Genomic DNA, 72,089 nt, shown 5'->3' with positions numbered 1-72,089 from the left:
ATTATCCGACCATTCATTCTGTCTTTTAGCCGTTTGGTAAAACACATCCTGGAAACAGTAATTGTGTGAACAGCTGTGGCAGAATGAATGGGTATAAAGTTATAAATCAGGTTTATTGCAAAATGTTAATTACCACTCTGTCAAAACTGGAACGTGTTACTTGTTCATTTAGTCATCATTGAGGATGAAAGAGCTTGAATCCCCAACCCCCAACTCTCACATTTTCTCACTCCGAGTAGTGATTTTAGGTCAATGTCTTGCTAATGATTCTCTCATTAAGATATTCATGTTATTAGCTCTTGGGATCTCATAGCAATTCTTGTAATGCTAATAAAATGTTTTTAATTTTAAATAGTTGCTAAGCCTTTGTATAATAATGTCTGCAAATATCAAAGCTGTGACACTACTGATTTTGTTGTTCACCTGTTTTTATGTTCTTAATTCATTTTCATTACACACACTGATAATTATCATGTCAACGTTCCATTTTTTCAAAATGTCTGAAAGTGTTGCTGGCTTACGGTCTCATTTTATTATCTTTGAAAAGGGTGAAGTAGCTTTATGCATTTCAATCTTTGATCTGGAGAAGGGTGAATTTATGCTTTTTACTTGCTAACCTTAGGTTAAAGTCACTCTGGCTTCCTTACAAGACAGATTAAGTCAAAGGAGGCAGTAGATTTCTTAATATAAAACTTCTTTATAATAATTATGGCACATTGTCTCTCAGGAGGGCTGCCTGAAGCCAAACACTTGTGGACTTGCCCATTTTCATCAACATACAAAAGCAGGATCCGTCCAAATAAATGTAGGAGAGAGTACTTCAGGGTCTCTGTCGAGTCTAAGAAATGTCTCATTATGGTTTTCTCTGACAACCTCAGAGCGGACAAAACCTCGGGCTCTTGTTAACACCAGCTCAGACAATTACCTATGACCATGAGGTTCTCATTCTGTGAGATAGGTTTTACTTTATTTCTTTCTTTTTTTTCAAACCCACTGCTTGAAAACCTTTGCTTTTCAGCTTGAACGAGTTTGGATCACCAGGAAAAAAAAGATTGTGATGTTGCATTATACAGAGTAAGCTTAAAACCAGGGTGTCTTAAGATTTACTCCCTTCATTTTCATTTGTGGATTTCTTGGGCAGTATAATTTTCCAACATAAGTAATTGTGTGTTTTTATGCTGTATAATACAAACTCTGATGATATGGCACTGATCATGCAAGTTAATACAATTTAAAGACCTTAATAGACAATTGACAGGGTGAACAAAAGACAAACCAAGTCGACAAAAGGCAAATGATCAATATACAGAATTAATTGATTTCATTCATAATTAAAAATACCTGTACGAAACCACAAAAAAAAGTTTCCCAGAATGCTGAGACAACTAAGGCAAAGTATGACTGAAGGAATGCAGAGTTTACAAAAGTAATTTAATTAGAATTACAGATTATTGTGCAGAGAAAAACAAACACTGGTGGAAGTAGAAGTCCTCATTTTAGCTCTTTGTTCAAGGAAAGGGGTTAAAGTTGTCAAATATACTCAAGAATGTAATTTTTTTCTACATTACTTTGCTAGAAAAGGTTCTTTTAATGGCACATTGGACATTTTTGGTAGTGATTGGTGTCATTTGTACACATATACACACATAACTGTCAGTGTGGATTTGGCAGCTTCATCATTATTAAAGATCATGATTCACCAATTGAATCATAGTGAGGTGGACATCAAATCTTTTTTTTTCCCTTCACTAAAAAAATAGGTAATGTGGTGGGATATTATATGAACCACTCTGAATTCCAATTAAACTTTATTTTTCAAACAGAAAGAGGAAGCTTTGCACTTAAACACTATTGATGAGACTTTATCACTTCTGACTGTATCAACCACTGCCACAGCAAACTTCAGTATAGAGAACTGTGACATTCAGCTGCTTTGATCCCTTCACTGCAAGTTTGAATCATAATCCATGAGGTGTAAGGAGTAGAATATACAGACATTTATGTCATCCAGGATAAGGTCATCCAATACATTCAATACTACCTGGAGAAGCCTATTTCATTACAGTAGGATAATATAAAATAGATACCACAACAAAGGCAGACATTTTTTAAAAATCCTTTATTTCATGACAGAGAATCTTCGACTGAATTTTTTGGTTCACTACATTAACATGTTTTTAACATTAATGAATAGCAAAATCATTACAAATGATGTGCGTCTCGTGTCTAATCGGCTCCTTCAGTCCTTCTCGAGCTCGACACACCAGTTCCCCTGATCATGGTAGCTGCTCTGCACGTTGGCTCCTGCCACCAGACCACACAGCTGCTCGAGCTCCCCCTGCTGGAAGACGTGGTAAAACCGGTGAAAGACTGGAGGCGTGCTGCTCTCCGACTCTGACTTGAGAGCTGAACTGGAACTCGGACTGGGGCTGGCTTTAGAGTCAGATCTTAAAGTGGCGTCATTAGAGAAAGAACAGGCGTGATCTGAGGCCTTCTTGGACGTCTCCCTTCTTTCATCCTTCTTCTCGCCATGTCTTGATTCTCCCTCGCCTGCTTTCTTTCCTCCTTTCAGATGCCAAGGCACCAAGAGGTCCTGGGTGTTAAAGGCCGTGCGGTTGGTGTGCACGCCAAGCCTGCCAGCCACCGCTTGCACGGAGTGAGTGGGCCCGCTGGATTCCTCCAAGTGTGTACTGGCAGGGTGCGTTGATTTCCCATGAGGCTCCTGGCTCTCCTCAGGTGTGTTTCTTGTCGGGCTGAACTTCCCATGATCCTCTTCGTTGTAGTCTTTGAGATATTTGGACTTTTGCTTGTTGTGCTCTTGTTCAAAAGCCCAAACGTAGATGAGGGCTCGACCTCCAGGCTTCAAGAGCCTCACCAGCTCCTTCACTGCCTGCAGCCGACGCTCCTTCAGAAACACACACACAACTGTTAGTTATTTGATTAAAACGCACACATTTTAAACAAGCACATCTATAGTGAAGTGCAATAATTCAGATTAGGAAGTCCGACATTGACAAAAGAAATTACTACTTTGCATGGGACGTGTGTGCTGTGTGAGATTAGAGAGAGCAAAACGTGTGTGAAGCTCATCTTCCTCACAGAGCTCTTTTGAGGCTCTGCTTTTCTGAAATAAGGAGAGGATCAGCGACAGTGAGGTTTGCAAGCCTACTTATGTTCCACGGTGCCTTGTGATGTGACCATGTATTGTTTCATGCTCAATCTTCATAAAGAAAGAAGGAATTTCCTTCTGGAAAAGCATCTTAAATCTTTTCATAGATGAGATATTGAGTACGTCTGGACCAAGTTACACTCTGGTCCAGTTTGCATCCCACTCAAGACTTGAAGAAACAGGCAAATCACGTGCCGAACGGCTGCTGTGTACACATTTATCTCCCACAATACAGTGTGCCGGGCTGAATGCAACACATTGTATGCTGTTGCATTTTTACCAGGTGAAAGCTCATTCGCAGGCTAAAATATGTATAAAGAGGACGAAACAGCAGTGGACTCTATGTCTTATAACCATTGCAGCAAACTATGAAACTACTGAGTCTGTGTGTGCGATTTGCCCACAGCTCTTTGGTTCGTGCTTCATTCAGGCTCCCATTAATCGTCCAATCCAGCTGCACAGGACTATCGTTTACAGCCGAGTTTTTAAACTTTAGTTTTACCCAGGCCAAATTTTTCCAAAACGTTTCAGAGACGCCACCGAAATCCGAGTTTATTCACCGCGTACATGGAGTTCTTTGCAGGCCACTCCATTCGAAAAGCTGAGACGATGAATTCAGAGGAAGTCCCCTTGTAATGGTTGAAGTGTGCTTGTTGAGTACGCACTGTACCTCTGTGGAGAAATGATGTATGACAGCGATGGAGATACAGGCGTCGCACGAGGCGGTGCGCAGCGGGACGCTGAGAGCGTCCGACACAAATGCACGGAAACCCCTCTCGGCACAGATTTGGACAAGGGCGCTGCTCCGATCACATCCCACCTGACATTGAAAGCAAATGCAGAAACACTGAAGAGATTTTGAATAAAACAAAATAATGATGTGAAGAGTGTTAAACTGAAGTACAACATATAGAAAGGGAGAATTGACCATTACGACAAAGCAGTGGTGGTGGGAAGACAGTTTAAGTAAACAGAATTAGAAAAAAAAAAAGACACAAATGGAAGGAGAATGAGGGGGAAATGGAGAACGTAGAGAAATATGTCAAATAAACACAAGGAGGAGGAAGTACAAGACGGTAGCGGTAATCATTTTCAACTCACTTAATCTCCAGAAGCAATTCAGTCAAAATTCAAATGATTTCATCCCAAAAGAGACGGAGACGAGAGGAAACACGACACAGACACATTCAGTCTATAAACTGAGCAATTTTCCGTCTCAAAGTGCGATGGCAGAGCAGGGGAGGCAGGTGCAGCAATACAAATAGGATATCATTGAAAAGCTGGAAAGTTCAGGCATTTCTACACTCATAACAAAAGTAAGGAGTCTCAAAAGTTTTAATGCATAAAAAAAAAAAAAACTTCCAGTTGAAAAAAAAAACCCTCAAACTTGTTATTATAATATTTTGCGATATAGTACTTTGAATTAATTTTTACAGCTTATAAGCTTAAATGACAAAGAATTAAACAATAACATACTTTAGATGGTTCAGTTCAGAGGCAATAAGGCTGAAAAGGTTTCTAATTATTGGTCAAATTATTTTTAAAACTCACTGAGTAATGAGAGAGAAAAAATAGAGAAGAGCAAAAACAAATTTAAATATAGAAATAAAAAGTGACTTTCACAATCGTTCACAGTAATGACTTATCACAGCTGCACAGTCTGAGTCAGGATAAGCTGCTTACACACGCCTCCAAATCCCAAACATGAATATCCCTGTGTGCATACGTAAACAGGCATTTTTAGGATACTGCCATGGAGACGGAGCAAACACAAACAACCACATCCAGAGGAAACCACTCCCCAAACAAGGAGATGTTGTTTTTGTTTTGTTTTTTTTCAGATTTACTCTTTTGAATCGAGACGTGGAGTTCACCCTTCAGAAAACTTAAAAAACCAAAATGAGCTTCAAAGTGAACCATATATGTGTGACTCACTGTGAAGAGCATTACTTTGAGTTTAAAAAGCATAGCCCACACCATCAGCCTGAAGCTCAACTTGTGGATGAGAAACACGCAGCTTCTTGCCTGAGGAAGGTGTGTGATGCAAACTTTACTCAGCGCTGCTGCATGCAGGCCTGGCTTATGTAACTGGGTGCTGAGGTGCCGACACAGTGTCTCACTTTGGGTTTATAAGATTGTCGGGGAGCGAAGCTGGAACCTCTGCAGTTTTTGTGTTGTTTCTGCACTTTTCAGGAAAAACATTCAAACACTGGCTCATCAGCTACTGCTGAACTTCAAAATTCAGAGTATATAGCTCAACTTTGTTGCAGCAAGAATGATTAAAATTGTATTTCAGGAAGGTGATTACTTTCTTTTACAGTTCTAGTTTGCAACTCTGATTCATGAGGACGCTCATGAAACTTCAGATTGTCCCATGTTTATCTCTGCAGATCACAATGCATTTGATCCGTCATGGGTTTTTAAATTCAGAAAATCACCAGTGTATATGATCATTGTGATGAAGTGTAAAAGCAAGAGCCGCGTAAATGTTTCCTCAGTAGGAGTGAATTGTGACACAAAAAGTGTCCGTTCACTCGAGGGGGGGGGGGATGGCACGGAGCTGTAAAATTACCATGGAAAAGTTTCACCTTTAACTTTCAGTTTGCTGTATATGTTTCTGCAGACGAGACCTCCTCTGAGCATTATGGAGCATCTCGACATACTGTTATCCTGAGAGGGAGCAGTTTGTCATGTCAGCAAAATTGGACGGATAAAAGGAGAACTCCCCTTGCAAGGGATCAATGAAGCATTGGGTGAATGACAGGCGTTATCATGGAGCATGACGACACTCACTGCGGTCACCTCCGGGTTGACACCCAGGTATTTCCCGTTGCCGCAGCCCACATCTGCCAGCACGCCGCCGGGTGCGAGCGAGGACAGGAAGTGGCAGACGCGAGGCCAGGGGGAGTGGCGCGTGCTGCTGAAGTGGGAAGCGATGGCCTCGTACACGCGGTGCACGTACTCCTCCTCCAGACGGGCTGCGTCGCTATGGCAACTGGGAAGTGCAGGAGGAGATGGAGGTAATGGAGCTCCTTGACTGTCGCAGGCAGAGGGGAATGCTGGGGAGGGGAAGGGGTGAGCAGTGTTTACGTCGCTATTGCGTAAACATCCCATCTTTTATACTTTTGTTTTGATGAAATGATATTGTTAAGGCATCAAGCATTTGAAAACCTCCATTAAAAACTTTTAAAAACTTTGTGGAGTTCCAATAAGAACGCACTTTAAAACCTACATACAACATGTAAGCCATTGACTTTTCATTCTATATTGATTGTCTTCTAATATTTCTCTCTCTTTTAATTTGCTTTAACTGTGTTTGTTTTATTGTATTGTCTGTATCTTTTATCCATTTTATGTAAAACGTGTCAACTGTGCAGTTTTACATCATATTATTCTTTGTACAGCACTTTGGTGCTTTTTAAAGGACTGAGTGGTCATGCCTTTAAGGCCCAATGAGATCAATAACATGAGCCTTTCTTTGGCTCATTCATTTTACTGAGTGAAACACTTTAGCCTGAGAACTACAACGTGTGTCATACAGGAGGCAAACAGATTCCATGAGCATATCTTTATACAAAAAAGAAAATTAGCAAATAAATGAAATTGTCTTGTTAAGGCTTTTTAAACTAAAATTTGTACTTTTTGACAATTGTTCTGAGCGTACCTAATGTTTGAACAGCTTTGAGAAATGCTGCTTTTTCATACTCCGACCTTGGTTGTTGAATAATTAAAAAATATATATATCTCAAGGTAGAAACATTCATATTCTAACAATAAATTCAAGTATATCATGAGTGACTGGCTGAGGGAATTGTATGTGTTTATCTGTACTGTTTTTCACTGTAACACTTGTATATTATTGTACTACAGATACTACTTGTCTTGTAATAGTAATTACTGCAACCTGGCCAGGTTTCTTTTTAAAAAAATATCTTCATCTAAATGGGACTTAGAATATAGTAAAATTATATATATATAAAAAAAAAAAAAGACTAATTTAAAAGTAAACATAACCGAGTTTTTGGTCATCTCCAACTGAAAAAACAAAACTTACAAAAAGTCACGACATGTGATCTGAAGGTCAATGAGTTATTGATTGCTCATTTGTTGGGGGCAAGTTAATGAGGTAAAAGCAATCAAAGTAAAGGAGACTAAACTTTTAAAATAGCTCTTTGCATGCTGCATATCCGATGAAAATGTCTCTGGATTGTCACAGTCAATCATGCTGCGTTACGACGAAGAAATTGATCCAACTGTTTACCACATCACTGCTATCGAATGCAAACTTGCAGACAAACAAACAAAATCGATGCGTCAAGCGATGCAACGGAAACACCTTGACTATACACTAGACACATCGTGTGTCCTATAGGTGGTGACACGCCTCCTGTCATTCAGAGCAGGATTCACCCCGACACACCTACTTTCTGCTCACATGCAGTGACAATATAATCTCCCTGATTATAAAGACACACCTATATATCATCCTCACCACAGCGGCAGGGTTCGTGTCTGATCTTTCGGAAAGTGAAAGAAGTGCGGGTGCCTCTCTTGCTCAAGGTGAGGTGGCTTTGCGTCCCGGGGTCAGACGTTGTGTGAGAAGGGGATTGTGGGTCGCGAGCCGGTACCATGTCAAACTTCCTGGGAGTGATCCTGGGACAAGATGGAGAAATAGTTATCACAAGTTAAGAATCTAAAACTGAAAATAACTTGCAGTGACAAAAGACGCTGTGGGTGCCAACAAATTCCTCAGTGTTGGACATTCAAATGTATGCAATAAAAGACACAAAAAAAAATGCACTTTTATTTTGACGGTACAGCGCAGCGTCCTGTCCTGAGTGTTTCGAGGGAGTTCAGGTCTTAAATTGGTTAGTGAAATATGGATGACCTCCTAATACTTTTGAAACATCAACTATTTCATGGTGAGTACTGTAATCCAGGGAAGAGACAGGAGAGGACTAGAAAGGTTTGGGTTAAGTTTTTATCAGGTGATCAGCAGCAATACCCCACAAGTGTTCTGAATATGTATGTAGTGAGGTGCTCCATCATGACCAATGATTCTTCCCAGTTTAAAATGGTTCACATTCATGCTGCACATTCTGTATATTTAGGAGCAGGAAGGAGGAGGAGAGGACGGCACGGGGCGGGAGGGGAGGGCTTAAAATAAAGTAGGGAAATCATCTGATATTTAAAAGTGAAAAATCTTTGTTACATTATTCATCTTGTCAGAAGTTAATAGTTAGACAGTAGTTAATTTTTGACATTTCTGCTTAAACTCATTAGGGATCTGTCAGGTTTCCAATGTGCCCCCCCCCCCCCCCCCCCCCAATGTTAAACTCATTCCTACGCCCTTGGTTCAAAGAAACCGGTGAGTCTGACATGATCCAGCTCACCCGTGTGTCCACAAGTATCTGCTCTCTCCCTTCATCACCAGGAGGCTCCTTCCAGGCAGCACCACAGGAACGGCACGGCCATCAGGATGGCGGAAATCCATCACTGTCTGCAAGAATACACAAGCATGTGTGGACGTGACCTGAAGAAGATCGAGACTCGAGCAAATCGCGAGGATGAGCAGCCTCTCGCTTCTCCCTGAACTAAAATGAGCTTGACACCGCCAGCTTAAACCCAACAAACATCTATTTTTAGATGTCTTCATTCATATCGACTGTACATTATGATTATATTTCTTAGAAGGCTACTTTCTTTTTGCAAACCATACTTTTCATTTATTTTATGCTCAAATAGTCAAATGTTCTTCCTTCAGTTTATATCTGTCTAACAAGTCTTCTGAACAATATCCAAGCCATCAAAAGCAGATTTCTTTTGTTTTAATTGCAAAATGTAATAATCTAATTGCCAAATATATCAGTTATCAGTTCTAAAAACACAAAATTGAGCAACGGTGTTGAACGGTGACTCAAACCTACTCGCGTGTGAGCTTTTCATACCATAATTCATGTTGGAACATTTTTAATCTGGTAAATTACACGCCAATCCAAACAAATTCCTCACACTTAAGTTAAATAAGTTGGATTGCACCTTCTAAATGAGATCAATCACATGACATTTTGAGTAAAAGCATCTCCCCTATATCTTATAAAACAGTTGTCATTTTTACGAGTGGTAATTCCACCCAGGATATTTAGTAAAGATCACTAGGATATCATAATTCAATATTAGGACTCTGTATAGATTTTAAAGTTTTAAATAAACTGGAATCAAAGTCGTTTCAACAAACTCAGAGAGTGTTATTCCTTATTAAATACTAATTCCCAGTCTGATCAGACGAGTGTTTCCACTGATTACCTGACAAGCAGGATCGAAGTGTCGCTGTAAGCATCGATCAGGAGGGTCATACTGAATGCCTCGAGTATCAATCAAGCTGTTTACACGTCTTCAAAAACAAGACAAAGCTTCATTGATCTTCAAGAATCCCTTAAAAATATATATATATATGATATCTTTTTTGTGTTAAACACCTGCCATTATTTAGCTTCCTTAAAGCAATTTCCAATAATGGAACGTGGAATGAAAGCCATTAATATTCTTCAGGCGTTGTGTTTCCTGAGTGACAAAACGAGCTAATGAATGAACGCTGGCATCAGCATACTGAATGAACAAACAGATTTAGCATGAACCATTTCTTTTTTCCCTCCAGGTTTGACAAACGGCACACCCGGAGGGACAAAAAAAAAAAAGAAAAGACAAAGCATGTCTGCTCTCTCTCCAACAGTCAGCAGAGGCAGCTCCATTCCAGCATTGGTGTTTGATCCTAATGTTTCCTTACAGCACATAACGGCACCGGCTCTGCTGGGAAATTACATCTACACAATTTCAAACCGCATCCCTCCAACTTCTGAGAGCAGTAAAATTGGATTTAGGAAGAAGAGGCGTGTGCGAGTGTGTGGGGGAGCGACAGATATGGGTTTGTGTTTGATTGTGAGAGAACGCGCCACTCCGGCAAATGATCAGATCCTTCCTCTCAGAAGACCACTACTGAACACACACGCGCACACACACTACAGGACAGTGCGGGTCCCGTCTGAGGTGTATTAGCAGCTCAATGAAACCAGTGGAATGTGACCAAATCGATGTTGAGGCTGGCAGCTACACTTTACTCCAAGACTATTCATCACGCCCTCGCACACTCACACACAAACACACTCACACAACCTGTGTGTGGAAATCCAGTGACATAATCGATTCCCGAGACACTAACCCTGGAATTATCCATTAAAAAGCGATGTCTTATCCCAGAAAGCCCCCCCCCCAATCAGATCGACTATAATATGCTTCTGTGTTGCTATAGAGCAAAAATTAATACCCAGAAAATGTTCATATTTGAGAGTCGATGCAGTCATTGAATGTATAATGAGTAGACGACTGCAACAACAGACACTGCCGGGGCTTTCAAGCGGTAAACGAATCGCTCTTGTCGCATTTACTTACAGAAGAAAAAGCTCAGTATAAAAGTAGACGTCAGAGCCGCTTTTACTTTCATGGTATTTTCCACAATTGTTTTCAGATTGATTCTCAGTAGCTGCAGCTCATAGCAGTAGTTACACCATAAGGTGCAGCAACCCAGCTTTTGTGATGATCTCAAGGTGCAAATATGCTTCGTTTACACAAGTCACTTACGACACATGTTGCTATGCATCCCTGCTTCCAGACGCCTAGGCCTCAATAACGTAGCCATTGTTGTTAACAATGCCTCCAGTGGAGGGCAGCGTTGTTGGTGGGACAATATTTCTAATCCAAACATTGATGAAACAGGTTCTAAACTGCTAAAATAAGTATTTCAGTCCCAAGTAGAGGTTACAATTTTGAAACTGAGGGATAATTTGCTGCCTAATGTTCTCAACTTTGTTTGTGGAGATGTTTATAAACTCTCAACACGAGTCATCGGAGGCGTCTTTGTCTCGGTGTCTCAATGTTGGAGATTCACTTGTATCCACATACACCAGTCAAACCGCCTTTCCTTGAAGAGGCCATTATTTTGGTTGTCTTAGGTTAGATAACTTTATTCTAAATAATTCTTTCACCGTCACAAGTAAGAAGCTCATAGAATGTGTGTGTGACAGACTAACGCTGCTCATAAAGCCAGTGACTTTCAGACAATCGGGGTCAGAAGGGTGTTCATCTCCAGCAATCAAGCTGCAGAGACTCAACCTCCAGCCTGGTTCCAGGTCACATCCGTCACAGCCAAGGGCACTAAACGCTACCGGCGGGGGGCGACCGTCCTCACAGCTGAGTCATTACTGCCACTCTGCATGAAGAGAATGCAAGAGCCAGCGAGACGGCGCGACGGCGTGTCAGACAGAGCTCACATGGACGCAGGATCAAAACACCCTGTTGTGCGCGCACACACATACACACACACACACACACACACACACAGACACAGACACACACAAAACACAGATGAATCACAGGTTGATGCAATGGCAACTAATTTGACTGATAAAACCACGAAGCACAAAGTAACACAAACCCAGTGACAAGTGACAGACATTATATTTATATTTCTTCTCACCTTTTAACTGTTGCATCATTAATATTTTTTCTTTAGACTTTAAAGTGTAGCTTGAGTTTGAATTACTGATGGATGCATCCAGACGAACAGCAGGCAACCCTGTCTGATTTCATGAGGCTGACTGATTAAATCCATGCCCTGTACGTTATCAGCGCGGAGATATTTGATGCTGGAAGTGATGTAAAGATCACAGAAGATAAACGAAGACTTCTTACCTGGGCCTCGAGACTCAGAGACATGATGGTGTCCTCGAAGGCAGAGTGAGTGTCCACATGAGGTGGGATACCTGAACACGAGAGAAACTATGACCTAAAATAGAAAACTCATATCTTGTAGACATTTGGATCCACCATAAGTGAACTTGAAACCATTTCTCTTTGTTTTTTTAGCACTATAATGCTGGTCAGTGTTAAACCTTTAATTGAAACCACATGATTCAAGTACTTTTACTGTTTCCTGGAACTGCAGTATAGCTCCTGCTGCCATCTTGTGGTACAAAACAGTGAACACTGTTTGCTTCGTATTTAACTTGATATGGAAATAGGGAATAAAGACTTTACTTTTCACCTAACGCTCTGTGACTTGAAACTATCCTGCAGGTACACCCTGAAAAAAAAGTACGATTAAGATTCAGTGCCTCCTGCTCTATAGGAGATGATTTATTACTGGATGTGGGGCTAATTCTTCATGCATGTGTATCAGTGTGCGTATACTGTATATGTTACTATCTGTGTCTCTGACATGAGATCTGCCAGTTTCTACATGTGTAAAGTTTGGACTCGCAGACTGAAATCTCTGCAGTACATCATTGGGATTCCACCGAATACCAACGGTGGAACCAGCCTGAGGTACTGATGCAGGTATTTTTTGTGAATTATTCATAATGCAGGAGAAGCGCACCCTGTCCAGACTCGTACTGATTCACAGTCAGCTGGTCCGGCATGGCGTCGATGTGTCTTTCACTCAAACAGCGCTGCAGCAGAGGTAAACACTCCTCAGGAAGACCTGGAAACATGACTTCATATTATTGTTTTGTTCTATTCTTCTACTTTTTAGAATGCGTTTATGTAAGAGGATGCAATGCCTGCAGAAGGTATGAGAAAATCAAAAATGTTTGCCCGTCAGGACGTGGTGGCGATGCAGTGCAAAAACAAGAATGAAAGACAACAGTGCCAGTCGCAGTGGACTGCCTGAAAGCTTCCAGCTCTCAAAACGACCGTACTATATTTTGCTAGAGCTGCGAAATGAGCTTTCTTTTCATTTGTGTATAATGTGATTATTTCCTAGCTTTGTTGATTGATTGTTTGACTTTAACATCTGCTCAACCATTTAAACCGATAAGTTACACTTCCTTTTATTGGAAAGACAACCCTGATTCTCTTTCATACGTTCTTTCACTGTAAACGAACAATGAGTCTAAATATTTATTTACTTTTGGAATATTTGTTCTTTCGATCATTCAGAATCTTTTTTAGTATCCCACACACATATAAACACACATTTTGTCGCACTCATGCACCAAACAGCATGCCAATATGCTAGAAGAATTAATGTTGTTGTTATTACAACTTCTTGCGAATGACAAAATGTTGGCTTACCTGCAGGCAACGGCTTGTCCTTATCCACGTTGTTGTTGTCGTAGCGAAACTCAAAGCCGAAGTGCTTGACTCGTCTATGTTTCAGAGCCTTTTGAGCTAAAAGACATCATTGGGGCAATTCAGCGTAACAATCAAACAGGAAAACTCCTTTCTATTTTGTCTATTAGATCATTTTAAAAATCAGAATACAATAGCAAATCACATGTGTTGTCAGTTGTTTCTCCTCTCGAATTTCGATTTAGAAAAAAAATACAAAACAGGAAAAATCCTATATATATAGAAATACAAAAATCTTCCACTATTTTGAGAACAATAATACAAAATAGCTTGAAATAAGTCTATGATAATGATTTAAAACACAGTTTGGTTTAGTACATGGTTAAAAAAGTAGTCTCATAACTTCTCTTTCATTTGTATTTTCTTTTCATTCTCTAAAGGGATGCTAACCATTTGCAGAGTTCAGCCAAACTATCAAAACATGCAGTACTCTTACCGGTTACATCATCATAAGTGGATGACCAGTCAATCGCAGCAAGCAGCAAAGATTCTTCCTCTGGAGACACAAAGTCTTCCACCAAGACTAAACCGCCCGGCAAAGAGACAGACGAATCCTCTTCTTGAGTCACTGTGGACGAATATATAAAACACATACTGTATGTAAGGCACTGGTGGAAGAGATCGCAACATTAACAGCGGCATATCTGCTATCCCTCTTTTCTTTAATATCTTGAGAAAACCAATGTCTCTTTTAGAAACGCGGTTTTAAAAGTGATTTATGTGGCAGGTACCCGAGTTGACGTAACTGAGATACAGCATGACGCTGTTCTCCCCAGATTGCAGTTTCTGTCCATTAAGGTGGGTGTGAGCTCTCCGGGTGCTCTCTTCTGACCTAAAATCAGAAAAAGAATAACAACACGGTGCTTTCTGAGTCAAATTTCAGGATAATAAAAAAAGTGTCTCACAGTACTGAAACAATGGCCCTGTTGTGCTACAGCATTGCCGCCAAGCTTTACCTGTATGTGACAAATGCATAAGGCTTGTGAGGAGGCATGACCAGAGATTCCACGTCCCCCATCTCCTTCAGCACCGTAGAAAGCTCCTCTCGACTAACGCCATTCCCAAGGCCACCATTAGCCACCACCAAACTCTGCGCATGTGAAAGAAATGGATGAAGAAAAGAAACGAGGTTATCGACATAAAAAATTCAACAAATAATACTCCCAACTTTTAAAAGTCAGACCCATCATCTGACTGTGGAAAACAAATCATTTAGGTACAGTATGTGTAGCCAAGATTGCAGGAGTTGCTCAATGGAGCGTGTCAGTGAGAAGAAAATGAAGATTGTCATACAATCGTGAAGTAACTGGAAGACAGAGGAGAAGGAGGACCTCGCCTCTCCAAAGGATTTCTTGAAGCACTGCATTAATAGAGTGTGGTAATCAGGAGTTGTGTAATACTGCGGCGCAGCTGATGTCAATGTACATGTGAAAGTTTGAGAGCACACGCAACACAAGAGTAGAAGAGATGGGGATGGTGTGAGCAATTGTGCTGTTTTGGTAAGTCACATCTCAAAAAAATGTTCCGTCAGAATAAAGTTAAATCAATTAATTGCAAAATGCTACTGTGAAACAACAATTCCCACCAGGGGATCTTGGGCTCAGACAGGGGGAGGTGGAATTTATATTTTTAATTCATATGTTTTAAGGATGTTGCCAGCACTACTGGAACATATTATCACAATGTAAAAGGCACAGTGGCTTGGAAATGTAGCCATACTCCTTGAACTTTTCCACATTTCGTCACATTACTACAACCACAAATGAAAAAAGTATTTCATTGGGATTTCATGTGATAGACCGACAGTACGCGCCACATCATTTTGAAGTGAAAAGAAAATGATTTGACTGTTTTGCTTTTGATTTGTGTGAACCTCTGTTAAATACTGTAAAGAAACTGTACATTTCTGAAACAGTAACTTTGGATTTCTATCTTGTGTGTGTACAAGGAGACACAAGCTGTCAGTCACGACGGGGCAGAAAATCAACTCCCGATCGTCACACAATATAACGATAATGATGTCATACGAACGTAATTAAATGTCGTCTATCCTAAATTGTGATTAACTTCAGATTTAACTTCCCAGCGCTCATTGTCTATAGAGAACAGCTGGCGAACGGCTATTTCTGGTTTATAAAGGCAGTTTGTCTCGTACCTTCGTGGGCTGGGACGTCGTGCTGATTCCTTCATGCTTCAATAAAGTGTGGCTGGCTTTAATTTGTTTTTTCAAGACTTTTTTCTCATCTTTACTTTTTCTGGAGAGTTTCACGTTGCTATCTACAACACAGTCCATGGTGCGCTTTTTTATTTTGTCCGGGTGAAACGAACATTGACAAAGAAATGTTCCTGCCCGCTTAAGCAGCAGTACTTGGTCCACTGAGCATCACTTTTCTTTCTTTCTTTCTTTCTTTATTCTAATCTTTTTATTGAGTGCAACATATGGAAAGAATATTGTTTAAAAAGACAATATTTTTTATATTTTTCACAGAAATTTTACAAACACTACACATCACTTTCAAGCACTGTAATATTATAAATTGGCACATCCTGATTCAGTTTGCGTGTGCACACTTTCGTTTTAAAAATCACATTTGTTGTACAAAATAGCAAAATCTAATTATTATTTTTTACAACCTGTTGGTAATGTTAAATGTATCAATATGTTTAACTTGTTTCAGTCAATAACATTCAAGAGAGGAGCAGAGTAGAGTACATTTTATTTTATCTATTTATTCATCTGTATTTTTCCCATTTTTTCACAAATAAAAGAAATTCTAAGTTAGGCATTTACTACTATTATTATTATTATTATCATCATCATCATCATCATCATCATCATCATCATCATCATCATCATCATCATCATTATTATTATTATTTTTATTATTATTATTATTTAAAAACAAAAAGTGGTGTGTGTGTGTGTGTGTGTGTGTGTGTGTGTGTGTGTGTGTGTGTGTGTGTGTGTGTGTGTGTGTGTGTGTGTGTGTGTGTGTGTGTGTGCGTGTGTGTGTGTGTGTGTGTGTGTGTGTCATTGTCAGCTTGGCTTTTACCTCTGGTACATTTACCTGTCCTACAATTTTTTGGAGGAGATTTATCTCTATTGACATGTAGGTCATATTATTCCATATTTGTTCTTATAGGTGTTGGTATCAATGACATCAATGTAATATACTGCTTACTATTGTTCTTCTATCAAGGTCAAGGTCTTCTTCTATTGTCTGTTCTCATATCCAGGCCTTATCGATATCCAGTGTATTTTCCTTTGGCTCCATCATACAAGCATTAAATCAACTCCAATGGCAAATTCATCCTGCGTGCTTCTCTAATCTCCCTGCAAAAGACCGACAAAAATGTTGCATGGATCATCCTGCAGGCTCACCCGATACTTAAGGATAGAGATAGTCACACCCACACTCTTATGTTGTTAAAGTTTATGGAAGAGTCTGTCCCTCAAAGGAATGTCGGTCATTTCATTTTTACACTTATCATTCAACAGTCATCAGACACATCACATGTTTTGACAACCTGAGAACAAGAAAAACATTTGTTTGCATTCGTTTAATAATGCAAAAGAACAGATACTGATCAGATGAAAGCTATCACTCACATTGTGACATGCTCATGTTGTTTAGGATTGACGTATTCGTCCACTAGTTTGTGACGTACTTTATTCCCTTGTCGTGCTCTTTGTGTGACTCAGTGGAGCCAATTAGATCCTGCACAAAATATCTCCACTGTCTAACCTACAGTCTGATTAATAACCCCATGACCCCTATGGATATGAATGTGAACTGGGTGTGAGCATAAAACACTCGTAAAGCATCGGTTTGCGAATCTGTACACTGGTGTGTTGTGTGATGAAGCCCTCACCTGTCTCCAGCCATCTAGATAATTACAGCGCTGGGCTGAGCCGCTGGCCAGTGGGAACCCTCGGCCGCCTTAACAGTACCACGCTCAGTTTAGTTCACAAAACAACAGCTGGTCGTGTAGGAAAGCACATGACCTCCCTCTCAAACATGATAACCACACTCTGTCCTTTCAATGCATTTTAAAACCTGTGTAATAAAATCTTCGCTCATGTATCACAGGATGACACATCAGTAGGTCAGCAATGTTTGTCTTTATGGAGGGATTAATCAGGAGGTGCATGATTAGAAAAAAAATTGACTTTTCTCCTTCACAACTTAAAATAATTTTTCCTGAAGCAAGATGTTGCTTTACTTAAAGATGGAGAATAACGTGATAACTTTAGGATGTGTCTGTGTTATCTGGTTTTGTACACCACACTCCTTGGACAAGTCCACAGTTTGTCACAAGGAAAACACAGAGAAACACAAAACAACACACACACATTCATATGCATACTAATGGGCAAATTACTGTTAACACTTAACCCAACCTCTGTGTGCAGGCATATTTTCGGATCATGTAAATAAGCCTTTGGAAACCTCTGTTTTCTGCCAAATAGTAATGCAAGTGAGCTCAGATAGGTGTTACACCAAATTTAGGAGTTACTTGAATACAACATGTATTGCCATCCTTCACTAAAAATCACAATAATGGTGATTTTGTGATAAATATTTGATTGATTAATTGATTTGTGTGTCATCTGCACAACAACGGAAGTTAATGGAGGGTTTCCCAGAGACTGTATAACGTGAACAAGATTGGTCCTATGTCTGTTATGGATCTTGTTTTTAACGACAGGTGAATGCAGGAAGTTTTTTTTTTACCTTGGTGACATGCTTCGGCTGCATCTGCAGCCTTTCTCAGAGCGTCATCTGACGTGTCGGTCTTCATCAGGTGACCGGCCTGACAGATCTGTCAGATTCTGTCAGGCCGGTCACACCCCCGCAGTCCAGTGGTCTCTGGAGGATATAATCCCAGTTGTATGGGAGGATGTAGGCCTCCTCGTCCCGGTTGATGATCTCGATGGCCTCCCTTATCCATCGTTCACTGTTTTTTTTTTTTTTTTTTACCTTGCTGAGGGTATAAAACTTTTCCTGCATTCACCTATCTTTAACAAGAATCCATAACATATGTATTTAGAATGACAAAATGAACACAATTCAGCTAAGATTAGTCCTAACACAGAACCCTGTGGAACTCCATGTTTAATTTTAGTCTCCACTCAAGAGTCATCTTCAACTTGAATGAAGTGGAACCTGTCTGATGATGACCAAGCGCTAAATTGTCCGTGCACTAATTGCGAAGGTGAGCTGGGTGAAAATAAAAGAAATTCCTTTATTCTAGTGTAATGGTACATAGTGAGAGACTCTGCTTTAACCAATCACCATTCCATTTGTAGAAAGCACATCATTTCTTTCGACTGTGATGCTGATGGCAGTCAGATAGACATATCATATAAAAAAAAAGATGCTCCCTGCATCACACCGCTTCTGTTGTGCTTCAGTAACATTGAAGGCTGGATGGCTTTAAACTTGTTCAATCTTAAAGAAAACTGAAGTCGAGGTGTTTGGTCCCAATGGCTCCTGCCAATAAACACACTTTATTTTGGCGTCAGCTAATCTTCCCTCACGCGTCTCCAGTTGTTCAGAAAGGGGCTGCTGGTCTCTTAACTGGCGCACACAGCGCCCATTCTCGACTCCCTCCACTGGCTTCCTGTGCATTTTAGAGTCTATTATTTATTATTTGGTTTGCCTTTAAGATTTTCATCGATTTTAACTCTATGTTCCTGTTTGATGCCTCAAATCATCAGAAGTTCAGCTGCTATTGAAGGCATGGGTGTCCATGAAACTCAGATGGGAGGGGAATGAAGGAAATATTCTCTGTCGTCATCCCAAAATTCTGAAACAATATTCCACATTTGACATGCTGCCTCATTCTCAGCTTTTCTAACTACTCTTAAAAACCCATTTCTGCTCCTTGGATATTAACCCAGCATGAGACTTTGACTTGTTATCAGAATTCACGAGCAGCAATTTGATTTCAAGCTGTGGCTTTTTTTTTTTTAAGTGCTCTTGACGTCAAGTTCAGTTGAGTTGACGATCACTCAACTTGCCTTAGTGGGGGACACTCTTGTTGCTCTTGGTGATAGAGATTATTTCTGAAGACGTGAAAGGTAAAACCATAATTTCCACAAGTTCTCTGGCATCAATTCTGAGGCTTGAATTTCATTTTGTGGCAGGGAAGAGTGGCAGCAGATGCAAAAGCCCTGGCAGCACTAAGCCCTTTTAGTAGCTCATGAGTGATCAGCAGGGTAATGAAAGCCACGTGACGCGAGCGAAAGCTGACCTCTACATCAGATCTCTGTTTCCTGAGTCGGAAACAAACATTGACCGTCTAATTGACACCTCATTTCACTGCATGCTGTGTTATAACTATGTTTGTAACAAATAATGGTCTTGAAATTTGAATCTTAGTTGGGAAACACTGATTTCAGAAATCAAAGGTGAATGACAACATTATGCCCCTAGAAATTTCAATCTGAAGTTGAAAACAGGAGCTTAATGGAAGATTTCTCCTGTCAGTGCTCAAGGTCAGCTTCACCTCAGCCACCAGCCAAGCTTGGAAAAAAAAAAAAGCAGTGTAATGATGAGAGCCAGGGTGAAGCTATCCCATGAGTGTGCCATTAATCTTCAAAGAGTAAGGCTGGTAGCCAATGCCTTAACTTAATTTATCTGGCATGGCATTTTAATTGTGCAGGAACAAAACGAACGCGCTGGTTTTGGTATTTATTATTTATTTATAAAATAGTCATGAAGGTTGACGTGCCATTCAGAAACCACTGCTTCTGAAGATTTCCACAATGTGCTCATTTATGAGCTAAATATTACTCGTGCTACAAAAGCATTTGAATTGCAACATGGAATTCAATCAATCCTTCTGTACTTCGGAGTCTAACTGCAGCCAAGAAGCTTATAATCCAGGACTGGGAACAACATGGCTTCCTGAAAGCCATGCATCAAATCAAAGCATTGGTTTTGGTTCTATTTGGCCTCCCCTCTCTTTTAAAAGATTGCATTGTTCAAATGGATGCTTTGTGGGGATGTGACAAACATATTTAAATTTACTGGACAAAATATCCACAGAGCTGAGGACAGTCAGGTGGGATCCGCTCCTGCCTGCCTTCCCGAAGTTACTGTTTCAATGGCAAAGAAATTGGACACTATGAAAAAGAAAAGGCTTAGTTGTGTGATGGAATCCACATATCTAAAGAACATTCAGACTAAACTGAAGAAAGGTGGAATTTATTGAATGAAAGAAAAGTCTCTTTCATCCTTTCTCCATCAAATATTGTGTTGGATCTTTTTAAAACTTATTTAATTGGCTTTCATAATTCGTGTCCCCATTGAAAGTCAGACAAACCTTTGAATTTGAATTTCAACCATTATAGATTTATCTCTTCATAGGATCACCATCAAATGGGAAAATACCGTTCTGACTGCACATTAGCTTAGCATGTAAAGGGAAAAAAACTTGATGTGTTGAATAGAATGTGTTGTTAGATGAAACTCAACATCCCATTGTTCAATTTAGCATCAATGGAGGGCAGGAGTCAATTCCAGCAGATGTTCAGTAAAGGCAGGGTACTGCCAGGACTACTGGAGTATTTGGACAATAAAACACACATTCACAGGGAAACATGCAATCGCCACACAGAAAGGCCCCTGACCTCAAAACGGGAAGTTTCTTGATGCGATGCAAACATGCTCATTGCTCCAGTTAATATGAGTTTAGTCTACTATGAAAAAAAGGGCTCCTCACTATATCTTATAGAATAGCAAATGTTCTGTTTATAGACATATTTAAAGTCACTGCAATGGGTTTCAGTGAACTGTCGACTTTTGCAAAGACTTAATGTCAAGAAATGTGATAATTTGTTCCAATTTGTATTTGTTTATTTTGCCGTCAGACTCACAGCTGGAATCTGTCGCTTTATAATTAGCAGCCCTCTTATTGCCTGCACGTCGATGCACGTACACACACACTCTGCAGCCTTCTACAATTTAGGGGAATGGTGTCTGTGAAGCCTTGTTGACACCCCTCTGTCTCTGCGCTGATTTAGAAGAAACCCTGCCAGCGCGCACACACACACACAGACACACACACACACACACACACACACACACACACACACACACACACACACACAGTCACAGCTGTCAGACCGACAGACATGCCAGCACACTTCGACCTCTTTTATTCAATCACCCAGGCAGTGGATCTCTGTGACAATGGGAATCCCGGGGTCGAATAGCTGGTGGTGTGATGCTGGCAGAGCAACAGGCCGATAAAATTGCAGCCGTTTTGATCTGTTTAATCCTCTGGGAATGACCTTGGAATCCTGTGATGGAAAGGTTGAAGGGAGCTCTGGTGGCGCTTTGTCCTACTGTGCCCCTTGTGTGCTCCGTGTATACAGAGGAAGGTGCGAGTGCGTCGAGGGGGTTTAACACGTGTTCAAAGATAAGACTGTTCTTAGCAGCTGTCAAGTGTGAGATGAGCTGGGAGGAGCTGTGGCGATCTGTCAAAAAAAACTTTTTTGGCATCAACACAGTATAAAAGAGGAGGAATGTAAGGATACAATGGGTGTGCATAAACACAGGAGAAAGAATCAAAAATTCTTCTTTAAAAACAAAAATCCAGTTGACAGCACTCAGAATAATGATGCTTCTTCTTTGTTTGATCTGCAGTGTTACAGCACGTGTCATTTGTGGGGTTTCAGTTCGATCTCAACAGAGGAGATCAGGTTTCTGCTGCTGTGCATGAAACAACAAAAACAAAACTAAAAACAAACATGGTGTCAGAAAGGACTAAGATGTGTCATTACAAAGAGGAATAAAAGATTCAAAATGATATCAATGATTTTCTCCTAAATTCAAGTACTGACACGTAAGTTAGTTTTCCCCTTATCTTAGCTGGATGTAAAATGTATTCTCGGGATTTCAATTTATCTTTAATATGTACCTTTCAAATCAGACAGATATAGATAGTCCTTAATTTGACCATTTCCTTGAGTGATTACAAACTACAATGTCTTAAAATCATCCAAATTACATTTAAAACATATATTTTTATTATGAGTCTTTAATAGGCTGGGAGTGGTGGTCGAGATCAGTCGGAGATGTCAACATTTAAAAGTACTTTGTCGGGGTGCCACAGTGGTTTAATGGTTTGTGTCCTCAATTCGTTGCAAGAATGAAGTGTGTTGAAGTCCTTCCTGCATTGAGTTTGCATGTTCTCATGCTGTGTGTAGTCCTGTTTCCTCCTACTGTTCACAAATCAGTTAAAGAATGCCATGCATGGTTGTGTGCCGCTCTGTGTTTGCACTGTGGTGGACAGCTGAATGCTCCACGGTGTAAACTGCCTTCTGGGATAGGCTCCAATGTCCTGCGACCCTGAACAGGATAAAGCGGCATTGACGATGAATCCATGTAAATGATTGTGCTCATGGGGGAACTTTCTCCTGGTCTGCCCAGCTGCAGCAAATTGAGCCCATTGGAATTACATGAACTCATATATTAATTCGGATGACTTCCAAGAGATACGACTGCAAATGGCAAATGATGTACATATATCAATTGAATTGTTCTGAATTTACACGTGCAGTGTACATTTATTGCAGGCTTTGTTGTATCTTAAAATGTTTAAAGACCGAGTTATGCGTAATTCAAGAATTTTGGTAGCAGGTAATCCTGCATTTGGTGTCCTTTAACCTGAAACTCCTGTAGGGAAAACAATTTCCCAGTGATTCACTAAATGCATTTAGAAAGCATACAGCACAGCGTCCAAATGACAAAGCACTGGCTCTCATCCTCGGGGTTTATATCCGCTGCCAAGCACCAAATGTAGTGTGGTGTGGGTGATTCCAGCACAGTGAGCAGCAGGGTCGACCTGAAAATAGAGAAAGGCCGCCCTCTTCCAAAAAGAGTCTGGATTGAAGTCTGTCCTGATATCCCCATGGATAGGCTACATACCGCCTGCATATCCCCTCAGTCCGTTGTGTAAATCCTGGGCTTCAGCAGACCTGTTACTGCATCTCATTCTTCTTCTTTTTTTTTGGCTTGCTTTTTTTGAGGTTCCACCGTCAGTGTGTGTGTAGTGTAGACAGTATATTTTAGTCAAGACTGATTTCTTATTTTGTTGCAATACCTTCATATTCAATCATCTGCTGTATTTCTGAAGACAGAAAACGATGTTGGCACATTTGACTCACACAGTTGAATGTAAACTCACAGTCTCATGTCACACGCCTTTTCTCACGCCAAACAGCAGTTCTTCATTGAACTTTATTTGTTTCACATTAAATGTTGATGTTTTGACTCCCATTAGAGGTAAAAGCAATATATGACTGTGTTGTATTTGGTGCTGTGTAAATAAAGTTGAATTGAATTGAATTGAATTGAATTGAATTGAATTGAATTCAACTCAATTCAATTCAACTCAATTCAATTCAATTGACCTATTTAGAGCTTTCATTGGGAAATGATCACAAGGTATGGCTATTACATTCACAGTTTCCAAAAATGTCACTTCATCGTTGTTACAATTTCTTTATTACTTTTGTTTAAGACATTTATTCAAAAGCAGTGGGATTTATTGAAGAGAAGGTTATTCTTCCTCTTAACACTGGTGATGATATATCCTCTTCCTGAGGTTAGATGACTGAGTCCTCATCTGTTGCCTGTTATCTGAATACATTAGTAATGAATAGAATTTGTGTATGTATTAATAACAAATACACACAAGAACTGTGACATGTTAACAGATAACATGATTAAGTAATGATATCTCAAAATGTTTCTCTTAGTTTGAACTCAAAGAACTTTAAACATATTCTCAGAATGTTCACATTTAATGTGCTTTCTTTCAAATACGTGTCAGGAATGAACCAGGATTTCTTTAAAAAAGAAGAGCATTATCAATTCTAGTTCGCAGTCGTGCATTTCTTTCGTGGAATGTTGGAAAATGCCGGCTTCATCGGTTGCACAATTTCTGCAGGCCTCCATGTGCATATTTTCAGGACTTTACCCTCAACAGTATGTTTTTCACACTACTTCACTACTAATAGTTAGCTGGCCGATCATGTGCATGGCTATCATCTACTGTTCAGCTACAGGTCTCCTTTTGTTACCACAGTTACTAAGAAAATAGCCCTCATTTTATGTCCTTCACGAGAACTCTGGCTGGTTTTGGACCACTTCATATATGTTTCACATTGACAGCATGAATCAATAAGTGACAGGAAAGTTATTGGAAAGACCAAAATCCTTTGTATATTACATTTTGAATGTCTGCTCTATTATTCATCCTAGTCAAGTTCCTCCCCAGATACTGCATGATACTGTTACTGTTTCCTATATTCATCAGATGATACAAGTATTGTGTTTGGAGCAACTGTAATCCACGGAGTGTCTGCAATAATGCTTTATAAATAGTGCTCTCTCTCTCTCTCTCTCTCTCTCTCTCTGTGTGTGTGTGTGTGTGTGTGTGTGTGTGTGTGTGTGTGTGTGTGTGTGTGTGTGTGTGTGTGTGTGTGTGTGTGTGTGTGTGTGTGTGTGTGTGTGTGTGTGTGTTACAGGCAGAGACCCCGTGTATGGTAATGGGTGGTAAACACTTCACTGGACCAGATTATGGAAAATAACACACTTGATTGGCCGTTTGGTCGACGTGTGACATCAGGCTGTGTGTATGTGAGCCATGGGCGGTCCGCTGAGGATGGCTACTTTAGGAGAAGGCCAGGCCCCCCCCGCCCACTGACAGCAGAAAACTGGACAGATGCTCCTGAGAAGAACAAGTCAGAAGCTCCCAAGAAGAATCTTATCTTGTTTCAGGTCAAGATAAGAACAAATAAAAACCTCTGGTTTTGTTTCCAAATCAAAGCCAAACGAAACAAGGTAAGCGGAAAGAAAAGAAGAAAAAGGAAGTCACTAACGATTGGGCAATTTTGCATCTTTTCCAGGTTCTCAAGCCAAACATCACAACTCAAGAAAAATAAAAGCGGAAGTGGATTAAACTGGATTAGTTAAAGTAGCGTTGTAAAAGTGTGAAAATGTGACCTTTTCATGCTATTATGCTCAGCAATGTTTTAACTCGTCACATGTGGACTTCTGTTTAATAATACAGAGAGCTTTGAGAGCTTCGGCATGTGAATGTCGAGGGAAATTGTGGCCTCATTGCTTTGCTGGCTGATGGTCAGTGTAAACAGACGTGGTCAACCATTGCTCTGATCCCTTGAACCTGTTGTAGCAAAGACGATCACAACAACATATAGCATACCTCTCTCTCTCTCTCTCTCTCTCTCTCTTTCATATTTATTTTTTACTGAGAAAGGTGTAATATCATTGTCATCTTAGCATGTTTAATAGAACATGTCTTTTAGAACATCTTGACTTTTTTATTGACTGGCTACTTCCTTTCACTGTGTTTATTGTACTTTTCCCCCCTCATTTGTAATAATAATATACTAGATGTGTTACATGAGTTACTCTATTATTTTTATATTTCTTTCTATTGAGTTGATACTTTGTATCACTTTAGGTGGGGCTTCAGTTGTGTATGATTTGTCTTATGGAATTATGTTTTTAGGGGACTATTAGAAATTACATAATACGCTGAAAGTCCCTCAAAAGCTTTGCTCGTTCCTGTAATTGCATCACACATAATGCTTTATTCCGTCTCCATTTCTTCTCTCCCAGGTTGTGGATCTGTGTTCAAAAATCGAGTCACACATATTACATCAGCAACCTTTCCACTCGTCTCCTTCTCTCCACCCTCTTCCTCCTCCTCCAGCAGCTCCCTTCGCTCTTCAACATTCTGCTCTGCCTTCTCCACCCAAGGTATAACCATGGACCGCTCGGTGCAGGAGCTGTTCCTCAACTTCATGATCGTCCTCATCACGGTGCTCCTCATGTGGCTGCTGGTGAAAACTTACCAGGACTAAAGTGTGGAGCGAGAAGAGATGCGCTGAAAGAGATGATGGGGGGAGATGTGTGTGCAGGGGAGCCGGCATGGGAGCCGTAAGACATTGCTGCTGATTGAATTTGGTCCAGACACAGTGTTTACATGTTTTTCATTCTGCAAGGTCACTGGTCTGATGCAGTTCTTCAGCATGCATAAGGCCAAATCTTTGTGTGGTGGCTCAAGTCAAAGTCAATGACAAACTAGTCTTTAATCTGCTTTTGTAAGATTTATTTTTCTTTTATTGTGAGCAAAAGTAAAGAAAATGGATTTGAGCTTTAAAAAACTAAAACCCGCTGCTCGAGGAAACACTGCAACGTCATCAGAAACAGTAGCGTGTCCACCAGTCCATGTCACCGTGTTATTCATTTTGATATGTTGAATGATTCTATTTTGTGCATGTTTCGAGTTTGACAAAGCAATGACTGTGCTTTCACTCATGAAACAAAGCGCCAACTTCAGAAGCATTGCGTGTATGTTCACTTTTTGCCATTAAACAGTCTTTTGTTTGTTGGATTCATTTTAATGTTTCATAACACCAACTTGTGTGTTCATGATTGTCCATCTTTTCTCTCCAGTTATTGTATTCTTTACAGTGGCAACAAGTAATATTCAAATCATGCTTTGGTTGTACTTTAGGTGGTGCCGTTGACTTCATTATTTTAGCTTTGTGGTGTAAATGATATATACTGTACTTGCTTATTATATACACCGCAAAGCTGCAGATTCAGACAAGGTTGTTAATTATTCCTCCTGCTGCCGGTTTGAGTGACACAACGCAAAGTCTTGTGGCACAAACATGTCCTGCAAGACAAAACTGAGGGAACTTGGAAAACTCTGACTTCTGTAAGTATACCAGCAGCACAGAATTGGTATGACATTGACAGTGTGATTATCGATTTGCTCATTTTGGCTCATTATTTAGAAGCTATATTGATTCAAATCAAACCAAAATATGACATAATGCACCTTAAAGAAGGTTTTTGTTTTTTTTATTGACAGCACTTCTTTACAAGCCATAAATGTGAGTGCATGAGAAGAAAGATGACATGCAAAAAACACATGGTAGTAACAAAATAGAATAAATATGTACGACTTGAAGTGAGCACTTAAGCTCCACATTAACTGCAACTTTGCAGCTTTCCATCATCTAAAATGGAAATATTTAGGAGAACTGTGAGAACATTAATTGCAAAAATAGATCTGGGACGATAATTAGAAAATATTACAAAACAATTAATGACACGACAAGAAACTAAAGATAAATTGCAGATCAAATAGCTTTCAAATCACTACATTATATTCCTGTTGTGGGTTTTTGGGGCTGCTGACAGAAAATCCTTATCGTCTGTTTGCCTTGCAATGTTTCTATATAATAAGATGCATACAATTTTCTGGAGTTCTTGTAAAGACAATTTTGAAAGCATTGCATGGTGAACTATACATGTTTATATCTTAGCCATGGGAGAGCCGACTAACTTACACACAATGTGAATATTGTGAATGGAGTTGATCTGAAAACTATCAAGCAAGGAAAGCATATTCAGGGACTAAAATACAATTTCTAAAACATCTCAGTAAGGATCCTCCATGGGAGGGGTCATTATTACAGCAACATAATGAGGATCACATGACATAAGGTGCTACAGGCTTAAATTTAAAGGATTAATGTCCCTCTGAATAAAAGAAATGAATTATTTGGCTCAAATACTCCTCAGGGGTGTTGGTCTTTGTGTGACACTGTGGTGTTAAAGACTCTGACTGTCATTTTACATCACGGAAAAGCGTTGGAAAGCTGGTAGATACTTATGCATGCAAGTTTTCAATCCGCTCACATGTCACCGGTGTGCGCTATGCCTCATGTCGTGTCACTCCATGGATCTCTGTATCTGTTGAAGCTGATGAGCTGACAGTGAAACTCAGTGAGTGCCCTGGGCATGGGTGCAACTTCCTCCCATTGACTCCTCCCACTGTAGTACACCTGCACAGGTAACAAAAACACACATACACACACACACACACACACACACACACACACACACACACACACACACACACACACACACACACACACACACACACACACACACACACACACACACATATGTGGTTAAAAAAATAAGGGTTAATAAGAAAACAGATTGATATATGCCAGTAATCTATTACCAGTGGTATAGTAGTAGTAGTATCATACCATTGTAGCAGTTTACCCTGGCAGGTGCAATATTTAAGCATGGTAGATATTGTGGTGTGTTTCAATCTCATCAACATTTCATCATTATAAAACCTCAGCTGGGCTCTTGTGATTTTACATTTTGGTCCAATTAAGAGCAAAAATGAGGAGGCATGTTGAAATGTTCTTGTAAAACCAAATTGTATTTATAATAAAGGGTGCAGGTTCATATCAAGTAAATTGATTAGCACAAAAATAATATCTTTGGTCACTTATTTGTCCACTAACATGACAAAATAATAACTAAAAAGTATTTTTTACTCAGCCACTTCTAGGTCATGAAATAGTGATCCAGAAGATCAGCTTAGTCAGCAGTCAAGTCTCACTCGTACCTGAACTTCATCAGTGATCTCGTCGGGTGAATAATCTCCGCCCAGTATGTAAATCCTGTTCCTCGTACCCACAGCACCAGCATTGAACCCAGCGCATTCAAACGAGCCTTCACCCTTCCATACACAGGTCTCGGGACAAAAACTGTAGACCTGAATGAAAAGGAGAGAGCTCTATTTATAAACAATGTATTTAAAAAACAAAAAAAAACAAATGCTGCGATCATATAAAACTCAATCACTGTGATTTCATAATTGATACATTCATTGATGTCCATCTAATTCTCACCTTATACGTGGAAAGATCACAGAGGTGCAGAGTACTATTAATTGACACAGCCTTGACAAGAGTCGCATGGAAGAACTGGCCAAACTCAGCCACCAGGCGGCTCCACTGGTCCAGTTGGGCGTCATAACGAAAGAAGCAATCCAGTGATGGGTTAAAGGAATCTGTGATCTCAACCTCTGACCCCAGCGTGTAGATGACACTGCCACAAGCACTGGCCTCAGGGTAGAAGATGGCATTGGGAAGTGAGTTGACAGAGCACCAGGTCTGGGTCAGAGGGTTATAATACTCCACCTAAAGCACAATTGATAATAGGGTTTTACAGCAGCCAACAATAACCAAATTCCATTTTTTTTTTTTTTTAAAGGAAATATTCTGACCTCCAACAGACTGGGAGATCCGCCTCTGGAACCTTTGGTTCGTCCCCCAATGACATACACTCTGTCCAGGCAGGTCACCGCAGTGTGCATGGTTCTGGGCTTCAGCATGGCTGGCGCTGGTGTGCAGGATAAAGTCACGGGACAGAAGCACCAAACTTCATCAGTAGCCTCATGAAATGGTTCGGCCACATGGAGACGTATTGCCCGACAACAGTTCCCACGACAGCCGCCTGTGACGAACATCTGAGTCGACAGTGGAAAAGGTAGTGACTGTTGACATTGCAGTCAAATTTCCACCGGCACTGTACAGGGAATTATAGTGAGCAACAGGAAGATCGAGGAGTCCAGGAACATTTTTTTGCCTCCGCTTCAAAGCTTTTATCTTACAATCATCAAATTGCCTGAGATCATAGAGATAGAAAGAAACTAACACAATTTGCAAGTTCTACAAGTTTCTATGACAAGCCATTGGCGCATTTATTACGTATTCTTCATATTGGAAGGAAATTATGTGTTTTAAGCATTATATTAATGAGGTAATCCATTAAACTACACAGATCTGAGTCTGATACGAGATCAACACCTCAACTAATGTGTAATATTGAACACGGCAGTTGGGATTTGCCAAGAGAGCCAGATCCTCCTCAGTACACCGGATAATGAGTATGACCAGTCACTATTTTGGCTAGATTAACCTGTATAACATAGAATTTAAAACAACAAAACAAAAGTAGACACACACAAACACACACACACACACACACACACACACACACACACACACACACACACACAAAACACTAAAATTCACTGACTTTTTTCATTTGATCTCTTTTATAGTTTTTGCTCACTAAAAAGCAATGAAATAAACAGTGGAGGTAAATAAAAAATAAAAAATTGTATTTCCTAGACCTTTTCATGAGGATCCAAGCAATGGTGGACTGGGACATAAGAACAAGCAAATAGTTTGTTAATGTACTTACTGTCAATAGAAATGGCAGGTACCAGAGTCTAACCTGTTTGATTCCCCGAATACATGTTTTGTTCAATTTCATACATTTTTCAAAAACATTATACAGAATTTTTATGAACAAAAAGAACCCCCAAAAACAAATCAACCAAGTATGTTGGAAAAGATCCAGCAGAATGGATTTTCAAAGTGTACCTTCTCTGCATAGCTGGTGAGAAAAGAGCCGGGAGGGTCTGGCATGGCGGCCATCTGCCCTCTCTGTGTTGTCCCCAGCTCTTTCCACTGGTCGGTTTCCAGACAGTAGCAGAAGGTGTGGCGGATCTCTCCATTCTCCTCCGTCTTGTGGATGTAGATGTAGCTCTGTGTGGTGGCGGGCCTGGCGTCGCTCAGCAGCCCATCGTAGTGAGTCTGTCTGCTCTGTGCTTCTGAGATCAGGGCCACACAGGACTCGTCATCACAGAGGAGAGCTTCCGAATCACGAAGAGTCTGGGGAGCAACACAGAAACGTTCGGTCTATGAAGATACTATAAGCAGCTTCAAATCATGAATCCAATACACACAGTGGGTTTATACCTTTAGTGTAGCTGTGGGCAGATGGTGAAGTCGGGTTAAGGACAACAATCCCGGGAAGAGTTTTTGTCTTTCTGGGAGACTGAAGCGGATCCATCTGAGAAGTGACGTCACAACCGTTTCCTCGCTGGGCACCTTGAGGGCATCTGACCTCAGGCAAGACTCCAAGACATTCAACTGAGGGTGCAAGAGGAAATAATGAAAAGTGACTGAAAAGAGAATAGAGTTTGTTCTCTTCTGAAGCGGATTGCCAGAACTAGAAATGAAATGCCAGAAGCCTTTTGTTAGAGCCGTCTGGAATTAATGACTTTTTTTTTCATGGGTAGAATTTGGATACATATCATACACACATTGATTTCTGAAATACTATCCTAACAATCACATGACTGAAATTATATTGAAGTAGCCTTGATTTATTCAGCTTTTTCCAACTTAAAACTAACTACAACTTTTTTTTTTTATATCTGGCTGTTACTTGGAGTTATTGTGTGATGGTACTGAGAAGTTATAAGTTATAAAGATTTCTCAGATTTGATAGTTGTACTGCAGAATTTCTCAAGGCCATCACAGTGACAAAAGCTCTATTTCTTTGCTTTCTAGAAGTGTTTTAGATTTTCCAGATATCAGAAATTATGTAGATTTTATGATTATTAGAAGTACAGATGCCAAATCCTGTCAGAGGTGACAGGATAGGAATACAGAGTCGTAAAAATCACTCTACATGATTGGGCAGTGTAGTAGAAAGTGAATGTGATTGTCTGAGGTGTATGTTTGATTGATTTGAAAAGAAAAAGGTTTCTGATGCACAGGTTCCCAGAGCGTGCAGGTAAAACTCGGGTCGATTTCAGGCTTCACCTGCATGTCCATGAAGTCCTGCGTTTGTGAAAGGTCCGAAAAGTTCTCAACCACAAACTCATTGGCACTTTGAAGGAGAGAGGCTGAGCCGTACGCCTCCGCCAGGGAGTAAAGGGACAGACAGTTACAAAGATCCATGGTTCCTATCAAGAAGTCACTGCACGCTTTGGACAGCACGGGCACCTGAGAATAGAACAACAACATGGAAACATTTAGGATGGATAAATAATTTGATTGAGAAAATAGTATTATTCTATAGGTTCAGCCGACAGAGCATCTTATACTGCAATATTTGTAGTATAAGATACTGCAATATTTGTCAGTATTTGTCAGTGATTGTAATCTTGACTTGTTCCCAGAGAATTGAATCCATGTTGGCCCACACTGGCGTCTCCACTCACTTAGACCTCTGGTTTGATTGAAACACGGTGGAGAGGTGCTAGATATTAAATGAGCCCTTCTGATGAGTTGTGGGAATCACCTTAGCAATCACACTCTGCAGGTGATCGGCTAAACCTATTTTATACTGTAATATCTTTCCATCGAGAAGGCTCCATGGGGGCCATTCCAGCGTCTGCCAAATTTAGTAATGCATATCAAACAGCTGCAGCTGAGTTGACACACTCCAAATCTCTTCAGGAAATGTCTTCGTATTCGTATTTTACATTGTTTACTGTGCTGAATTGGCACATCGAAATGTTCTATTTTCATAAGCAACAGGCTAAGAGGGGAGTGGAGGCAGACGGGGGGGTATATATATATATATATATCATGCCTACAACTGTACCTGGAGAAAGGATGAGAGCTGAAACAGCATGTCTACATTGCCATCAGTGATGAGTGTTTCTCCTGAGTAGGCAAAGTCCAGGAAAGAGCTGACCGTGACCGGACACTGGTTACCCAGTGTAACTGAGCCATCATCACGCTCACGCATGTCCACCTCAAACATGGCCCTAAACACACACAGCATGACACAAATATTAAACAAAATTATAACAGCACTGCCAGAGAGAAAGAGAGAGAGAAAGAGAGAGAGAGATCGACACCTGAAAAAATCACTACATGCTGCGAGAACACAGCGGTGACAAGGGAAGCTCTGTTCCTGGACTTTAATGGTGAAGTCAAACAGCAAGTCTCGCTCCCTGAATGACCTGAGCAGGCTCAGGAGCTGCAGCCCATGGGACTCAGACACCCGCAGCAGCGTCCGACGCTCTGGGGCTCCGTTGCATGGTGGAGCGGTGCCAGGTTTGCTTCTGGGATGACCATTAGTCAAGACAGAGGTCGACTCTTGATGTTCATCCATCCTGGCAAAATCTGACAGTACCAAAAAAAAAAAAAAAAGGTCACTTGCAGTGCAGCAATTGAATATGTCTGATACTGCTGGAGATGTATCGCAAAGAGTCACATATTAAAAAGGAGTGTGAAAAAGTAAGGCTAAAATCACTTAGGCTTCAGTAGATGATGATCAGCCTACTTTCTGAGGGATGTCACAGCACGTCCAGTATGCTCCTCACAACATCATGCATTGCATTGAGGCACATTACACGTAACGTCACATAACAGCTTGATGCTAAAAATAAATACACACGTCACACACAGAATACCTTAGAAACACATGGTTAAGTGAAGTGAAGCAAGAGAAACCCTCCTCACACCGTCAGAACCTCGGACAGCTCATGCCGCTCGAACTTCCGGAATAGAGAATTCACGCGAGGAGTCAAACTGGTGTGTTTTGGTTCAATCATTTATTATGCATTTTATTAAAAACCTTAAAATGTTTGCTATATATATTGAATTACTATTATCGAGTAGTACACAAGCTGTCATTTTGCTTCTTTTTTTTACTCTATCGTGCGTATTTACGTTTTTGTTGTGGCGGATGAAGGAAGCGCAGTGACTGCTGGGATATGTAGTCCTTTATTGAGTCTGCAGTCGGTCCCTCGATGTGACGAGCCGTATTTTTTTTTGTGTTTAATCACCTTGATATAAAATTACTCAAATACATAACACCACCAATTTGTGCTTATTCGTTTTTGAATAAACAATCAAAAAATAATACTATCAAATTTAGGAATCACATGAATGTCAATATGGTAAAAACCCAAAGTACAAATAATACCAATAACACGATATATTCTTGAAAACAATATATATTTTATGTCAATATGCCAAACATATCTACATTTATATTTTGAGATGGCTCGGCATACTCGATGTATCATAGTAAGAAGAAATAAATGTATATCATATAAAAAGGTTTTTATCTGCATTCTTTCCCCATTTATATCATTACATTTATTTCTTGTGAAATTGTGATGATTATGGCATTGGGTTAATCAAACACTAGGGCTTAGCAACATTTTTAATATTTTAACATGCTAATGTACATTTATAAATGTAGTAATTTAACCATGTTAAAGAAAAGTATGGGAAAATGTAACTTTTACTTTGTATTCTATTTTTGAGATACACCTGTATATTAGGCTGAATGCATTTTGGGGAGTTGATTATTGTTTTCATTTATAAAAACTTGATGGGTGTTGCTTCCTGCTTCCTTTGTGGCAATTCAAAAACAGCATTTGTTTATCTTTTACATGTTAAAAATATAACACCTTATATTGGATTTGAGCACATGTATATTGGACAGATCCTTAAGTCAGAGGTCTCAAACATAAGGCCTGTGGGTGAAAATTGGCAATATGCAAAATGAAACAGTTATGGGAGGAGTTTTCTTGGGATAGTTCACTGTATTTTGCACCAGAATGTATCACTAAAAATTGGCTTTATGTTACTGCAGTCATTTTCCATGGTAACTGTTTACCTTTGTATACATATAGACATTCTTATCACGTATACTCTGCACCACAATAGCAAGGTTATGGCACTATTTCACTGGTCAGGCCCACTCAGAATAAAATTGGAATATGTATGTGGCCCCTAAACTAAAATGAGTTTGACACTCTTTACCAGGGTTTGATGCAGTGTGATTTGTCACCACTGAATGGCGCTAGTTCATTTAGTACAAACAATCATTGCTGATGATGCATGGGGCCACAGCATTGACTGTGAACTACTGAACATGAACTTCTCTTCATGCTGCAGTACTGTTCCACCACCACAGAGCTGCTGCTGCTGCTGACCAGATGACACATTTTCACGCCTAAACACACCCGCGACAAAGACATATAACAGCTTATGCAAACTTGCATCGCAGCACTAATTTTTTTTTAGTTGAATAGAAAAACAAACATTTAAAATAAAAAATAAAACGTTTTCAGAATAAACAAGTGTGAGTGAAAACAAAGAGCTGAGTGAGCAAATAATCTGACCTCTGACAAGTTAAATACGTAAAATTATTATTATTATTGTTGTTGTTGCGATGTTTAAACGCGTTCTCTAACATACTGGATGAAGAAGAACAAAGAGAAACATTCCTCCATCCCGATGCCTCTCTATTCGGCTCCGTGTGAAATCAATTGATATCCTTTTTATTATTGGAGCGCCTCCACGTCACGTTATCGCTGGGTCGGTTATCGCCCCCTCCTTCCTTCCCTCCCTCTCTCCTTGCATCCCTGCATCCCTCCTCCCTCCCTCCCTCCCTCCCGGCAGTGCATCCCCATCCCCCACACGGTGGCCGTCCCCCCCCCCCCCCCCCCCCCCCCCCCCCACCCTCCCCCCCCCTCTCTCTCTCTCTCTCCGGGTGAAAGCTGTATTCTCAACGCCACTGGCCCGACACAACGCTGCCGCTGGAGCCGAGCTAGTCCGCACCGACGAGAAACACGCACACACATACGGGATAAGAGCGAACGTACAGGAAAGAAAGAAAGAAAGAAAAATACAACAAATCCTCCTCGTTCATAGACCGAGTGATTTCGGTAAGTGTTGTTTCTGGAGGGCAGGAGTGTCCATGTGTCGACTTGCTGGTTGTTGGGGGGGTGTTATTTGTATTTTTCTTCCTCCGTATCCCTTCGATTGTCCTCCGCCGCGGCTCCAGCGGGGGGAACTAGCGGGGGCTAAGCTAAACGGCTAAGCTCACACAGCGGCGCTTGGAAGCTGGCAGTTTAAGTGAAAGCGTCGATGTTTCTCTTTTAGTAACTTAAGTCATCGGAGGTTAAGCGGTTAAAGTTGCAGTTGTTGTCGTCCCCCGTGAGACTCCCCCGTCCACCTCAGGATTCTCCATTTTCGCTTAAATGTAAAAAAAAAAAAAAACACACACACACAACCCCCCCGATGCTAGCTCGCTAATTAGCGATGTGGGCAGCGCGTGCGGAGGGATGCGGGGATGCTACAGCGGGGAAAGAAGCTAAGCTAACGTTACGATTATGTGACGGATTCCTGCGTCGGAATGGCCGAAATCTCCATGCTACAACCGGGGGAGCTAATCTGCCAATAATTGGCAAGATGGCATCTCGGAGTTGTTATCTTGAAATCGGCTGGATTTTCAAAATGGTGTCTTAAGCTTGTTTGAGTGTGACCATTTTTGTCCAACCATTGCTGTTTTGGCGTTTTGCTCGCCGTCTGTGGTATGCAGCGGACCTCGCTGCCAGTGCATGCCACACTCCGGGCGATAGAAAGTACATTATTATTAAACACCGATGTGGTGGGGGAAATACACGGGAAGTTGAAAGCTTCGGTGTTGGGAGGGGGAAAGTGTGTTTTGGGGTCGTTTCTGGCCGACTTCGGACGAGTGTCTGCGCCGCATGTGAGAAGCTGTTCAGTTTATCCGGATAGAATAAGAAAATGTAGAGAGCTTCAAAAATAATCATAGCGACCATGTAAGAGAAACTGCTTATTCGCTCATAACGAACAGTTGTGCATTTATAGCGTTCTTATAGTTTATAATATTCTATCAACCTCTGGATGTTTAGGTGCACACGTTACCAGGGCTGCATAAATATTAGATATCCCATAATGTTGAGTGTTGCATCATGATTTCAGAGACCATGTATGATCTTGGTCGTGCATTTGGAGACAATTCTAAGCAGAACACAACGTGGTTGTGCTTTTTTTTCTTTTTTCTCCTGGGGTTGGTGATCACATGTGTTCAGTTCCCTGCAGCAGCTTTGTTCCAAAGCAGAGTAGTTTAACTTTGTTACTTTCCTTTGTTTGGTTTTGTTTTTTTGTTCCTTCTTGCTTTATACTCCTGACTTCTGTTCTGCTGCCACCAGATATGATGTGATGTTGAAATAATGGATTACAATTATCTAGTGAGTATGGCTCAGTCTGATTGGCCAAATATGTTGAAATGCAAAGTCAACTAAAGTTCACTTTGTTGCAATATGTTTTATTCACAATGGTGATATTTGACCTTTGCAATATATTGTGCAACTCTGTAATAGCTTCTTTGTTATATTTATGATGACCTCTTCTATTACCAAGATATTCAAAATGCATATTTATCAAGACGTCTTTCTCTGCAAGTACATGTTGGTACACACTGATTCTATGGCAGGCTGGGATTTGAACAAAGATTTCGTTTCTCTGAGGGTCCATCTGCATAAAGTTAATCGTTACACTTTAGTCAATGTTTACATTTCTAGCTTTGAGTTAATGGTTACATTTTAAAAGACACATCCTCACTGCTGAACCTCAAAATTGCTATTGTTTGGCATTGACAAGTTGGTTAATACAAGTCAACACAAATCATTTTCTCTTTCCTCATTAATGTTCCTTGTTAATTGAGCTTTCTCTGGGTATATTTTGCATCAGGGCACATTGGTAAAACTGGTGTGCTGGAATTTACCCAGTTGCCTTATGATTACATTCTCGTGCTGCTTTGCACTAAAAACAAAGGGACGTTGCGCTTTCATCAGGGCCGCAAGGCATCGATTAAATGCATGATGAGAAGAATTACGATATGACTTGTGATGAATAAACATGTGAATCGATGGCGTTGATTGTATTTTGGAATATGTATCCCATGTATGTCTGCAGCTTCACCAGCAGTGTTTCAGAAGCAGGCCAGTTTGTTCTGTTTCTGGTCCTTCTCTCAACTTTTTGTGTTCTTCTGACTTTAAGCCGCCATTTGTGAAGTGATGTTGAAATGCAATCTGTTTTCAATACAATCGCGAGCAGCCGGGGCTTCATCTGATTAGCCAAATGTATTGATATGCACAGTGAATAAATCCCATTGCATTTTCTGTCATTATACTGTTCGTTCCCATTCAAGATGACGTCAGGCCCGTCTGGCCTCGGAACTAAACTGAGTCTCTGATGTTTTTTGCACCACACTGACATTTGTGAGATATGATCGAGTGATTGGAGATGTAATCAGAACATAATGGGGAGGATTTAGGGTATGACTGGGTGTAAAATATGGAGCTTCACTTAGTGCAAAAAAGCCAGGGCTTCTTTAAAATGCTGAAAATGTTCACCCATATGACTGATTTATCAGTGGAATGAATCCTCTCTGACGTCATCTCTTTTTGACAGGGATTACTTTCTTTAGTCAGTGACTACTAATTCCAGTTAATTCAAGAAGCCTTATCTGTCTGGAGGGATTTCTGCAATACTACCGTTCCCATCTCGACGAACTCAACGTGAGCAAACTTTGAACAGTTTAAATATTCTGATGAGTATACTAGCAAAATGCATAATTTCATGTAGATGTGACATTTATGAAACTGTCATGGTAGAGATGTCTATTAATGCAACCTGATAGATGGCTAAAGCAGTGTTTCTCTTTAAAGGCCATGTACGATCTGTTTAAGTGAAATCAAGAGGAGTCAGGCAGAACTGCATCCATCACATGAACGTGTATGAAACACAAGGACAATGGTCCTCCTTGAAAGCTCCCGTCAGAAATGAGACCAGAGTGCACTCACAGTGATCAGGGGAAATCTACTGGGTTGTTTTTTTTTGTTGTTGTTGAACGTAAGAACTAGAGCTATCGGAACAGCAAAAACACGGATGATGAACTCGGCTGTGTATTAATCAAACTGTTTGACGCATTTGCTCACTTGCTTTCCGTCACCAGTCTAAGGTGACCCCTGTGTGCCGTGCTAGAGGAAGGCGGGGGTAACATGCAGGGTTTTGGCATGTGCTGAGCGCACACTGGTGTGTTTGAATGGTGGGCTGTACAATGCCACCATAAAAGCGTCAGACTATTGAACGCTGCAGTCACTTAATGTTGCAACAGTCGGTGCCTCCACAGGACTCTTGTCTTTTCAGCACTTAATTCCCTCGTGGTTTGAGACACTTAATGATTTGCTCATCAGAGGACAGTGAGCGAGGCGCTCGCAGTCGACTGATTCCAGATCACCAGGCACATGTAGTAATAATGCATTTTATTTCTAGTGCACTTTATTTTTGAGAATCTGAAAGTGCTAAGACCTTCACCCTCACCTTCATTATCATTTCTGTGTGAATGTGGATAGATGCACACTTGTCCTTGGATTGACTGGCTGAGAAGCATCTGGCCAATGATATTGTGTATATATTCAACATCTGATGCCTTTAATTCAGCAAATAAGCTCAAGCAAGCCCAGTACTTGAATAAATTATTTAATAATTTCTCAAAAGCATTGAAGAACTCCCTGTAACTGCTCTTTAAAGGTGTACAATTCAATACGTCCTGTGGCAAACGTATTTCCCTTATAACTGTATGAGAAACCCTAAAAAGGTTGCCAAAAGAATAGATTTAAAAAAACCAACAACAATGTGTTCCCCATAGACAATGTTTGAGTGAATAATTCTGGTCTCATTTAGGGGTTTGGCACAGGAAGGCGATCGGTTTGAAGGATTGCAGTTAAAACACTTAATCTGTCCTCAACCTCAGTTCAAAACACTTCAGATGTATTAAAAACTCAACTGGAACAACGTTGCTCACTGAAACTGTTTCAGAACAAGTCATGACTATAAGTATTATGCTTGATAACTATGTATTCATCAAAGTCATTGCGTCTGTTCATGAACTCTCAGTTAATTCATAAACATTTTTTTTTAAATGTTTTGTTTTTGCTGCAGGTGAAATCTTTCATTCAATATTGCAACGTTAGTGGCTTCAAGGAATCTGCAAGAAATTCTGAATAACAATACCACCCGTGGGCATTACATTCCAGATTGAATGCTGTAGGCTTTTTTCCGGCGTACTTCTACTTTAGTTAAAGTGCAATGCTGTTGAGGGATTTCAGAGGAAATGACGCACTTCATTGTTGAAAATAGCCAACAAACGCTGACATTTAGCAAACTTAACCCAGCACAATCCTCCAGGGCCCAAACCAAAGGAATCATTCTTTACCCGCATCTGTGTTCAAGTTGATGATTAAAGGTTTTCTTTTTATTGTTATTATTATTATTATTACCATATTTGTTTTGATTGCTTATGTTCGTGATGCTGTAGCCATATTCATTTTAATAAGCACTCAGTAGGTGTGTATGTGACATTAGGTACATATTGATGTATGTAACACAGTATTCAGGGTTGCATGGCAGTGTTGTTACTGCAATCAGAACTAAAAGAAAACGCAAATGACATGTTTTGGCCGTGAAGAAAAAGGAAAAAAGACTCTCTTTGGTCTATAAATGTGAAATAGGATTTCCCATCAAGAACTTATTCATTACTGAATTACTGTGAAAGCCTCTTTTTGCTTTCGAACTCCACAGAGTAACACTACTTGTTCTTTCCTCTCTACACAGCCTTCTTATGTGGAGGGAGGGAAAAGGGGGGCTTTATTTGAATCGTCATTGACGAAATGACCGACGGCATCATAAATGCAATACTTGTGAGCGCTCAAGCCGATTGACCCACGCATTGCGAGCAGAGATCTTCTGGCTGCACAAAGACCAAATCAAATGTGGCGCTGTGTGTCAACGCATCATGCATGTTTCATAAAGGCAACACGTCTAGCCAGCTGTCAAGGCTAACCCTGCTAGCATGATTTAGCTGACGATCCCACTGCTGCACTGCCAACACGTTTCCACTGCAGCTCATGCTCTTGAATTTTAAATCTCGCTAAAGCTTTGAACAAAGTCCCATCGGTAATTGTCTGGATCACACAGTGTGGTAAAATACAGGTTCCACCCTCAGTTGCACATTACATACCGGATTGTTCAGTGTGGATACATAAAGCTGGCTGTATCATGATCGTTCACATGCCCGGTGGTCACTTGGTCAGCTGGATAATTGGAAATGCTTAAAGCAATTAATCACTTCATTATCAGGTGTGTTATAGCAGAATGGCATTTTTAAAGGGTGCTCGCCCGTTCAAAAAGATCCCGGAGGGATTGTGTTCTGAAGTCCTGTCTGCATATGATGGGAAAGATCAGGCAGTGTGTTACAACTAGTGATTAGTCTCATTATTGTGCGGAGGAGTTGTAAGTGTAATTTTACAGGAGTCACTTTGTCCACTGCTCTGTCTGCAATTCTCGTGAGTCACTTTTGCAGCAACACAGGTTTGGTAATGTAAAAAAAAAAAAAAAAAAGATCGAAAGACGTTCAAAACACTATTGGCGCTATTTACATGTGAATTGCGATGTTTCATCAAACTCTAGTGTGACTTGTGAAGCTGTGACATATTTATGACTCTAAAAGCATCTAATCATTTAACTTGGAGCTTTGCAAATGGAAAATGGGATTTTTTTTTTTTTACATTAATTTTTTTAATTTCGTCCACTAAAACATGTATTCATCGACATGAAAAATCTTAATTTATTAATGGTGTGGTGTCAAATAAACCATCTTCATCACAGTTTAAGTAAAAATGGCCATCTTAGGAAGCCGGGCCTTTCTAACTGGCTGACTCCCAAAATCAACAGGATTTTTGCATGTCATCTGATGTCTAGTAATTCAAATAAATGCTGGGTGTTTTAATAGCAGATCCTGTTCGCTTTATGTAGCCCTCTTTGGCCCGAACTGCTTTAGCTACTGGCTCATTTAGCGTTGGATAATTGGCACATTGTTTGCTGAGCAAGTTTCAACTCGCAGTCGGGGAAGATTTCCAGTGAGCTCGCTCTTTAAACGTGGTTGCATGGTGATTGATCTTTGATCGCGGCGTGTCTGCATGCATGGCTGCTTGTACACCGCAGCAGGTGAGAGATGTCACAAGGAATAAAGCAGCAGGATGAAAGGTTGAAGTGATCCCCGGAGGCCGTGTTGGGATGCATTCAGCTGTCATTTATGTTGGGCATCCTAACCTCAGCGCAGGCGTACAGACGGACAGCCGTATGGATCAGTGCCGCCGGCTGACATTTTATTCGTAATGCCGACAGTCACAAATGCTAGAATTTTTTTTTGAGCTGTGCCCTGGTACTGGTGATGCATTTCAACAAATACACGCTTATTGTTGGTCTATCTGGGACATCAAACTAAAATAAACACAGCCTACCGCAACATCTATGCAGTAAAGGCTGCCATTGAAAGGTAATGGTGTTGACGTTAATGTTTGTGTTGAATTGATTTTAGCACAGTATGGGTTCAAAGTAATGACCATTTTGTGGTCTGTAATTTGTGAGGCTTTTAAAGGGAGATGTCTGATCCTGGCAGGTATTCTCTTTTTATCAGTGAGGCTCGAATAAATACAGGTGCAGCTGTTGGATGAGACTGGACTCGTTTTTAACAAAAATACAGGTTTGCTGCCTTTAAAAAAAAAAAAGAAAGAAAGAAAAGAAAAAGTGCTGATTGCTTTTAAGCAATTTGGCAATGCCACCCAGTGTGGAGCTCCAGTTATGGCTGGATGACGGTCTATAACGTGGGTTGACTCAGCACACACACACAACATACATCTATATTAAAGACTTTAAGTTCAGGTTACAAGTTGCACCTTGATATCAACATACACCTACTGTTTTCTGAAACAAAAACAATCCACCTCTCTCTTTGGTCTATAAATGTGCAACTGGAACACAGTGTCTTGGTTTGGAGTCTGTACACTCAGAGTGGCGCCCCATCCTCTCGTCTAACCAGGTGCACTCTCGACTGTTGTTTTTCTGGCAATCGAGGGGAAAATAAACTATGTAAACAATGGGACTAATTATAGCTGAATGTTTTTAATGGCTGTTTGATTCAAGCGCTTGTTTTTGTGCATCAAACAATGCAATCAAGTTGTTTGCCACTGTTGGATCATGAATTCGATATGACTTTTGGCTGCAAACATTCAGCAGATACAGAGCTGATTAAACAAATAACTTTTTAAAGGATGGAACTCATTCGAACAGATTTGGATGTCTTTACTGGTTGCGGCATTTATGACATAAGATGGGCATCTGTGTCTGTTATTTGTGTTCTCACATTCATTTTATTTCTGAAAAATATATTCCTAAACAACATTCATGGCAATTGTAGAAGGTTCAGAGGTCCCGTAGAGCTAGAATATGAAAGAAAACCATAGGCTTGATCCCTGTTGTGTGTGTTTATCTGGCCTGAAACATCTGAGGCAACGAGAGAGTGACTGGCATTGATCAGCACTTTTAAAAGCCCCTGCTTGTTAATAACAGCAATTGTGTTCAGAGAAACGGTAAAATATTACTGGTTGCTATTTTAACTACGTATAATGGCCTCTCTCGCTCTCTACCCCTCCCCTCCCCCTCCTGTATTTGCAGAGTCCCACCTCCACCTCAGGCAATAATGTCGGTCTATCTGCTGTTAATATTGCCTGGAGGTATTGATTGTTTGTCTAGGGTTTGACTGCCAAGTCCTAGCTCATAAAAGTGTGTGCGTGCGCGTGTGTGCTCAGTCTGGCCGGTTTGTTTAAATATTTACAAAGTAATGTTAACAGTGTTGAAATGCTATTAAAATTCAACCTCCAACTCGGGATTATATGAGAGTTTTTGCCTTTTCAGTCATGACCTGCACCGATGAGTCTGTTTTCTTGCATTCAGCGTTGACTGGTATTTCTGTGCGTATTATGACAGACAAACTGCATTTCTGTTTTCTTTTTGTTGTTTTCTTAACCTTATGTGATAGTTTAAATGAATAGGTCTGGGAAACTGAGCAGTGGTGGCTTCGTCCAGAAAACAAGGACACAATTTGTTGTTGTTTCAACATTAAGACGGCGAAATCCTACTGTATCGATCCCCTCGGGGAATTAATTTCCCTGCTTTGAACCTGTCCTGTTCAAAGATCACCTTAACTGCACATACTCGGAGAAGGGGGCTGCCGCAGTGCAGGCTTGCTCAGGAAGCCAGGGGAGTAACCCATTAGCAGTGGGATTTGAACCTGCGTACCCCTGAACACAATGCGTGTCCATGAAGGCCATTTTGTGCGAAACTATGTATTGAGAGGTTGTTGTCTAGATTAGTGTACAAATACAGACATGTTTGTGCATTCAAGCAAGACTACAATAGTCTATAAACTTTACTTTCACAACATGCGTTTTGACTTCAGCCGGTTTTATCACTCAACTGTTGTTACATGATTAAAGGAAAGGCACTCGGTAGAACGCATACCACATTTCTTTGTGACCCAGTTAGCAACAGTAGCATGTTAGCCGTTAGCTCATTTGATGCTAACTAGCCTGTCAGGCAGCAACATAACTGTGGATTACTGAGCGGGGCACACAGATAAAGAACTACCCGAGTCAATATGCTCACACTGGCTTCTCTGGATACTTGCCGAACCAAGATATTAGCTGCAGGCTCCAGTTAGCAGTGTGCTCGCTGATGGCTAACATCAGCGTCCTTGCTCACAGCGGAGCTCCAGTGTGTCCACAGCGGAGGAAATATCTTGACACTCCAGGAGCTGGTCAATTTCAATATCTAATCGTTTGGTCCTTGGATGTTAACAGATCATCCTTGGAAGATTTCAACAAAAAGTGGGTAACATACATACATATATTTAAATAAAGACATAACCTTCGCCCTAACTTTCGTTGGTGAAGATAATAACATGAACTTGGCTATTTTCTTCGAAGACAAAGGTATGTCTACTAAAAAGGCTTTCGAAGCATCATTTATTCTACTGGCTGAAAACTGTACTGGCAGCCATACTTGTGCACAGCAACATGCAGCTGGTGGTGACCAAATGCTATCAGAAGTGAGTCCAATAAACAGACTTACACTGAAGTTAATCTGTTTTGTACATGTTTTTATGATGAAAGGTGGAATTTCTTCACCAACTTAAGCTGCTGTTGAAAACATCTTTTTTTTTTTCTTCTCAGTATTGTTTTATTATACTTAAAATGTCTTTGGTTGGCTTTTACAGTCTTTAAACCTTTGTTATCCCACATTCAAGGAAGGCTTTGTTTGTCTTTTTTTTTCTCTCCCAACATTGTTGTAGTCTGCTATATGCAGTGAGGATTCATTGAGGCATATTATTCTATGGTCCCTTTAAACAAAGTTATAAGCTCGTTATGAACACCATACAGACTCTTGGTCCCTCACACTGTATTGCTTATGACCTTGTAGCTTCTTCCACCATAAATGGCCCCATAAACCATTATTTTATTATAAATAAAAGCTGTATCTTTGAATTTCACCTAAAAATTGAAGGGTGAGTCCAATTCCTGTGTTGTGTATATAGGACATCATTCTTAAACAGCTGTTTAAGAGTGTTATTTTGCTTAATTAAAAGGAAGTAGCGATATAATGTAAAGCAAAAAACATTACTGAGAAAGTGCAGCCCCTTTCTATGTATGATTGTAACTAAGATCCATAGAGGTAGAAATTTCCATCAGCGTACTGTGTTGGATTGTATTTATTTAAACGGAACAGGAGCTTAGCGTGGAGAAATGATTTCCGTTTTCAGTGGGAGGCCTCAGTATCTGCACACAATCCAGGGATGTAGGCCCATGAGGTGTGTGACTGATGAGATGATTTTGGAAAGGAGAATAGACAAGGAGGAGGAGGGAAGAAAAAAGAAAAAGGGGTGGGGGGGGGGGGGGTGCTGTCCCAAAGTGTACAGTACTGTCCTAGATCTAAAATAGCCCAGAGCTGTTTGCAGCTCATAGCGAGAGGGCAGGTCTGATTGTGAGGAGGGCAAGAGGGATTTCATCAGGGATTCCATCACAGCACCTCTCAGTGCTGCAGTCTTCAGCTTGATTATGGATATCTCTTCTCATGGTGATAGGTTTACGGCTCAGAGCGATGGTGTGTGCTGTTGGATGTGATCTGGTGTTTAGGGTAAAATGAAACCTGGTTTTGTAATCAGCTCCAAACATCGATTCTCTGTTGAGAGTGGAGAGATTTCTCTAAAGAGATGACTTCCAGGCTTTCATGACGTGGACTTTATCCAGAGTTGAACTTGTGTGCAACACCAATATTAAAATGGATATTTTTGTTGCTTATTCCTCAAAATTTATTTGACTTTACAAATCACAATAGTGTTTAAGATTTAGCATAGTTTTTTTGTCTTGGTCATCATAGGGATGCAAACAATCCAAACAATTAAACATCTTCCATTGCAGCTGACCATTAGTCAACCCCCCCCCCTTCTCACGGCTGTGCTCGAGGAGACTCCAGTTATAAAGCATTTTTATTTTCTCTTAAAAGCAACATTTGTCAGTGTTTTTGTCTCGGTTAAGGTTGTACGCTAGCAGTGCTTGCCCCACTCAGGCCAAATTGGCATGATTTACCCGGAGACACTGTGATCCCACCCAGTCGGAGAACATCACACAGCTCATCGCCACAATGACTCGCCAAGATCAACTTCTTACTTAAATTTGCTCATTCAAAATTCAGGGAGTGATTAGAATACATTGTGCTGAATTTTTGTGAGCACTTTGGACAAGTTGAGTATTCTAAATCATCAGAAACTGGAATTAATGATAAGAACACTTTTTGTAGCCATACTTAAAGTGATTCGGGTTCAGACTAAGGAATTCCTAGTGAAACTATTTACTTCGACTGATGCTGTTGTTCAAATTTGATTATTGGAAATGTGTGGTTGTGATTTCTCGCCCTATTTTTCTTCTCATCACTGTTTTCATTCCACCTTCACGGTGTAGTTGATCCACATCAAACTAATATGCTATAGATGTGCAAAGAACCTCGTTTAACGTGTGTCTCATTATCGCAGCATTTAGTTTGAACATTAATTGCTTTGTGATGTCAGCAGGTTATTGGCAAAGGATTTCTCTTTCGGTTTCCTCTGCATACGACCCGAGTGAATCGCTTTCCCTCCGCAGGATTAAGACCCCCCCCCCCCCAAAAAAAAGAAGCCGTTCAGTTGTATTCTCTCCCGTGCTGAAGTGTGATAACGCCCACTGGTTTTGATTTGTTGCTTAAAGAGTAGATGCCTGGTGAGGTATTATGTGGGAGGATAGTCAGTGTGGGGGTTGTGTTGTATTGTACATGTTCTCTCTCTCTCTCTGTGTGTGTGTGTGTGTGTGCGCGCTCATTATTACCTCTTCCAGTCCCCCTGAGCTGCAGGCGCCTCCCTTTATGGAGTAAAACCATCATTATTGTTTTGATGCATGCTCATATTTTATGTTGACACGCACAAATTAAACACCGGAGCACAATCTGAAGATCTGAAAGATGCCTAAAATGGACACATGCGAGAACCAGTTTGGCTTGCATGCAGACAATGCGATGTTTATGCCTTGAGGCTATTGCTGGCGAGTTCAACCCAAATGAAGTTCCGCTAATGGAGTGTAATCTTGTAACAAAGTCCCTTGAAATAACTCTGGTTAAGCCATGAAGCAGAAAGGCCTCCTTAATAATGTCAGTCAGTAGTTAATAAATCTGTGTGTGTGTGTGTGTGTGTGTGTGTGAGCTCTTTGTGAGCGCTCATATATTCTTCCTGCATTTTAATGTAGGTACTGCAACTTTTCCCACAGTTTATATAGCGGTACATCTCAAAAAATGCAATGCTTTCAAAAGATCTTTCCCGATAATTAAATTAAAAATACCGCAACCACCATGTATTTATTACACTCAAAGTGAAATATTTCAAATCTTCTATTCTTCATAATTGTCTTGAATATTGCTGATACAGTAATTTACAATAGCGTTCAATCCCCCGAATTTTCTTTTAAAACGGGGAGACTATAATGATCCCAATTAAGATGGAAAAAACTATGCTTTAGGCTTTTTGGATAAACAATAGATGATGCTATTCCTATTGATGAAGATGCACTCTGACCCAGCGCTAGAATGAACTATACTAAACATGGACGTGATAATTATTCATATTTTATCGTTCCTGACACGTTTTTTTAAATTTTTTTATTCATGTGCCAGTTAAAACAAATATTTCAAACAGATCTCTCCAGTTTTTAGCTGCAACTGTAGCCATCATTTACCAGTTGCTACAAAATGTTTCATCACAAGGAAGAAAGATACTGATTCAGACCCGTATTCTTAGTGTTTGTACAGTCTCTCTGCCATGAAACATTCACAGGAGGTACTTCACCAGTTTGAGTCTGTTTTTCAGTACAAATCCAATTTTCTGATAATGTTTTTCATCATCACAAAGCCACACGCACGGGTAACTGAAAAAGGAAAATAGTTGTGGAGCTCGACGTGGAAACGCGGCCATCGGTTTGATTGTCACAACCTACAGGAAAGTGTATTCGCTGTCGAGAGATCAGTGAGAACGCTTCAAATCGCACGTGCGGTTTCATCCTCCCTGTCGGAGTGCGCCGTAAGCAGCGCGCCTCTGATTGATGGAGGGGATGTTACACTGCAGTGAGCTCTGCTGTCTTCAGAGTCAGGTGTGTTTGTAATGAGAAGAGAGGCGAGAGGGGGCACATAAATCAGCTTGTGTGTGTGTGTCTGTGGGGGTAAGGCTGCTAATAAAAAAAAGTGTGCATCTCCATCCAGACAGCTGTTGTTAACAGTCCTCTGTGGCTACAGGCAGTGCTGCATCGACATGGTGTTCCTCCCTCCTTCCCAGCGAGAGCTTTCTGATGTCTGTCAGTTACTCTGCGTTCTCGAGAGGACCTCAGTTTGACACATTTACTGCTTATATTTGCATGTGTGCGTAATATCTTTACTCTTTAAACGTTAAACTGCCTTGCAGAACTCTTATTTTGACATACAGATGGATCATTAAAAACAGAAACGGGTTGTTGAATATTTAAATCTGAACATTGATAAACGTTTGATTATAGGGATAATCAAATCTGTTTTAAAAGCAGGAACAATGTTGACCTTATAAAATGTAGTATAATTCACATCTATGTACAACATGTTATTGTTCAGTACTTTAATCATTCACTGGTTTTAAACAGCATCTTTAAATGAAATACATGAACTGGAGACACGCGCCGCAGAAGCTTGTGATTGGCATTTTCATTTGTCTGTGTTTATTGACCAATTGAGGACTCTGGAGCTGTAATGAGCTGTCACGGCATTGATCGCTTGATTGACAGAAACTTTAATCAACAACTAGTCTGATTATCAGTCACCCTTTTCTGAAGAGCTTCATTGAATAACCGTTAGCTTCAGTCTACAGATTCTGTTTAGTTTTTTTCTCACTATTTGCAGGATATTTCTCGATATATTATTCAATCTGTTTTGCCAAAAAGGTGGTCTGCTGATGTTGCTTTTCTTGCAAATGTAAACATCTTTCTCACTGTAACTTGCACGAATTGGAGAGATGGAAACAAAAGAAAACGCACAACTTTTTTGTGAAAAAAGTCCAGCAAATTTATTGATCTGCTAGGAAATTACAAACCGCTGTGAATGTTAAAAGTTATTTGAACTGTTTCACAGTTTCTGTTTATTGCAAATTGAGACATCAGTATACTTATTTGCCTGTGGGCAAAGTGTGTGTTGTATTTTTAGTTCATTTTTTAGGTACCAAGAGTGCAGCATATTGTTTTTTTTTCTCTCTTTGAGGTACGACACAGAGCCAGCAGTTCGTCTGGAACATAGAAAAGATACAGCTTATAAATGGTCGATATCCTCGCCTCTGTGTGACAAACCCCTCTGCACAAGGCTCGGCCTTTTTCCAATGACAGATGTCAAACAGGAGGGCTTCTGGCCTTGAAGAAGGAGGCACCTCCTCATCACCACCTCCTGAAAACAAAAGCAGTTATGGTTGGACGGCTTCTGGGCCGTCCTCCGCTCCGCACATACACCCTCATTAAACACATTGTGGTGCCTCTTCTTCTTCCTCTCACCCATTCACTTTTCATCACCTTTTTTCTGCACTCACACACACACACACACACAGATGCACTGAAGCAGACAAACACACCCATCTCTCTCCTCCCTCTGTTCAGGCCCTGTTTGTGTAGAATAAGACCTCAGTGTCAGTTTAGCCACCTGTCCATGTGTTAATGAGCTTTGTTCCCTAACGCTGCACGTTTACTCACAAGTTCATGTCAACGATCAGATTACTGGTGTGTTTGTGTGTGTGTGTGTGTGTGTGTGTGTGTGTGTGTGTGTGTGTGTGTGTGTGTGTGTGTGTGTAGCTCTCCTCAAGGGGTTTGTAACTTCTGTTTGAGTTTGACTGAGAATATTGGCCATATCAGTTCCTCTAATGCTCGCTATACAGCGAGATGGCTGAAAGATGACAAACGTGAGAGGATTGTGGCGGTAGTTGTTGTTTTGGGTCTAAATCGGCGGTCCTCCGCTCGATCCATATTGTAGTGTGGCTAGCTGGGAACTTAAAGGAGCGTTAAACTCACACAGTGTGTCGCAGCCATAAGAGGTTGCGGGTAGATCGTGAGGATGGATCATTAAAACTTGTACTGCAGTGAAACCAGAAGGCTGGTAGGTGAAGTTTTCATTTCAAGTCGAGTTGAGGGAAAAAATTAAGACTAGTTTCTTATTTTTCTTTCAATTTGGCTGCAATAAAGTCGTGTGCACTCTGTAGCGATCAAAGTGTCAGATCTCATGTTACAGAGACTCAGATTAACACGAGCAGAAAGCTAATGATGAATAATACAAAAAGGAACAGCAGAGTAATGGAAGTCGGGGAGGCTGAGCAGTACCACAGGAACAAATTAAAGCACAGACAATGCAGCAGATTAACGAGGATTGTATTCTGAACAGCATCCCGCGGTAGCTTAGTCAATTCCCTGGATACACGCTTCTGCTGGGAGACATGAATTTGTGTAATGAAGCGACGCTTTTCTTTCTCACTTAGGTTTTATATTTTTGAAACAAAATCAACTCAAAAGCAACTCCACCCACATGTTTGTGCTTTCGTTCATTTGTCAGCATCTTGAGGCGGTTTGACGTCGCCGCTTCTGGACGGAGCCTCGAAATTCCTCGCTGCTTTATTCAAAGTGTCACTCGGTGCCGTTTGGCATCGCCGCTGTTTTGTGCGTGCCCAGGAAGTGATGGAACCAGAACTGTAATCAAACTTGTTTATTTTTATATTTAACTGGCTGTGAAACACAAGCTCGGGATGGTTTTACCGCAGCTTGGGAAATTGGCGTTTTAAATTGATTCAATTTACCCATTTACCTTGACACATGACGCGGCGCTGGACAAGTGTGTTCTTGGGTGGCAGATTCTTGTGCTGTATTCTTGATTATTTCCCTGGATTGAATCCATTCTGTTCACCTGAACAGCACATAGCAGGATCAGTCGGCTGCTGTCGTGTCCAGGCCTCGCTCACAATGGGTTTCTGGAGATGTGTGGCGTTTTTTGAGTTATTGCTGTGTAATATTTGATGTCACTCTTGGACACGGCGCACAACAAAGGGACATTTTAGCCCCTTATCTCACTGGGGTGCGACAACTCAATACAGGGAAATATGCTTATCAGTGTTTTCACTGTTTTGCACAAATGTTTAAAAACAACCTCCCAGAGTAAATAAATGTCAACATGTCCCCTGTGTTCATATGGAATCTTTATACAATCAGAGAGCCTGATTGTATAAATTCAAGTTTCTCCCTACTTCAGAAATCGGCTAATTAAAAAAAGAAAAAGGTACAGACTTTGCTCGGTGAGGACCCCAACCACCATGAAGACCAGCCTGACATGCTGATGCCTCATTTTTCACCTTCTCTTTTCTTTTGCAGAAAGGTTTGTGAAATCCACGGCTACCGAGACTATTTTGCCCCAAGTAGAGTGTCACACATTTTTACGTGACCAAACTCTAAGTGGCACATTAGCAGGTCCGCGGAACAGAAAATTGCAAACCCCTTGAAATGTTTTTTGAGGACCACTTTTTGGAATCTGTTGTCGCAGTCCGGTGATATTGGCGGCTTCAATACCAGACAGACTTGTCGTCATCACTGCCATTACATGTTCAGTCCCATGTCTCAGGGAAGCAGTAATAAAGGTTTACACCAGGCACACATAAGTCGGGGGGAGGACCACACGACTCGCGCGCATACACACACACACACACACACACACACACACACACACACACACACACACACACACACACACACACATCTTCTCCTCTTTCGTTCCGCTCTGTGTTTGTGCAACACTCTTGTTCTGGCTCGGTGTGTGTGCTGGATCATGCTTACTCCTCATGGCTTGGTGCAAGAATTCTGTGCTATATTCCGTTCTCCGTCCTGTTGTGTTGCTCTCTGTCACTTGCCCGCTCACCGTGGGTGTGTTGTGCTTTTTCATTGGCTGTATTGATGTTGTGCTTTGCTGCTTGTACTGGTTGTTCTTGCACAGCACGTCACATATGTACACACAAATCCATGCTCATACTCCACTTCCTCTTGGACATGCACATACTGTGTCACACAAATTGGAGAATCAGAGGTTTTGTTAGCTTTACGGGTGTTATGCAGCAGAAGAGAAAAATTGGGTTATGGGGCTGCCTCTTCCTAATGTGATTTAAGTTTTTCGGGGTCACTTTGTACACCCTTGATGTCGACCACACAGAAAAGCCAGGTCTTGGAGGAAACTTCATCCAAGAACCACACAAAACAACACAGCCCATTTGTCATCATATTTATACTCTTTTGCGTCCGTACACTCACTATATGGCGGGTAACTCGGTTGTTAAATGCATTCACCGGTGGCAAAATATGTCGTTTTCCACAGACATTCACCACGACACGCAGTCTAAATCACTGTCTCCCCTGCTGCTATCACTAACCATTTGCTGTTGCACTGGTGCTTGCTTTTTTGCAGTTTTTTTTCTCTCTCTCTCTCTCTCTCTCAATTTATTTATTTCCCCCCCTTTTTTTTTTCCTTGTGTTCATTGTAATCATGACCTCTCGCTGTTTTAATTTCAGATTTGCATATCCACTTCCACTCCTTCCTCATTTGCATACAGCAAGAATGGCGAGCGGGCATCCCACAGACAAATTCAGTTTCATGTATCAACCAGACACGCACAAGAGGTACGGGGCACGCATGCACACACACTCACCCACCAACCAACACATACACATGCAGTTCCAACAGGCCCACATTGTCATTGAGCAGGTAAGTGGAAGTCATGACAGTGCACTTCAGGCCGTCCGTATTAATGGACATGTAGTGTAAACCCTTGTTTTGTTATCTGACCACTTGTCCTCCTCTTGGAAACCCTGACCGGGAGAGCTTGCCTGGCCTGTGTTGGTGCAGTAGTAGTAAACCAGGTTAATTTGGTTCGCTGCCCTTTTATACCACACAGGAAATGTAAAATGATTTTTGTTGAATGGCTCCAAGTTTTTTTTTTTCCATTCAAAGAGTCTTGTGTCTGTAAGTACATGCTTATGTTGAACCTACTTCAGGGCGAGGATTCACTGGGCTTGATTTTTTTTTTTTTTTTGCTGCACGCTGGCAAAATCCCTCCGCCTGAAGTCGTCTTAAGAATCTCAGTTTGGGATTAATGTGTGCGTTGTTGTGCTCGATAATCGGAACAATTTTCCTTCCAAGTGACACGGCTTATGTTTCTCTCCCTTCCATTTTTGTCATCTTAACCCTCTCCCCTCTCTTTCCATGTCCTCTGTTCCTCTTGCTCTCTCTCTTTCAGTAAGAACAGGTTATCTTCAGCTATGAATCCAGTCTACAGCCCTGTTCAGCCAGGCACCCCTTATGGAAACCCCAAGAACATGGCCTTCACAGGTGAGCACAATACGCACACACATTCATCTAAATATAAACGACGCAAAATGTCGCTGCTATTCGATTCAAAATCAGCTCGTAGTGTCCATGCCTTGGCCATTATTTTTTTCCAGCTTCAACTCTGATACATTGTTTATCTAACAATGTATCAGAGAAAAGGGAGCTAATAATAGGTTAACTGATGTAGTTTTTTCCAATTACTGCTTTCAGTCACGACCTATTGTGAAGTTGAGATTGGAGACGAGATCCAATAAATTATATAAAAATGGTACAGTCAAGATGCAAGCTGTGTTACTTGGTAACCTAAGCAAAAGGACTATGTCAACTTTTTTTTTTTGTCCATAAGGCTGGCATAATACAGAAAAAACTACAGGTTTCGGACATATAAACTCTAAAATGAGATTTTTGCATCCGGTGAAGTTGTACCCGGATTCTGCATGTGAGATGGAGTTCTGAGTTTAAGACATGCTGCTGACGTCCACTCTGACCTCTGATTTGAAAAGATTATGGCCAAGCACTGATGGACACCCCCACTCTCCCCCAACACAAAAGGCACAGACCTTCAACATTGAAAAAATAGGACATTTCCCATGTCTGCTCTAGATGCCAAGTTCTTTTTCCAATGAAGAATTGGTTCTCATGTATTCCCAAGGAGCAATCACTGGGACAGAACATGTTGGATATGAGAAAGTAAGAAAATCTAGAAGCCAGGGTGGTGAACATGGCCTGAAGTGAGAGTATCACCATTTCTCTGCTCCAGCAAGAGAGCAGTGTTTATGGTTTATGGTCAAGTGACCGAAGCAGCAGCATGTGCTGTACATCAAGGTCAATAGCTCGTCTTTTCTACCGCAAGTTCCCACGTCGGCCTAAATGTTGCTCAAAATGTACCAACCCTGAAACAAAGAAGCCGAACTCGCAGAGGTTCGTTCACTCGTCGTCGCGTCAGCCGGTCTTCCCTCGCGCGTCTCCATTTGGTTCAGAACGCTGCAGCTGGACTACTAACTACAACACGTAAGAGGAAAGCCATAAGTCCCACCCTGGATCCCCTACAATGGCTTTAAATCTTTGAATGGTCTTGCTCCGCCTTACCTCTCCGAGTTGCTTCACCGCTGCCCTCCTGCTCGATGCCTCGGGTCAGCCGATCAGCTGTTCCCGGAGGTACTGAGGACCAAACGGAAGCTCGGAGGCAACAGAGCTTTTGCAGTTGCTGCCCTGCAGTTATAGAACAAGCCACCACTGTACATCAGACAAGCCCCTTCACTGTCCATTTTTTAAGCTAATGTTAAAACCAATTTTCATACCTTGGTTTTTAACCCTGCTTGACACTCTGCTCCTGTATTTATTGTAACCGTTTTAGTAGTTTTATTGTACTTTTCTCTTTTGCATTTTGTGTTTTTATGTCCATTTATCTTTGTTTTAGCAAGAACGATACAATTAAAGTTGAGTGATTTCAGAAAAGTACTCCCACAAATTAACTGGAATATTAGTCCCGTCTTGGCCTCCTCTGAAGCCTTCAGCCATCGTGCAAAAATACATTTCCCAATACACCTTTCAGGGATTTAGCAACATCTTGGATAGTGTTGTTCTCTGTGTAATGAATTCAATTGTTCACAAGACTCCACAGCCGTTGTTGGGTTGATAAATAAAATATACATTACTTCTTTAGGTTTGTCTTATTCTGTCAGACTCCATGTAAAAGGTTTCACCGTCATTCTCAGGTCTGAAAGGTTTGTGACAATAAAAAATTTTATTATTATTTTTTTTTAATCAACTGAAAAATGTTTAAATGCTAAAGGACAAAAAACAAAAATAACAAAGGCTATGTTTGTTCAAGGTTAAATTCTTTGCTAGCTCCCAAAACTCAAGGTGACATCCTCTTGTTCCTGTTTTTTTTTGTGTCCGCCTCCATCATAAATCTTCTGAAAAGGAACAGGGCTTTCGAGATGAGAGGGCTTGTTGAATATGAGAGGAATTGTGTGCTGTAGCATGAAGCCAGGCGACGCATTAGGCCGAGTCTCGGGCTGCTGAGACGAATAATAAAGCATCACCATTTTGGAAGTCCGATGCAGCTTTCTGTGATACCTGTTACATCCGACTGCAGCTCCACCTACAGCGGCCAAATCTGGATATAGCAAAGGCGCAAGGCTGCAGAACACATCATCTGCGAGACGGCCTGCCAATAATAGCAAACAGTGAGAAGTGAGCAGCACTTAAGCTCGTTCACAGTCTCCGCTGCTTTTTCTCTCTCCTCTCATCTCAATCTCGCAAGTCTGCACCTTTTTTTTTTTTTTTCTTCTTTCTTTTTTTGGTGAAAGCTTTTTCTCGGGTCAAATCAGCCTTGTTCGCTAATGTATGACGCACGCGTGTCGTGTGCTTCCCCTCGCACGTGCCTGCACGCATTGCTAATGTTTCTCAATTTATCTCCTCCCACACCATATTGGCAGGTGTGTCCCGTCTGCCAAATTGGTGTACGTAAGACGCATTCAGCCGACTGCGTTATTGGTGCAGACATTTCTTTTTTTTTTTTTTTTAATGAGCACCATCTGTGCACATCGTGCTTCACACCAAAAACATGCGCGTGTGCGTGCGGGGGTTTGTGGGGGGCTTATCTGTCTGCTTGTTAAGGCTGTGGTTTCTAATGTTTTCTCTTTCATCCGCGTCGCCTTGCAGGCTATCCAGGAGGTTATCCCGCCACGGCTCCCACTTACACACCCAACCTCTATCAAACGGGCAGTCCTGGGTATCCACCAGGTGAGCGCCACCCGTCTCATGACTTTGTTTCTGTTTAACAAGCGGCGGAGACCTTTGCTTGTCAGTTCAGACAAATTCTCATTGTCAATTAGTGAGACGCTCCATTATTAAGTACGAGAGGAAAACGGGATATGAGTGCGAGGAGCGCTTTGAGTTCCCACACAGGAGATGTGTATTATATGGAGATGGTTTGATAAACAAATCAGTACCGTGCTGTGTTTAAGCTCCCAGCAATTAGCTTTTGGTTCGAAGATAAACAATTCTAGTAGATTCTGGACAGTTGGAAATTCCTGTGTTAAATTGGCTTATCAAAACAATACTGCTACTGCAATAAAATCCTCGAAATATCACAGTCAAAAGTAAAGGGCCACTTTTTCGACCAAATATTTCAGGGATTGTTTGTCACCGTTTGAGAGCTGGGAAATAAATTATTACCATTTGTCGAATGTGAGGCCAAAGCCCACGGTTTCTGCTTTCTGCTAGTAAATGGTGCCATCAAGCGAAAACAATGATTAAAACAATCTGCAGTGCGTGCAGAGTGTTTTTGAAACCCAAAAACGGTCTGTGACCCAAACAAGCTGAAACAGCACAGTATCCGTGCCTCCAATTTCCCTTGAATACATTTGAGAAATGTGTTAGTCCTCCTGATGAGTAATCGCTGGGATGCACACAGTGAAAACGCCTTTGAGTAATAGGTTGGTGCGAAATGAAAGTTGGTCATTGTTTAGGTTAAGGCTGGTCTAACGCTTTTAATGTGTTAAATAAATTACACACTGATGAAATTTTAATTCCATGTCAAGTGGATCCATTACTGCTGCTCTGTGTGGCTGCACAGTGACGCTCTGGATTTATGGGTTTGTTGTGACTACTTAACGTAGGGCAAATATTGTTTTCCTGCATGTTTAAATAATCTCGTGACTCGTGCACCTTTACAAATTTTGTTGCAACTGTAGACATATTTCAATCTCGCACGCACAGTCAGAGGGTTGTTCGGAGCTCCTCACGGACCCAAGTAATCTAAATGTGATCTGTATTAAGTGGGGAGCTCAGACGAATAGTAAAGGAGTGGGACGCGAGCCAGTGAACAGCTGCTGTATCGCAGCAGATAGCAACTCTGCTGGGGTTCAGTGTCTGGTCCCAGCAGCAGATGGGTCTACAGTTGTCTCGCTGCTACCCAGATATGATATGTCTATATAGGAAAAGGTAGTGCGTACCGGGTAAACAGTCCTACATTGGCTTTTTGTGGTTGTGTAGCGGTTATGTGAGGACACAAAAGGAAACATTAGGTGGTCACAGGTTGGGTTCAAACTTTATTTTTAACTGCAGCACACTTGATATTTGCAATGCATATGACACAAATGATATAAACATCTTGCTATTCCAATATATTGTTAATGATGACAACAATGATAATGACCAAATCTTTTTATAGAACACTCCTCAAAACTATTGTTACGAAGACCTGTTATCATTAGTATTACTACTAGAATCCGACGCCAAGAAACGTAAGTATTGTTGCATCATCAGATTGTATTCAAATATGTTGCCTTCGTTCTTGGTAGCATTGATTTAACAACATACTGCAAACATTCCTCCGATTTTGGTTCACGTTGATGGAAAATCACACACTCCTGAAGTGTAGCCTCCTGTTTGAAGGTGTAGTTTCCTCTTGTCAGCTGATGAGAATGAGACCCAGGGCTGAAGCCCATCAGTCCATCACGGTACAACGTATCAGAGATGACATTAACTGACATTTTGGTCACTTGCTGGATGTTTCCTGGGTTGTTTTTTTTTTTTTTTTGAGACATTCTTTATGAACAATAGAGGTGGCAGTTTGTGAAATGCTCCTTTTGGCATTGGCAATCAAGCCACATTCAGAGTTGCTCAAATCTCCTTTTTCTTCCCAATTGTCATGCTCTGTCAGGGATCATGTCTATATGTTTTTATGCCAAATCCCCTTCTTGCTGAAAACACATTTTGAATCTGAGTCTCGAGTTGCTGTGGTGACCCCTGGTCGAGGAAACGGCTAAATACACAGTAGTCGTTTTTTTTTTTTTATTAAGTAGAAATGAGCCTTTTCCATTTTTAAATGTGTTGTACATTGATCCCTAATGATATCTTAATTATGTTATCTTAAAGGTAAAAATAAATTAACTTCATACGTTTCTGCTGTCACCTTCTGTAATTTTCCTGCTTTTCTCCTCGACTATAGTGTGTACGTACACACACACACACACACACACACACACACACACACACACACACACACACACACACACACACACACACACACACACACACACATAATGAATAATTTACGAGCAAGTACACTTTCAGCTTTAAGTACTAGTAAATATTTTTACATTTCAAAAAAAAAAAAACTGCTGTGCAGTGCTGTCCATTAAGGTGTGAAGTAAGGAGGAAGACAATGCCTATTACTTGGTGTAGTAAGCAATTTAAAATAATTTCAAGTGCACAAAAGACAAACTGGGAAACAAAGACGATAAGCCATCAGAAGAATAGAGCTGACTGGAGATGAAAGCGGCAGAGGCGGAGGGGAACGAAGAAACTACTGTTTTGTCCTCTAAACAAGAGGCTTTCATTTAATTGGGGGTTTTGAAGACGTGCAATTTTAATGACTTCAAAGGCCGTTTTAAAAAGTCTTCGTATGTTTGTTTCATTAGCATCCAAATATCAAATCCTGTAAACATCTAATAAATGTTCCAAAATTTAATAGAACTGTCATCGAAAAGGAATGAATGAGCACTTTTTTTTTTTTTTTGTAAAATGTTGGGATTGAATTATCTTGAGCGCGGAGGCAGAATCCTACTTTAATTGTTTTCCCTTTCTTGAATTTTAAGTGCGTTCCAAAAGACAGAAGGGGGGTTGGAGATTTCCTCTGCGCTGCTTTTGAAGCCTCAGTCTCCTGTCTCCACCCCGACTTGGCTTTTTTTTTTTTTAATCTTTTGGAAGTCTAACAAAATATCAGGTGTGCTTTGGCAAAGCTCAGTCGGCTTTGTTCCAGCCGAAACCTGAACCTCATTATCACAGAGTGCTGCTGCTGTTGTCTGAAATGTCTTTCTGTGCACGCAGTGCTGCTTAATGTATGGTGAAATTAAATGTTTAGATTTTTGAGCCCAGACAGAAATGATCTGGTCTGATTAGAAATATGTCTTAGTCATTATTTCTTGAGACCTTTCATTAGTATTTTGTCAGCAGGGCTTTTGTGCAATTGACACACAGCATTGTCCTTTAATGCCGCGTGTGCGTGTGCGTGTGCGTGCGCGCGCAAACACACAGACTTTTACAGACAGAGCAGCTCCAGCATCTCTTTGTTCCCTCGTCCTTGTGTGAGAAAAGCGCTTTCATAAGCTCCACAGCAGCCACTAGCTAGTAGCATGTTTGACCTTCAGGCTCCTCCAGGCGGCCGACCAGAGGAACTGCACCCTGGAGAGCAGAGCGCACACACACACACACATGAATGCGGAGGGATGAACCAGATGCACCCGGTGTCCCTGACCGCGCTCTTCACTACCAGTGACGTAACGTCAGTTAGACATGGAAATGTTTAAATGCTGCTGTGGCTCTGTGCAGCTTTGCTAATCCACAACAGATTGAATACGTGGTGACGCCACGGAAAGTGTATCCTCTCTGGTACAAAGCATCAAGATGCTGAAGTCATGTTTCATGGCTAAATGATGCTTGTCTGTTGGTTTCAGGGTTTTTTTTTTTTTTTTTTTTTAGTGAGCTCTGGTCCCCATCTGCTGGGTTATTTTGGAAATGCAAATGACAAACCTGAAATAAATGCTCAATGCTATGATTGTTTTATTCAATTAGCTCCACACTCCAGCCCATCTGATGCCATACTGGCATTTCTGTCATTCTTAATGAATTAATGATTCTTTCCATATATGAAAGCTCGGGGTTAATAATCGCTTAAGCTTTTGGATTTATTTGACCTGGTTGCAGAATTATCAAAAGTGTGTAGTGAGTGAGTAGATAACTTGGCCAAGAAGCTTAAACAGTGTATTCCACATGTCTGTCGTCATTGTAGAGGGTGACGAAACAGAAGTCATTTTCTCTTGCCTACTGAATAATTCCCAACTTTTCTTTGCAAACCTTGTTGTTCACCTTACATTTACAAAAATGCATGTTTTCTACATTTTGAATCGTTCTCGACTAATTATGTCAGAGCTGCTGTGTCAATTTAACATTTGTATTTATTTTTATAGACTCGACTATAGAATCTACACTCGTGTTACAGATGTGTGACCTGCCGGTCAATCTCGGTGTGTGCTTGGTCACACTGCTGTCGGTCGACGTTACGACACGAAGCCCTAATTCTCCACTTTCTGCTTATCTTTGAATTCTTGAGATTTAATAAACACAAAACAAATCTGGGATGCCGAATCCTGTCGGCAGCGAGAATGAAAGCGATAGAAGGGTTAAAACAGCCGGTGGCTGCAGATCTTAGTCAATTGTGTGTGAAAGCAGTTGCAGGTAGTGACAAAGCCACAGATCGCCATCGCCTCGCCGTGCATCTTCCCACAACTCCCCAGTGTGTTTCATCTTAAATCTCTTCGTTTGCCAACACAAAGTTTTAGTTCACTCTCATCAGCATCGCGGCAAGAAGCAGCAGCAGGCGATGGCTTCCTCAGGAGAAAATTCCACCGGCCCAGCACCAAAAGGCAATTGGAGACTCTGTGTTGGAGGAACATTTAGCAGCGAAGGAGCTTAACATGTGAACTGAACTGAAAAGTGAAAACGCCGAACAAGTCCTTCATCTTTTCTCAAAGTGCACGCGGTTGTATCTTCAGCCAATTTTGAGCTCTTCTGATGCGCTTCCTCTTCTCGTTTCTCCCCCCCCCCCACAGGATATACTGCTGCAGGAACTCCGTACAAAGTACCACCCACCCAGTCAAATGGAGCGCCTCCCCCCTACACCCCCACTCCCACCCCGTACCCGACAGCCATGTACCCCATCCGCAGTGCCTACCCTCAGCAGAACCTCTACGCACAGGTGAGAGCATTGATCGGCTCTGCAGCCATTTACCGTCACTCCAAGGTCTTAGAAAGAAAAAAAAAGTGTCCTTCTCAATACGTGCACATCTTGAGTTGACGCGCTCGCCACTTTCGTCATGAAATGTGTCTCCGTCTAAAACGACCACCCCGTGGCTCCCTTTGATTCGTCCGGACAGGGAGCGTACTACACCCAGCCCGTGTACGCGGCTCAGCCTCATGTGATCCATCACACCACCGTGGTGCAGCCCAACAGCATCCCCTCCACGGCCCTCTACCCGGCCCCGGTCCCCGTACCCGCTCCCCGCAACAACGGCATGGCCGCCATGGGGATGGTGGCTGGAACGACCATGGCCATGAGTGCAGGTAGGAGCCGCCAGCTCGGCCCCAGTCACGTCGGTTATTCCCGCCTAACTGTTATTACTGTTTTGAATCGTCTTGAACACATTTGACAGTAAGAGTTTTGTATTTTGTGTTTTGCATGGCAGCCCCTCACATTCAGTACAATTTGCTTTTCTCTTCCATGCGCCCGTCTCTTTAAGAAGCGAGGCGCAAAGGTTACCATCCTCAGTGCCAGTTTAATTACATTTTTCTTCCACTAGATTTTTGGAACGCAACTACTTGGTAGCCTGTACACAAAAGTCACATCAAGCATGCAGAAAATTCAGCAATGGTCCTGCTAAAAAAGAAACGGAGAAAAATCAGCCAGTCAAAGCAGATGGCTTTTTGTTGAAAAACACAAAATGGGGACAATACAAGTCACACATAAAGTTTCATCTAATATTTTCTCGTTTGGTTTTTACCCCTTTTTCCACAATGTCACCGTTTAGCCCTGAACACTGTGCTTCCTATTGGTGCTTTATAACCGTCTGATTAAACGAAGTTGTGCTGCAGAGAGAGAGCTCCTGCTCCTGCTGCTGGCTTGTTTTGTCCCTTTGCTCTGGTGAAGCACTCTTTCCTTCACTTCACCCGATTGATGCTTTTACCTTGAAAATACAAAGAAACTATTAATAAAAAAAAATCTAAAAAGCACAGCACTTGAGCAAAAGCACGTAATACTATTGAGTTGTCAAGCATACGGCCCAGTAAGTCGCCTATACTTTTCTTTTCAACAAATACTACATTTGTTTGGACGTCGCTCAATAACGCAGCCTTTATAATGCTTTTCAACATTTTTGTGGTGTTCTGCTCTGAAATGACACTCCCAACTTGGTATTTAAATGAAAATGGGGATAAATGTTTCGTCACAGGTTAATGAACTGGTGAGCGATGTGTATCCTCCAGCCTCATAGGACGAATGTTGATAGTCTCCTATACGTTTGTCTTCCATTTGTTGTGGCGTCGGTTGTGTTTAGGGACTCTGCTGACAACACCCCAGCACGCCCCCATCGGAGCACACCCGGTTACTGTGCCAACCTACAGGCCCCAAGGGACACCTGGGTACAGCTACGTACCGCCCCACTGGTAGAGCCCGCCCATCATGTGAGTGTCTGCTCCCAAGGCCTCTCTCCTCTGGCCCATCTGTTTCTCCTCATCCTCCTTTTCATTCCACCTCTTGTCCTCCCGACTTGAACAAACTGTGCCCCCCCCCCCCCCCAAGAAGACCAAGGTGGTCTTAAATAAATCACCAATGTGTACCTCTGCTCCTCTTTTCCCACCAGATCTGGAGTCCACCGTCGTATGCAACTGCTCAAATCTTTACACGGGCTCCCCGTCGGTAACCGCGGGAACTCGGCACCTGTCTGCAAGAACAAAAAGAAAAGTGCAACAGCCACTTTACTATTATTGTTATTGTTATTATGCGACATTCTCTTACATTTTTACAACAACAAAAAAAGCTGCTTTATTTTTTTTTCTCTCTTTCTGTTCATTTGCCAACCAGTCATTACTTTTATTTTGTGTGTTTATTTTATTTTTTTCATTTTTTTTTTTCCATTTTCTTTTGCTGTGTCTGTCATTGGAACTCCAGAAGGACTCTTGACCAATCACGGGTGTCGGTCGATCCTGTTTCTGTGTTGTGCTGGTGTGTGCGTGTGTTTGAGCGTGCGTGTGTTTGAGCGTGTGTGTGTGTGTGTGTGTGTGTGTGTGTGTGTGTGTGTGTGTGTGTGGTCCCGCCTGCTGCTGCTGCTCAGTTGGCCGGAAACTATTGGGCACTTATTCTTCTTCATCAGCATCTCCCATCAGTCTCTACAAAGACTTTATTGACTTATGCTGCCAAATTTTCTAACGACTAGATATCAGCAGAGTTTTTTTGTTTTTTTTTTAACATGATTAGGATTTGTTTTCTTTCTTTGTTAAGTCAATTCTTTTTTTTCTATTTTTAGGACACTCAACTCACTATTTCTTTTTTTTTTTTTTTTTCCTATTCTTGTTTCTTCCTTCCTCATTTTTAAAAATGCAAATGGTTTCATTTTCAGTTTGATCTCGGCCGTCTTCCAGCACGTAGCTTTCCATCTGTTTGTTGTCCTCTTGTCTCCGTCTGAGCGCCGCGAGCGCTCGTCGTGTTGCGTGTCCCACCTTGTCCGTATTAGTGTTATACCTAGCACACACACACACACACACACACAAGAAAAAGCATTGCCTATGTTATGCTACATACTATGCAGGCTAGTATGTTGTGACACTTATCGAAATCTAAACCTAGCGAGAGAATATTTTGGGATTGGTCAGCTTTTTTTTTTTTTTTTTTTTAAATGTGGTTAGCATAAGTCAATACATCAAAAAAAAAAAGCATGGATGTTCATGCACGCTTTCTTACACACACACACACACACACACACACACACACACACACACACACACACACACACACACACACACACACACACACACACAGGGGCTCCTGTGATGTGATGGGAAATGACAAAATCACTTAGTGGCACTTACTGCACAGTACCTCCTCCAGTTATGTTGTTAACTGATCAACACACACACACACACACACACACACACACACACACACACACACACACACACACACACACACACACACACACACACACACACACACACACACAGCATACGAACACACACATGCATGGATTGGTGAGGGTGTGCATGGCAGACACAGCCAGCAGAGGAGGAGTTAAAAGGGATTGTGTTGGCACGAAGAGAGGAGAGGAGAGGAGAGCAGGAAGCAGAGGAGGAGGAGGAGGAGGAGGAGATGATGATGACATTCAGTCCCTTCATTTCAAGGTACAAGACATTTGAGTTTGTGACGTCTCGCGTCTCGAACGCAGCGCTCGTCTTGCACTGCGCGTGTTGTACTTTGACATTGTGTCACCGACATGCCATCAGCTCCTCTTTTCTATTCCCAGGTGAAGACTAATAACGGATCTGAAGCAGTTTTTAGTTTTCACTTCACGATGGACCAGTCAAAAACAAAAAAACAACAACCTCAAAATCCCATTTCTCTGAATACGTTGCACATGACCGCAGTCTGATGGGATCATGTTTTGTCCTAAATGTGCAAACACCATTTCAAAGAGAAGTGTGACTGTTTTAAACGTAAATAGAAGTGGAATACAAAGATTTGCAAATCTCATGACTGCTTATTTTATTCCCAGGTATTTGCCATTTCATGAAAAATACTGGCTTCTTTTGAATTTGCTAGCAGAGGCGAGTCTCAAGAAAGCGGGCACAGGTCCCCGTTTACAATCATGTAGCCCCCTTTTCTTTAGTCTAATCGGTTGGATTGATAAAGATGGCGGCCTCTGACCTGCCTGCTGATGAAATGGAATGTTTCAGAGGCTTTGCTTTTTCCACAGCAAGGATTTTCTACCCGGTCGTGTTTCTGACCTGCTGTTTTTGGTCTGTGCCAATTCTTTCTCCAGCCTTTTCGCTGACTTGGTCCCAACGCTTTTAGGGTTGCGCCCTGCCAACAAACTCAAACTCGGCCGATATTCTTCCACTAAAATGTCAGTTTAAACATTATTTATGTTCTATTGGCAACGAAATAATCACTCTTTTGGTATTTGCAAATGGTTGTAGTCTATATATTTACCTTGATGTGCCAACCTTCTTTTTTTGGACATTCAAACAAAAGTGTATGCAAGCGTGCACATGCAACGCCACACTGTAATCAGACTACTCGAGGGTTGACGGTCACCGTAAAATGTCAACAAAGGAACGTTCCGTTACACAGAACATCAAAATGCAGCACGTTCCGGGTCTTTTGACTGGTCCGCAGCGGATAAAAAGGTTTGGGGCACGGCGGAGCGGGAGCACTCAGCGGGGTGGGATTTAATATTTAGGTGAGGCCTGTGGCATTTTCCAGGATTTACGAATAAAATAAGACTCGAATCGCATCAACGTGATCTGTAGAGTACAGATTGGTGTAACAAAAAAAAAACAAAAACATAAAAAAAAGCATTTACTGAGCGGGTATGTGGATGTAGTGGTTTAATATTGCAATAAAAATAAGAGGGACTGCCTCCAATGTTTAACAGTAATTATTTTATCAACATTTTGGATTTTTTTTTTCCTTTTCTTTTTTTTTTTTTTTTTTTTAAGGAGTATTGTAATCTAAATATGGATCTGAGGCTCCGTATGCAGCCTCCATTCAATAATTATTACAGTTACTGCTAAGACAAGTAGAACATATCAAATGTTTGGGTATTGAGTAACATTGTGAGGAAATATTGCACAACATAAGATTAAAAAAAAAAAAGAAAAAAAACTTGACTATACTGCTATAATTTAATGCTAAGTAACAGGTACCTAGGCTTTGTAGTGCCAGACGGAGGACGAAGCAATTTATATCTTCAATAAAACAATAAGGTGGAGTGTTTGAGGTATTCCTAGTCCTGATGTTTGTACACTAGTAGGTTATTCATGAAAATATTACAATACCTGCCGCTGTCGGAGGAAAACCGCCGCCTCTTTTTAAAATCCCTCGTATTTTGGCGACATGAAGTGGATCTTTTTTGGGGCACAAGTTACTAAATGCGTGTACATTTTATTGAAGCCAGTTGGAACAAAATGCAGACTGGATTTTCTTGCGACAGCAGCGATGTTACTCTACATTAGGATTTATTTAACCAACCACTACTTTTGTCAGTATTTCTCTATTCAATTTATTTTCCTTTTTTTTAATTTTTTTCCACCCCCCTCTGGTCGATTGAGCATTATGGGTATGCATAATATTCAGGTGTATTTCACTATAGCATTGGATTTCTAAGTTGAAAGAAAAAAAATAAATAACATGCAGTATATTTATACAGCAAGTGGTACAGTAAAATGTATTTCTAGCTAAGCATGGTTGCATCAGTGTGGCAGCTACTGTTTGTGCTTTTAATTTGTTTTATGTTGAACCTCTTCTTCTGCATCTTTGTCCTCTGCATATCTCACCGAGGGAGGGGGGGAAGAAGTGAACACAAGGTCTGTAAATAAAGCTTTTGGACTTGTGGGCTTTCTTGCCACCAAATTTTCAGAATAAGCGTCACTTGAGTCTGCAGACATTGAGGGAAAGAGGAGGAGGAGGATGCAGGACAGAAACCGACATTTGGTGGCTGAGACGCCGTCGCTTTCTGTCCTCCAGCTGTAAAAGAAAGGAAAGTAAAATAAAGAACCCTCGGCCTCCACGCCCTTTGCTCTGTGCCATATTTCTCCCGATTGTCGTTTTGGTAACAATTGATTCCCCTCTCTCCTTAATAACTGGTGAATTCTGAGTCCTTGTTCTGTCTAGCTTCCTGTGAATCTGTGTTATTTCCTGTTGCTGTCCTGTTTCACGTTGTTAATGCATATTGCCTGTCTGACTTTTATCTTACTGTAACCTCCGTGCTGATCCTCTCTTCACCCCCCACCCCTCCTCCAGGAGCCATTTTGCATCCACTTCAATTTTCACTCATTTGGGGGATGCAAAATGATGCCTGGTCATATTGTGTCACTTTCTTCTCCCATTTCTCTCAATTTACATTCCCACGCTGCCCCCCCTTTTTTGTTTTTCCTTTTTTTTTTTTTTTTTTACCTTTGCTAAACTCACCACCCCCATCTTAAACAGCGTGGGAGTAAATGATAGTCATTCAAATTGACTTCCAAACTTTTTTCTTTCTTCTTTTTTTTTTTGGTGAGGTTTCACTGAGCCTTTTTGAACACTAGATGTCACCAGTGACTCAGTGTGACTCAGAAAGTCACCTTTCAAGGGTCCTTTACAGTACTGTGCCAAACTTCTCGACAATTCTTAAACAAATGCTGCAAAGCAGGGATGTTTTTAAATCAATAAATAATATAAAGTAAAGACTTTGCCTTCCAAACATTTTTTTTTTTTTTTTCCCCCCCAGAGAGTTTGGAGGAAATCTACAGTCCCACCATTCATCTTTAGACTGACAATAAGCTCTGGATATGATTGTGGTTTACATTGACGGCCTTCCTGAGGGGATTACATGATGGATAAGTGCCACTTCTACCCCACACACGCCTAAAAGGCTTTTTGCACAGTACTGTAAATGTAACTTTTTAATTTGGTGTTTCCTGTTTAGCACTGACCTTTTTTTTGGCAAATTGTGGGGGGGTTGTCAGGAGGAAGAAAAAAAAACCTTGGGGTGTTTTTGTTTTTTTTCCTTGGCTGTGGGCCAATGCTCTTTAAACTGTATCAAGTTTAAATACAGAGTTAAAGAGGCTGAACATGCCGCGTTTATTTCATACGATGACGGACCTGTTTCCATATCTCTCTCCATTCCTTGCTTCGCATTTATTTCAATTTGCACTTAAGTGACGACGGCCTGTCGAACGCCGACGTGTTCTGGGAGAGGGGAGGTGGATGATTTGCAAAGTTGTCTTGGTTGCTCTTTTTTTTTTTCATCATCTTCATTTCCACTTGTTATCCATCATCCTGTCTTCTGTCACATTTTCAAACCTTGACAGCGTAACATGACAAAAGGAATCGCCTGATTTTCTTTTGTTGTATTTAATCTTGAGCCTTTACCTTCACAGCACCTCTTCTCCTTTCATTCCCCCGTCTTTCCTTTTTTTTTTTTTTTTTTTTTTTTTTTTGCCTTGCTGTTGCAAAGTCTTAGTTTTTTACGAGTATAAATTAAAACACTACTATCACGGTGAATAGTAGGCTCTTAAATGTCTTCGATGTTCTGCTGCAGCTTTCTTTTCATTTCAGTTTGTCTTTGTCAGAGCTATCTCCTAGTTTTAATTTGACACTAAATGTGATGCAAAAAGTGGAAAAAAAAAATTTCCTTGTCTTCCAAGAAAAAAAGAAACAACAACTTGTACTTGCATCCCATCCCGGATCGAGTATTAGGAACAACCCCCCCATCTTTGGAAGTTTTAGTTTGGTACCCAGTTTGCACATGCTATGGTATATCTGTTACCGTAAGGTTGTGTTCGAAACTGAAGCCCAACGTCTGTTCAGCGTTGAGAGAAATGAACTGTATGTTAGCTATTTGGTCCAGAGTGAAGGACCCGCGTCAGGCTTGTGATATGAAGTGTAAATCTGTTTTAATTTTTTTTTTTTTTTTTTTTTTTAATGTTTTATCTTTTGTTGTTGTTGAGGGTTTTTTTTTTTTAAAGATCAGTTAGTGATCTTAGTACTATAACTAAGCCAAGTTTGTAATTGTATATTTACTGTAAAATGTAGAACATTGAATAACTATTAAAATTTTCCTATAAAAGGAAAATTGCCTGGTTGTCTTGTTTTTGTTTTCATATCTTTATTGTCTCACATTAATGAAGGTATAGCCTCGTGTGTTTGGACTGAGGGAAGAAACCACAATACAACATGAAAACGCCACACAGAAATTCTCCTACTGGACTAATCAAGAACATTGACATGGTTTAAAGGTATTTAACGTCAAGAAACTTTTGTCTTCAGCTTTGTTTCAGCTAGCCACATGCTACCCAATATAATTACACATTTTTTTAAAAGATAACAAACTTTATAATGGCATCAAGAATGTTTTGCTGGCTCCAGACTTGACTGTCTGCCTCCATCTGATCACATCTCACACAGGACGTGAGCTCAAATGTGCGTAGGATGTTTATCCAGCCCTATTAGCTTCTCACACATGGGAAAAACAAAGGGGAATAAACACCAGGATGACGTCTGACTTGACTGGAATGAGCATGTTCAACTGAAAATAGTAACTACAATACTTGAGTATAACCCAGTCCAAAAACTGTGATCTAGTATTGATGTCTTTTTGGTATCAACCTGAACATTGTAATTGGAACAAGTGGAATTTTAAACTGACATTTGTTGTATGTGTAGCAGGTTAAACGGCTGCAGGACCAGAATCCCCCCCCCCCCCCCCCCCAACTCTTTTAGTTTTGTTTATATATACACAGCAAGAACTGAAAACAAACAAACAAAACCATAAAGTAATTTAAAAAAAGGGGACATACAAATTCTCAGTAAGTTGAGGAGGCATTGTCTTTGTTTTGGAATAATGGCCATTTCCACCATTTTTGTGCAAAGTCACCTGCTTTGATTCGCAGATGAAGTCATTTCCTCCACAGAATCTCACTTTTACAGCAAAAGTCTCTCGTTTGCTTCCTACTGGTAGTTTCCATTGTCTTTATATCCTAACAGCTGTTATTTCATTGTGAAAATATTGGAAGTTCAAGACAAAACTTGTGATGTAATCTTCAGAAAAAAAGTCGTAGGCCTCCAAACAGCATTAATACAAGCAATGCTAAAACAAAATGTTACTTGTAGCATTATGGATGGACCTTGCCTTTCAGCGACCCATTTCCTATATTTGCTGCATTCACATGAGAAGCACAAACATCAAGAAGGCCTCCAGCACGGATGCTTTAGTGAGGCCGAGTCCAGAAAAGGTACCATATTGATTTTCTCATTTAAAATTTGAAACCCTGTTTTAACCCTTTATAAGACACTCTTTGAAATGCATGGGAAAATCAGATTTCACCATACACAGCTTTAAAATCTCACGGGACTTATGTGAAAGATTCTTTCAGCTTGTTTCCACATCTGGTACATAACTGAGTACAACTATGACCCAATAAACAATGTAACACCAGTGAGGTTTACCGATAGAGCCATTTTCATCAAAATGTGTACACATGAAAATGGAAAAAAAAAAAAAACTTAAGTGGGGATACAACTACAAGTAAAACAATGCTAATCTGAATTTTAATAATGTTCAGTTGTAATTACCATCATACTTGTAAAGTAAATGCATTTTCAACATTGCCACTAATGGTTAGACACATTTTACACACAAAGAACCATGGAAGAACTCTAAAAAAAACTTGTATTTACTGCATGTAAGAATAAAGACATGGAAGTAGTGAAACACCAAGCAGATGTACCTATGAGATTCAGTTTCAAGTAAATATACATGACATTTTCCAGAGCCTGTTCGAGGACACAGCTGGGAAGTTTTTTAATCACTATTGTTAGGAAATAGAAAAAGAGGAGCCATCATTTCCTTTGTGGCTTCTGAAAGTCTGTTTCACGTCTGTTTCACTTCCTCCTGCACCACCAGACATCTGACTGCCTTGAGAAACACTGACACACACCAACACACGCCTCTTCAATGCACAACGCCTCACCAAAGACACAGGAGAAATGTTCCAAACATTAGTTCATCCTTTGGAAAAGTTCATTCTTTTTCAATGTATTTTAAGGACAAAAAGAAACATTATTGTTATTATTAAATGTATGATATCATTGCTGCTGACTGAGTAACTGCCGAGAAGCCTTTGTGAATCTGTGTTATAGAGAGATGCTATTTTGTTTCTATCTACACAGAAGAGGCATCTTTAAGTCAGCGTTATTGTCATGTGAGAATCACAATTAATCTAGTTAAACATGAACATTTTCAGGTTATACTTCTATGTACTGAAACAGAGGGAAAAATAAAAATATAAGCTTTTTTGAACATTTTTAAAGCCAAAAACATATTTTTTTTCGTTGAAACATAATTTCTTCAGCAATACGATACACCCACATCGCCTTCTGCTCAGGTCCTGATTTACTTCTTTTTTTTTTTTCCCAGCAATGTAAAATTCATGAAACACCCTATCCTGGAAAAGTGAAAGCCTTCTGTGTGAATAGTTTTGTTTCAGGTTAAACCGTCACGTGGCTCAATCCTTCTAGTCTCCATTTCACCCAAAGTGTTGCACACTTTGCAACGGAGTGTTTGAATGGGGGAATTTGACACACAGATTTGGACATTTACCGTAAATGAAATGTGTTTGTCTTGTCATGACAGCCTGCGACAGGTGACTGGAAAAAGTGGCTTTTTAATGACGTAATGAGAGTTCTGGCACAGATAGATGAATCTGGAATAACCAGATCCAAGCTGTGGAAAGGTTACGTCTTTCTTTACCGGAGGCACATTTCAGTTAGTGTGAAAACACACAGTCGCATCATTAAAAGTCCATAAAATCAAAATAACCATAGCTTTAGTTCACGTGGTACACGTGAACCTTAAGGTTACCTGAGTGTGTGCCTCCTAATACACACCCAATTATTATGTGGTTTAGCTCTGGGTTGTGATGAACGGTAAAATTACAGGTACAAAAAATAAACAATTGAATCCTTTGCACATGTTGAGTTTGTATTATGAACCGATGTATGCT

General features: G+C 40.9%; 4 protein-coding genes across 8 annotated transcripts; 2 read left to right on the top strand and 2 right to left on the bottom strand.

Annotated features, from left to right (window-relative positions):
• Positions 1–2,145: 2,145 nt before the first annotated feature.
• alkbh8 (alkB homolog 8, tRNA methyltransferase) lies at positions 2,146–17,274 on the bottom strand (the record flags this gene model as incomplete). Of its 3 annotated transcripts, none has more annotated exons than XM_080511785.1 (12): positions 2,146–2,905; positions 3,840–3,989; positions 5,963–6,228; positions 7,662–7,822; positions 8,563–8,669; positions 11,918–11,988; positions 12,603–12,707; positions 13,301–13,396; positions 13,794–13,925; positions 14,089–14,189; positions 14,314–14,447; positions 17,231–17,274. In XM_080511785.1, the coding sequence occupies 11 exons, from the start codon at positions 14,373–14,375 to the stop codon at positions 2,240–2,242; spliced, it is 1,917 nt and encodes a 638-aa protein (XP_080367911.1). In that variant the 3' UTR covers positions 2,146–2,239. The 3 variants fall into 3 exon arrangements, with proteins under 3 accessions (XP_080367911.1, XP_080367910.1, XP_080367909.1); XM_080511784.1 differs by lacking the exon at positions 17,231–17,274 and adding an exon at positions 16,540–16,662; XM_080511783.1 differs by lacking the exon at positions 17,231–17,274 and adding an exon at positions 15,513–15,650.
• A 7,726-nt stretch (positions 17,275–25,000) lies between these two features.
• sln (sarcolipin) lies at positions 25,001–26,790 on the top strand. Of its 3 annotated transcripts, none has more exons than XM_080511812.1 (2): positions 25,001–25,218; positions 26,117–26,790. In XM_080511812.1, exon 2 carries the CDS (start codon positions 26,169–26,171, stop codon positions 26,262–26,264), a length of 96 nt encoding a protein of 31 aa, XP_080367938.1. In that variant the 5' UTR covers positions 25,001–25,218; positions 26,117–26,168; the 3' UTR covers positions 26,265–26,790. The 3 variants fall into 3 exon arrangements, with proteins under 3 accessions (XP_080367938.1, XP_080367937.1, XP_080367936.1); XM_080511811.1 differs by having other exon boundaries at positions 25,004–25,218; positions 26,114–26,790; XM_080511810.1 differs by having other exon boundaries at positions 25,006–25,218; positions 26,020–26,790.
• A 1,349-nt stretch (positions 26,791–28,139) lies between these two features.
• kbtbd3 (kelch repeat and BTB (POZ) domain containing 3) lies at positions 28,140–33,207 on the bottom strand (the record flags this gene model as incomplete). Its single annotated transcript, XM_080505728.1, has 9 exons — positions 28,140–28,262; positions 28,847–28,996; positions 29,133–29,423; positions 29,510–29,752; positions 30,675–30,965; positions 31,053–31,226; positions 31,905–32,087; positions 32,692–32,857; positions 32,951–33,207. 9 exons carry the CDS (start codon positions 33,205–33,207, stop codon positions 28,140–28,142), a joined length of 1,878 nt encoding a protein of 625 aa, XP_080361854.1.
• A 2,468-nt stretch (positions 33,208–35,675) lies between these two features.
• fam168a (family with sequence similarity 168 member A) lies at positions 35,676–63,467 on the top strand. The gene is made up of 8 exons (XM_080503245.1): positions 35,676–35,779; positions 52,946–53,053; positions 53,671–53,762; positions 56,433–56,513; positions 61,388–61,533; positions 61,712–61,898; positions 62,888–63,014; positions 63,194–63,467. The coding sequence occupies exons 2-7, from the start codon at positions 52,992–52,994 to the stop codon at positions 62,998–63,000; spliced, it is 681 nt and encodes a 226-aa protein (XP_080359371.1). The 5' UTR covers positions 35,676–35,779; positions 52,946–52,991; the 3' UTR covers positions 63,001–63,014; positions 63,194–63,467.
• Positions 63,468–72,089: the final 8,622 nt, after the last annotated feature.

This window comes from Blennius ocellaris (genome assembly GCF_963422515.1).
Source record: "Blennius ocellaris genome assembly, chromosome: 2".
NCBI classification, from domain to species: Eukaryota; Metazoa; Chordata; class Actinopteri; order Blenniiformes; family Blenniidae; genus Blennius; species Blennius ocellaris.
The sequence above is the reverse complement of the archived record's forward strand: the minus strand, read 5'-3'. Positions and strand labels throughout refer to the sequence as shown.

Coding starts and splice junctions, on each gene's coding strand:
- sln (XM_080511812.1), top strand. CDS start 26,169: ATGGACCGCTCGGTGCAGGAGCTGTTCCTCAACTTCATGATCGTCCTC.
- fam168a (XM_080503245.1), top strand. CDS start 52,992: ATGGCGAGCGGGCATCCCACAGACAAATTCAGTTTCATGTATCAACCA. Junction 53,763..56,432: donor CAAGAACATGGCCTTCACAG/GTGAGCACAATA, acceptor GTCGCCTTGCAG/GCTATCCAGGAGGTTATCCC. Junction 61,534..61,711: donor AGCAGAACCTCTACGCACAG/GTGAGAGCATTG, acceptor TCGTCCGGACAG/GGAGCGTACTACACCCAGCC.